At 31.0% G+C, this 62,934-nt stretch overlaps 4 protein-coding genes across 4 annotated transcripts in view; 3 read left to right on the top strand and 1 right to left on the bottom strand.

Annotated features, from left to right (window-relative positions):
• The first annotated feature begins 18,668 nt into the window (after positions 1–18,668).
• On the top strand, positions 18,669–19,695 carry LOC115702016 (uncharacterized). The gene has a single exon (XM_030629478.2). The coding sequence runs from the start codon at positions 18,873–18,875 to the stop codon at positions 19,539–19,541; it is 669 nt and encodes a 222-aa protein (XP_030485338.2). The 5' UTR covers positions 18,669–18,872; the 3' UTR covers positions 19,542–19,695.
• Positions 19,696–53,944: 34,249 nt separating this feature from the next.
• On the top strand, positions 53,945–57,146 carry LOC133037291 (annexin D2-like). The gene is made up of 5 exons (XM_061114276.1): positions 53,945–54,321; positions 55,068–55,213; positions 55,819–56,037; positions 56,331–56,543; positions 56,643–57,146. Exons 1-5 carry the CDS (start codon positions 54,246–54,248, stop codon positions 56,940–56,942), a joined length of 954 nt encoding a protein of 317 aa, XP_060970259.1. The 5' UTR covers positions 53,945–54,245; the 3' UTR covers positions 56,943–57,146.
• Positions 57,147–59,213: 2,067 nt separating this feature from the next.
• LOC133037289 (annexin D2-like) lies at positions 59,214–61,661 on the top strand. Its single transcript, XM_061114274.1, has 5 exons — positions 59,214–59,423; positions 60,103–60,248; positions 60,377–60,595; positions 60,830–61,042; positions 61,174–61,661. The coding sequence occupies exons 1-5, from the start codon at positions 59,348–59,350 to the stop codon at positions 61,471–61,473; spliced, it is 954 nt and encodes a 317-aa protein (XP_060970257.1). The 5' UTR covers positions 59,214–59,347; the 3' UTR covers positions 61,474–61,661.
• A 227-nt stretch (positions 61,662–61,888) lies between these two features.
• LOC133037290 (uncharacterized) overlaps positions 61,889–62,934 on the bottom strand; it is a 2,722-nt gene continuing 1,676 nt past the window's right edge. Inside the window, exons 4-5 of the mRNA XM_061114275.1 lie at positions 62,573–62,887; positions 61,889–62,435 (exon numbers count right to left, since the gene is read on the bottom strand). Coding sequence (XP_060970258.1) covers positions 62,163–62,435; positions 62,573–62,887 — 588 coding nt within the window. The 3' untranslated portion in view covers positions 61,889–62,162. The remainder of the gene's footprint in view (positions 62,436–62,572; positions 62,888–62,934) is intronic.

The raw sequence follows: 62,934 nt of genomic DNA, 5'->3' as shown, positions 1-62,934 counted from the left end.
TCCAATGGAGAAATAGATGGTGTCCGACGATCCTTACAAGTGGTATCAGAGCCAAATCTCAAAATTAGCCATGTGAATGTATCCCCGGATTTCCAAACAAAAAGAAGGTGAAGCTTGCTAGAGCCATCGGAGGTTTTAGATCTGGTTCGAAGGGATTTCGAATCTTGCTGGTGAAGGGATTCATCTAGCTTACTCAAAGGGATCTTGAGTGTTGGAATCGAGGGATTCAAGTTTAGATCTATAATCGTCTAAGGGGAGGCAAAGTGGTCCTTAGTTTGAGGGGAGCATTGTTGGGTATACATCCAAAGTCCCACATTGGCTAGAAATGGGAAGGATCTTGGGTATATAAGGATGAACACTATCTCCATTGGAATGAGGCCTTTTGGGAAGGTACCCAAAAACAAATCCGTGAGGGCTTGGCCCAAAGTGGACAATATCATTCCAATGGAGAAATAGATGGTGTCCGACGGTCCTTACAAAGGAGTATATTAAATGTGTTATAATTTTACTAATAAGACAAAAGTTACATACATGACTATTGGGTTCATGTGGTAGAAGATGAGGTAATGTGGTAGGTAGAAGACACAATACCCTGCGTGCTTGGAAAGTTAAATTTCGAGGACGAAATTTCTTTTAAGGAGGGTAGAATGTAATATCAACATTAAAATAGTATTTAATATTTTTTTGGGATATTAATGGTGCGAGAATCATTATCTCATTTATTTGTGTTGTTAGTGAGTAGAGACTATTGCTTAGAGTAGTTGAACCAATTTTCTAAAGAGAGTTAAAGTTGTATTAACTACGAAAGTAAAATATTATGGTATTTTCATAAGTACGTAATCGTTTAATTAAAGCCCGATATGAAAGTCCATTAGGTTTTCTTTATAATATATTTATTTAATTTAAATAATGGTATAAGTGGTATTAAATAATATTATTATTTAATTAATGTGAGAAAATTCGTAAGTTTAGAGAAATTCGCAGGTTTAGAAACTGTTTTACTAAAATAATCGAGTTTTATAACTCCGATTGAGGTGATTCCAGTGGCGTTGGAAAGATAATTCAAAGATCTATAAATTTTGTAGAAATAGCTATATCATAATTCGTAATTTTTCTAGGTCAAAACTAAGCCCTAAAGTTACTAGATTGAGAGCTTACAATTTAAATTTAAAAGTTAGATATTTGTTTATTTAATAATTTATCATATTATTATTGTTATAATGTTAATATTATTATTATTCATAAAACTAAACCTAATAAGAGTCACATAGTATAAGTTTTCTTCCACCCTAAAATTATATCGTTCTATTCTTCCCACCCATCTCAGCAAGAGTAACCCTAAAATTTTCAAGTCATCTTTCCATTACATCCTTAGCCAAATCTATACCTCTCTTCACTCTCATCTTTGATCACCATCATGTTATGTCTATCGATCCAAGCAGCTTGATGTATTTGAGGTAAGAAACTCTACATTTACTAATTTATTGATCACAATAGGAGAATATTCGTAGGTCTCTTTTTCTTATTTTTCAGAATGAAACATGTCTCAGTAAAACTATCATATCTCTTTAAATACTCATCTGAGTCTCGCAATCTTGGTGTCTATAGAAAGCTTATTGAATTTTCTATAATTCTTATGAAGAAATGTTTTACTGAATCGAAATTTATCTATGTCAAAAATTAGTATTTCTACGCTGTTTATTGTAAATCGTTTTTCATATTTTCTATATAAGTTGTCTCAGTAAAATTCGAACATCTCTTTGAATAATGATCCGATTCTAGCGATCCTGGTACCGTTGAAAAGATAATTTAATTTTCTAAATGTTTTATGAAGAAACCATTCACCAATTATTGATTATTCTAAGTCAAAAATTATTGTTTTATTGCTGTAGTTTGAAATCCATTTGTTTCAGGATTTCTAAAAAAACTGTTTCGGTATAATATCTATATCTCTTACGTTATAATTCCGATTTTAAAGATTTTTATGTCATTAGAAAGGGAATTCGATTTTCTAAAACTTTTATGAAGAGAGTATTTTCTGATTTGGAATATTTCAGTATCAAAACTTTGTATTTCCGATATCTCCTATGATTCGTTACTCCATATTCTTTCTCAGAAATAGTTTCAGTAAAACTATCATAACTCCCTCAGTTTTAATCCATTTTTAATGATCTATATACCGTTACAAAGATAATTGAATTTTCTATAATTTTTATGAAGGAAACTTTTATTGAATTTGTGTAGTTATTGGTCAAAAATAGTGTTCTTTCTGCTGTACTGTAAGAGTGAGAATTTTAATGTTAGGGCCTTGACCCATGTGTTGTTATAGGTAGTAGTGACGAGATAACAAGTCTTAAGCAGCGGGATTTGAAGTAAGGAAATTAGATAGTTTTGTATGTGTTTATCTACATAAATTTAAATTCTTTATGTATTGAAATATGATTTATGATTTGTTTTTATGAATATGTATATGGTACTGAGAATGTGTGGTATGGACACAATATTAGTTTGTGAATTGATACATAAATTATGGTTGTATGACTTGTATACGTTGTATGTTGTATTTGTATGTTTTAGGTTGTATGTTGTATGATGTATTTGTATGTTGCATGTTGTATGTTGTATGTTGTATGCTAACATCTCAGGTAAAGTGGGGGACCATGGTGGGGTATGATACGGGATAAGGCCGTTGAATGTAGAGATACCCTACCCTGCATTTTACTGAGTCGTGTATGAGATTGTTATGGTGGGTATGATACAGTGATGTTACTGTTGAATATAGAGATACCCTATCCTATAACAATGGTAGGGCTGCATAGGCCTATGTTATTATATGGGCAGATTAGGCCCAGGATATTGTAGGGTCAGGCTAGGCCCGAGTTATGTAAGTAATGGCTATGATATGCCAATGTTATGATAATGACATTATTATTTATAGTATTGATATGATTATGTTATGAGTATGATATTGGAGTTATGATCTCTGTATATGTGTACGGTGTGAACAAATAGTATAGACCTATATGATGAAGGTTTCCATATGTACAGTTATTTGGTTATAGTTATAAAAGAGCATGTATGATATTGCTAAAACTTAATAAATACATTAATGGTAGTATGTGTGATACTATATGGTATTGTTTGATAAGCATTTCCTTACTGAGCTTTTAGCTCACCCCCTTACTTTCCCCCTACAGGTATTAGACAGGGAAGTGTATAGTGAGCGGTGGTCGGCCTGCACGTATACTGTGAGTGGCTACGGACGGGCAAACGATCTAGGACGCCTGTGGTGCCTGTTTTATTTTTAAGTATTTGATAAATCTAAACACAATGGAAATGTATTATTTAAAATTATTTACTTACTGTATCTTGTTTTTTTTTTTTCAAATGAAGGATCCTTCTCTGTTGCATTTTGATTTTTTTTTTTTAAAAAAATCCACTGTTGTATTTAAATTATTTTTTTTTCATCTTTTCAAATTATGCATGAAAATAGTATATTTTGTAAAATAAGGCAAAATATCGGGGCGTCACAATTAATTTTAAAAAATATTAATATCTCATAAGGGATTTTGTGTTGAAGATTGGGTGAGGGAGTCTTATTTATGAGATAAGTGGTTGTGGCCACACAGTCATTCCAATAACAAAAAGGAATATAAGACTGAAAAAGTAAGGCCCTAGCCACATTAAGTAAGTGTTGGCGTTTTCTTTTCACAACAGAATATTGTTGTGGTATTTGAACACAAGAGTGGTAAACAAAAGAGAAAACTGAAGCTCTTTTGCATTGTCTGATCGTATTCCTTTAACAGTCATGTTAAACTGATCATTTGCAAAAAATGAGGTATAATCCCCATTACTCTTTGTAATTGGGATGGAATATTGTCAAGACTGATGGGGAAGATTGGGGAGAAGGAAGTCTTTTGTTTTCATGACAGATGTGATGAACTTAAACTGAATCATCTAGCTTTTGCAGATGATGTTCTATTATTTTGTAAAAGGGAAAAGAAGAGTGTGTTGTATATGTTACAAGCTTTAAAGCTGTTCTCGACAGCATCAGGCTTGCAACCAAACCCCTCCAAAACTGCAATTTATTGCAGCAATATGAAAAACTCGGATGTAAACCAGCTGCTGCAGACCTCTGGTTTCTCAAAACAGGACTTGCCATTCACATACCTGGGGATTCCTATAAATGCAAAGAAAATTTCTAGCAAGGATTATGAGATTCTAACTGAAAAAATGACTTCAAGAATTAGGAGCTAGAGCTCGAGAAACTTATCTTTTGAAGCTAGAACAGTCTTGATTAACTCAGTTTTGATTGCAATACAGGCTTACTGGAGTCAGATTATAATACTTTCAAAGAAGATAATCAGGGGTATAGAAGCCATCTGTAGAGTTTCCTTTGGAAAGGTCAAGTAATGTATCATGGGGCTGGTTTAATTAATTGGAGTATCATATGTACTCCAAAAGCAACTGGTGGATTAGGTATAAAGAGACTAGAAGAATAGAACAAAATAGTTATGTGTAAGTACATTTGGGCAATAGCAAATAGACAAGAAAGTCTATGGATGAAATGGATACATAGTGTATACCTAAATAAGAGAGATTGGTGGAGTCACTCAGCTTCTATCCATTCCATTTGGCATTGGAAGAAACTTGTGACTCTAAAAAATCAGATAAAGGGCCTAACTGTTGTACACGAATTTACTACTCAGAAATACTCAATTACAACAGGTTATAAGCTTCTCAGCCCTTCAATGAACAAGTTACAATGGAGTAATGAAGTTTGGGCTTGGCTAAATGCTCCAAAACACTAATTTATTCTTTGGTTGGCTATGCACAGCAAGTAGAAAACAAAAGATAGGCTGCTAAAATTTGGAATCGAAGTTGAAGAGAATTATTGTCTCTGTCAGGAAAAAAAGAAGTAGCAATGCACCTATTCTTCGACTGCAAATTCTCAGAGGAGTGCCTTCAAAGGATCAAAGAATGGCTGTATTGGAAAGCAAGAAGTAATAGCTTGCCCCAACTGGTCAGGTAGATTGGTCAGTCAAAAACCAGTAAGTTTAAAAAACAACTACTGGCAGCAGCTTGTGCCTCACTGGTATACCATATTTGGAGAGCAAGAAATGCTATAATTTGGAAGGAAGAGCAGCTAACATCGAGTAGGCTTGTAGAGGGGATAAAAGAAAGCCTAAAACTAAGAATTACAATGTTCCTACCCAAGAAACTCAATCATGAAGATAAGAAGTGGTGCCAATCATTGTAAATAAATTTAACTTGAATGTAAAAAGATGTAAGTAGCCGCTAATATGTTTTTGGGCCTCGAATTGAGGTGCCTTTAGGTTGTACAAAATTTGTCATGAGCAATACAATTTCCTGATTTATAAAAAAAAAGGAGGTATAACAGACTGTGCATCAGATTTTTGTTTAATGAATTTGACCCAAGTAAACCTTGAGCAATCATCCACAATGGTGATGAAGTATTTGTAGCCTTCAGTGGTCATGGTATTGTACGGTCCCCATATGTCAATATGCAATAAATCAAAGCAATTGATAGCAACATTGTGATTGGATATTAAAGGTAATTTTTTTTTGTTTAGCATTGTGACACACAGAAAAATAAAAATTAGGACTAGGATAGTGTCAAAATTGTAAGCTTTTATTAAGAGGATGCTGTTTTATACATGAAGGATGGCCTAAACGATAATGCCATACAATATTATCAACAATTTCAAAATCACTAATGATAGAAAACATAGCAGGATGAGTGGAATTATGAGACAAATTCAAATAGTACAAATCTCCATTTCGATCACCCATCCCAATCGTTCGAATCTTCATATTACCCTGAATAGTACAATGATTAAGAGAGAAATTGAAATGGCAACCAATAGATTTTATTAGTGCAGGAACATGAAGAACATTTTTAAGAATAATATCAGAAGAAAGTTGAATTGTTCCAACACAAGTAACAATGACATGAGCATCATTAGGCAAATTAATAGTGGAATAAGATGTACTTTTTTTTTGAATGTTTGTGAGCAAAGATAGGTCAGGGCACACATGATGTGTAGCACCTGTATCAATTATCCATCTGTTATGCAAAATAGGAAAGTTCTTTCCAGAAAACTGAGATACCATGGGCTGATCAGGATTATGAGAAGTTTTTAGTGGTTCTTGACTCTTTTGAGACAAAAGATTCATCAACTGTTGATACTGATTTATGATGCTTTGAATAAGATCTTGATCTGGCACATTGCATTGTCCAATTTGACCAGCTTGTCCAACAGACTGTCCTTCTTGTAAACTAGAATAATTACCAGAAGGTTTTCCAGGCTGATTATTGCTATTCTTATTAGAAATTTTTCCATAGCATTTGTGACCTGGTGGATATCCATGGAGCCTATAGCACTTAGCCATAATGTGTCCAGGCATACCACAATGATGACAAGTAACTCTAGGTTGATTAAAACTAGCATTCCCAGCAAAGTGATCTATAATAGATCTAGAAGGACCGGGTGTAGTTTTACCAGTTTCTGCAGTATTTGTCTCTCCTCTTGAATAATCGATGCATAAGCTTTGTTAACAGGTGGTAATGGATCTTGCATAAGAATCTGAGATCGTACAGGTCCATAGGATTCATTCAATCCAATTAGAAACTCCATAACTTTGTCTTCCTCTTGATACTCTTGGATGATTTTCATAGCTCCACAATTGCAAACAAGTAGTGGACGATACTGTTGTATCAGATCCCATAGAGCCTTTCTTCGAGTAAAATAAGCAGTAACTGTTGGGTTTTGTGCCCTAAATAAAACCCATTTCAATATAATCAGATTTACTTATTAATAAAGATCAGAATTAACATTTTATGTTGCATGGTTCACATGATTTATTTCATGATTATATATATAATGTATGAATTCTATTTAAGTCCTGAAAACATGAATTTGTTCAAGATTATAGTGTTGTCAACACAGTGGAATATAATCTTAATTATATGTTCGAAAGTTTATTCCCTGATTTGTCAGTTCACTGGATTTAGACTGACATGATAATCAGCGATAGGTATTCTTACACCTTGGAAAAGTGTTATGTCCTTTCGAGGGCATTGGCAAAGTTTACCAGTATCAGATGTATGGAGTATACATCGGAAGGGACCGATATTGAACTTTGATTAGATATATTAAAATTTACCGTAATATCTATTAAATTCAATATCACCCGTTGATCCTAGATCAAATGATCTTAATCTTGATATGGTTAGGTTCGATCTCAAGAGTACTATACATGTTCTTTGATTTGTTAGTTGAGCCTACTTTTGGGTCAGGGTAATACGTACATTTTGGGAACATGATAGTATAATTGAGTGGGAGCGCTAACATAAATATGGAGTCTATAACTTCTATAGGAATTTAGAAGTGAAATAATGATATCCTTCGAGCTTGGCTAAACAGAGATAAATGGTGGAGATCTCATTTCGCTTCGCTGAAATACCATTTATACGAAGCTAAGTGTTTTAAGGATAAAATACATTGAAGGTGTAACTGTAACTTAGTGCCTATTCAATGTAGATCATCTATTAGAGGGTCATTGATCAAATTAGGATTATAACAATGGATAACTAATAACGTATCTATATCGTGGAACATATAGAGCGTTCTATATGACTGAGAGTGCAATTCCAAGTTCTAAGTGTGGATTCAATAAGGAATTAATAAGTTAGGGAATTTACTTGGTAAATTCGGTTCGACTTATTGGAAGCTCGGAAATATAGGCCCATGGTCCCCATACTAGTTGAGACCATACTGCTTGTAAGACTCAGTTAATTGATTTTGATTAATCAATTATAATTCTAAAGTTAGACTATGTCTAGTTTATGAATTTTCACAAAGCAAGGGCGAAATTGTAAAGAAGAGATTCTAGGTTGTTTTGTTAATTAAGAGACTTTATATGTCTAAATTAATAAATATATTAAATGACAATATTATTTAATAATTAATTTTTAGTTATTAAATAATTAGAATTGGCATTTAAATGGTTAAATTGGAAATTGGCATTTTTAAGAAAATGGGAATGAAAAATAACAAAATGGGAAAGTTACAAAGTGAGGCCCAATTTCCTTATATGGCCGCCCACTATGCAAAGGGTTTACCATTTTATTTTTCTATTATTTTAATGCCATACAATTCTAACCTAAACCTAGAAGGCATTCTATAAATAGAAAGTATTGGCTTCAGGAAACTCATGACTTTGCACATTGTTTCTTTCAGAAAAGCCTAGCTGCCCCTCTCTCTCTTTTCTTCTCTTTGAATTTCAAATTCCTTGAGTGAATGAGTAGTGCCCACACACATCAAGTGGTATCTCAATCATAGTGTGTAAGACTGTAGGAGAATCCAAACAACAAGGAGGAGAATCAGCATCAAAGGAAGGAGAGAAAGAGATCCAGATTCAGATCTTGATAATGCTCTGCTACAGAAAGGAATCAAGGGCTAGAGATCTGAATGGAAGGAGTCATTATATTCCGCTGCACCCAATGTAAGGTTTCTTGAACTTTATATGTGTTTATTTCATTGTTTTAGAATTCATATTAGGATATTAATGAAACATACTTGGTAGTAAATCTAGATCCTGGTAAAATATTTCCAACAGTAACATCAATAGATCCTTGGTTAAGCATCTGCATCGACCTTTTGGCTTCAAAAATTCTTAGAGCATTTTTCTGGTAAAATCTTTCTTGCAGATCCTCCCAAATTTTTGCTGCGTTTTCTTTGTACATAAAACTATCAGCGATATCACCAGAAACAGAGTGTAAGAGCCAAGAGATTACCATATCATTGCATCGATTCCAAATATCATGGTCTTCATGATCTTCATATGGCTGTTCCAGTTTTTCATTGACAAATTGTATCTTATTTCGAGCTGACAGGGCAACAACCATTGATATCTTCTCCCCACACTGTAGTTGTCGCTGCCAGTCAAAATCTTAGAAACCAAACTTGTTGCTGGATGATCTCCATTTGCAATGTAGTAAGGATCTCTACTCTGATCGAAACGTTGAGGTGTAGGATCTGTATCGAGCACAAAGAAAGGATTCACATTATCACTAGAGCTGTCTCGAGTTGCTTGACTACGAGTACTAGCTCCTTTCCACGCCATGACCACAAACAATCAAAGAAAAAGAGCAGCACACAAATATGGTGGCTCTAATACCATATTACAAAATAAATAGAAAAACAGAGAGAAAGAGAATTGGAGAGGAAGATTGTTTTTCTCATTAGTCTGAAAAATGAAAGAATTACAACTAATTGATATGATGAAGTAACATAAATTAGTTACAACAAACTGTACAAACAAACACTTTTAACTAACTAACATAGCATAGGATCCTAACTAACTCATCTTTTCTTAATTTGATAAATAATATCATTATAATTTATAGTTTACAGTTTTTAATATTTATATAATTTTTTAATATTTTAAGTTTATATTTATTTATACGATTTTTCAATTAGTACAAAAATATAAATCAATTAAAAAGGTTATAAAATTTAATAATACTGTACAGAAGTGCGACTTAGTTCTCTAATATTATATAGATTATAAATTACTAAAAATTAGATAAATATATATAAAAAAAGGATGATAAGCTGCCACTTTTTTTTTTTTTAAAAAAATAATAATAAAGCGTTATAAAGATAAGGAAAATTAGATCTTCTGGTCATTATCAAGGATAGTAATAGGTATCGAGGAGGGTTCCACAAAACCTGTAATGTTCTCGGCGAATGCCTATTTAGCCACATTAGGAGCAACGAAATTACAACAACGCAGAGTAAATGAAAAATTATAAGATTAAAAGTTTTTAAAGAGTTAATTACATAAGCTGCCACTTAATCTTTCTTTAAACATTCCGATATACTAAATAGAGAGGTGGAGTTTCCTTGTTAAAATACAAGCTTAAAGCCTATAATTTGATACATGTTTGATACTACTATATCGAGATTATAGTAGTACTCGTAATTCGATACATGGTGCACTTAAATTGTACAAAATAGAGTATAAAAAATATATTGCAACTTTCACGTTAGAATATATTATTTTGTAATTTCAACTTTCGGTTTTGTCATTTTATGAGTGCAATAATTTCGTTATATTAAGATGAATATTTTATTAAAAAAAAATGAATAAAATAAATTAGGAGATTTTTTTTTTCTTGAAATCAATAAATTAGGAGAATTCATATTACATGTTTGTATATATTATTAGGTTGATATTACATATAATATAATGCAAGTAAAATTATTATTTTTTTCAATAAAATTTAATTAAGTGATGTTAAGTACAATACATGTATATTTATTTATTTTTAATTAGGTAATATATTGTTTTTTTTTTAATTTTTGAAATAAGGTTTGAGATTTTAATCTTTAAGATTTTTTTTTAACTATTGTTAGTTTGTGGTTTAAATGTAAACATATATACGTATTTTAATTTTTTTTTTAATTAAATAACGTATCTGATAATGCATATATTGTAATTTTATATATTCTTAATCAAAACTCATATAACTAAATTTGAGTGTATCTATATATATGTTGGATTCGTAAATTTGATATAAATATTTTTTATTCTCAAACTTTACGAAAAATATAGTGTGTGAATATTCGGTTTACCATAACTAAAGCAGAAAGCAATCGATTCCTTTATTACAACCATTTCAATTTAAAATATAAAATAAATAATAATAAAATTAAAAATATGGTTAAAAATATATATTTAATATTTTAAATTTAAATTTCTTTATATAAATTAAATATCTACATAATTTTTAAATACTATTTTAGACCTTGTGTTTTACAAAAGTTACCGTTTGGACCATCTGTTTTGTTAAATGACAAAATGGACCCTATATTTTTTAAAATAGTAAAAATATGACCCTGAGCTTAATTTTCGAAAACTTTTTTTTTAATATAATCAACTTGAAGACAATTTCTAACACGAACAGACAAATATAAACAGTTTTGTCATAACACCTTTATATCAGATTATTATTAAATTTTATTTTGACAAAAAATCAGTTCAGGGTCCTATTTATACTATTTTGGAAAATACATGGTCCATTTTATCATTTAACAAAATAGAGAGTCCAATTCGTAATTTTTACAAAACACATGGTCCAAAATAGTATTTACCCTTCTTTTTATTTTAATTCAAAGTTAAACCAATAAATTTAAAAATATGTATAAAAATATCTATAATATTTTAAGTATTTCAAATTTAAATTGAAATTTCTTTATAAAAAATATCTATAATTTTATTTTTTAATATATATAATAATATTATAAAATAATAAAGAATATTCTGTTAAGTAATAGGATATTCTGTAGTTAACGTAGAAACCAAAAAACATCGTTAAACCAAGAATTCTGTTACATAACCACATTTTATATAGAATAGATATATATATTTAGAAGACGTAGATTAGGATAAATACCATTTTAGATCCTGTGTTTTATAAAAGTTACTAATTGAACCATTTGTTTTGTTAAATGACAAAATAGACCCTATATTTTCCAGAGATTTGGTTGTCAATACAATTCATAATTTTTTTAAAAAGTTTACAGAGATAATTTTGTAAATAACATAACCTTATATTTAAAAAATTTATAGAAATTTTGTTGTCAATACTGTCAATACTTATATTATTATTTTGTTTGCTACGTGTGACAAAACTTAATAAAAAAAGGGTAAATGGCGGCAAAACCCCCAATACTTTCGTTTTGGTTTCATTAAACCCCTACAACCCAAATTTTTGCGGGTAAACCCCCAAAACTACGAAACTGTTAGCAATTTACCCTTTCCGTCCAAATTTAGCTGTTAAGTGCCAGGTTGGCTTGTCCACGTGGACACAATATACACGTGGCACAATTTTATTGGTCCACGTAAAAAATTATTTAAAAAAATTAAAATAAAATTAATTTAAAATTTTAAAAAAATTATAAATAAAATAAGATAATTTTTATTTTTTTTTTTCTTTTTTTCTTTTTTCCTTTCTTTCTTTTTCTTTTTCTTTTTTCTTATTCTGGTGTGAAACCTCTCTCTCTCTCTCTCTCTCTCTCTCTCTCTCTCTCTCTCTCTCTCTCTCTCTCTCTCTCTCTCTCTCTCTCTCTCTCGATGCAGGGACCTAACCCACGGCGCCGTCGCCGACGACCACCATGCCAGGCGCACGCTGTTGCTGAGGCTCCCCCGACCCAGGTAAGTCGATCTCCTCTCTCTCTCTCTCTCAGCCCTCTTCTCTGTCTTTCTCTCTCATCCATCTTCTCTCTCGATGATGATGATGCAGGTCCAGGTCCGCCGTCGACGAGGACCACCGAGCCATTGGCCGTTGACGAGGACACCGAGCCATTGGCCGAGGACCACTGAGCCCTATTCTCTTTTCCCGATACCCCCTCTCTCTCATTTAGGGTTTTCAAAATTTTTCTTTGCAATCTTGTTAATAGATCTGTGTATGTGTTTTTGGACTGAAGTTTTGTGTGTATATATGTGTGTTTGTTTATTTGTTGGGTGGTGTTTTGTTTTGATTTTTTTTTCGTTGTGATTTGAATTTGAAAATAGACAGTGGTGGTGGTTTTGGCACCAGTAGGTGGTGGTGATTTTAGAAATGGTGGGTGGTGATTTCGGTGGCTGTGAATGGTGGTGGTGATGGGCATCTGTGGTGGATGATGGTGGTGGTGGTGATGATATTTTTGAAGAGGAGTGATCAATGGTGGTGGTAAGATAGAGAAAGAGAGAGAAAGAGATGAATGAGTTACAGAGAGAGACAGAAAAAAAAAGGAAAAAAAAAATAGAAAGAAAAAGAAAAAGAAAAAGAAAAATTATTTTATTTTATTTATATATATATTTTTTAATTTTAAATTAATTTTTTTTAAATAATTTTTTACGTGGACCAATAAAATTGTGCCACCACTACAAGAAAAATGAGCATTAATGAGGACAAATTTCGTTGGTAAAAACCCCTATTTTCGTCAGTATAGCGCATCAATGAGGACATTTCGTTGGTAAAAAGTCGTTGGGAATACTTCGTTGGTAAAAACGATTATCAACAACGACTTTTTAAGTCGTTGAGAATAAAAATTATCAACAACGACATTGTCGTTGGGAATAATATTTTACTTATTTTTTTTTTAAAACCTGAGTGCATCAACAACGACATTGTCGTTATTGATATTATTATCAATGACGACAATGTCGTTATTGAAGAGTTTTTTCGAAAAAAAATAAATAATTATATTAAAATTATTTGTAATTAATTATTAATATATAATATTATATTAAAATTATTAAATTAAATAATTAATTTTAATTTTAATTTTTTTTAATTATTTAATTAATTAATTAATTAATATATAAAATTATTGAATTAATTAAGATATGAAATCATTTAACTAAAAGAAAATATTTAGAGTCACTAATATTACAATAAAAAGTGAGTCATAAACATTATAGTACTGCATACCTAAATATAAATTAGTGTTCATAAACTATTAACAAACATATTAGATCGATAGTTCGTAAAATTAAAATAGATATTCTAAAAGAAGTTTGTAGTAGCATCGTCCTCATCACTAGCATCTCCAGGAACATCTGACCCAGGAACATCCGGCATCTGTGGGTAGTATGGCGGCATTTGCGAACTTGTCATCATCTGAGATGTCTGCTGCCCATGTAGTGTTGACATCATTTGAGATGTCTGCTGCCCTTGTTGTGTCGGCATCATCTGAGAAGTCTGTTGTCCTAGATGTGTCGGCATCATTTGAGATGTCTGCTCCCATGGTTGTGTCGGCATCGTCTGCGATGTGTTCTAATATTGCTGCCCTTGTGTCGACATCTGAACATTTTGCGGCATCTGTGACATTTGTGGCATCCGAGGCTCTGACACATGAGACGTCTGAGGCGACTGTGTCATCATATTCAACAATACTTGCGAATTATTTGGCGACTGAAACACAAACTGCAAGTATGACTGGTACATTTGACTGTGAAATTGCTAAGGACTTAACATTCCAGACTTAACATTACAATGATTTATTAATTATAAAATTTATCACTTACTCAATTATTAATTATTTATATTCAACTAATTAAAGTTATTTATAATTATTTAATTATTTATTACTATTTTTTATAAATATACAAAAAATCTTTTTAATTCAATTACTAAATTTTAGGATTTATTTCACTAATTTTGTTAAATAATTGTCCATTTAAAATATAACTTGTTACCATTTTTATAAGAAACTATTAACTTATTATTTTTATTATTTATAAATATTTTCTTTATTATTAATCTAATTATTTTTTAATATTTTTTATTGTAAGAATTTATTAATTATTAAACTCGTTATTTATTCAATTATTAATTATCTATTTTCAACTAGTAAAACTTATTTATTAAGTATTTAATTATTTATTATTTTAGGATATTTTATGAATACCCTCATTTCTATATATTTGAGCTTATTCCTTTTGCTCTTGTCCCACTTCTCAAGACCACAATGGGATATATGTAAACTATATATGTTGGGGTGAACCTCATTACTAAACATATGCTAAAACCTTTTCAATTATGTAACAATATCATAGCTTTTATGTTCTTATACAAGTCATTCATCCATTTTTTTTCCTTAAAAAAAAACTTTAATTAGTAGTAACTTAGATCATTACCACCTTGATTATCTCCATAAATAAGTATACTGTATTTTATTACCACTTTTTATACGTTTCATATGATAATAAAACTAACTTATATATATATAAGAATATATATACGTACGTAATTTCTAGGTTTGATATATCAAAATATTATTTAAAAAATTGTGTAGGTTTGATATTTAAATAAAATTGCATGTAACTTCAATACAAGATTGTCTATTTTTTTTTAACTAAAAGTAAATATTAATTTTTCATTTAAATTATTTTTATTTAATAAAATATTAGATTATTTTTTTATTATTAGTCTAATTATTTATTAATATTTTTTATTGTATGAATTTATTAATTATTAAACTCATTACTTTTTCAATTATTAATTATCTATTTTCAACTAATAAAAGTTATTTATTAAATTTTTAATTATTTATTATTATTTTTCAAAAAAAATACAAAATTTATTTAGTTAAATTACTTAATTTTAGAATAATTTCATTATTTTTTATAAATAATTGTTAACTTATAATTTTCTTTTTTAAATATAACTTCTATGTTTTTTTTATTATATCAAAATTGTAACAAAATTTGGCCAAAATAACATTTATATTTTAAACTACCCAAAAATTTTAAACCTAATTTACACAATCTAAAAATTTTCAAATACATCACAAATATTAAAATATTACATATTATCAATATAAACCAAAAAATTATTAAAATATATATAAAAAAAACAAACCAACCGCATCTATATCTTTTATATATATAAACAGAAATTAACACATGATTTTTTTTTTCCTTTGCCAATGTAATTAAGTAAGCCTACAGATTCTTTGATCGACCCATCAAAGTAAACAAGTCAAATTAGGTATGAAATACCACAATCTTTTCTTTATTTTACAATCTTACATAACAACTTTTTTATTTAAATATCTATAGATATATATTTTGTGTTATATTTGTTGATTTCCTATCCTCCATTAAGATATGAGTAATTTGCGGCATAAATACCTAAGTTTTATGCCGAGTAGCAGATAAATACCTAAGTCCTATTTTTGGCGGTAAAAATACCTTCTGTTAGAGTTCTGGAACTTCCGTAGGTACCTGGACGTTAAGTGCCAGGTCAGGATCCACGTGTCACTCGTTAATTGGTCCATGTCATTAATTTTTTTTATTTATTATTTAAATGTTTAAAAATTAATAAAAAAACTAAATATAATTCATTTTTATTTTTTAACATTTATTTCTTTTCCATTTGTTTTTCTTTGAATTAGAAAATAAACTCAAATGAGAAATTGAAACACGGGAAAGAACAAAACCCAGAACCTCAAATAGTCTTCTCCATCGTGTTCTTCATCTCCCTCACCATCGTCTTCAACCAAAAATCTCAAAAAAAATTCTCACCCAAAACCATTCACCCAATTAAAGCTCATAAACATTCTCACTAAAAGAAAACTGATCTAACAAATCCAACAAACAAAACTCTACTCAAATATCCCAAAACTGAAAAGAAAAAAAACCCAATAAATTTCTCCCACAAAAATCCTCATCTATCATATCTTGAAAAAGAAAATAAAAAAGGTAAAAATAAAAATACCTAAAAGCCTTGTGCGATCGAGAAAGAGAGGGACTGAGAGAGTGGAGAGAACTCAAGCAATTGTCAAGCGATGTCGTCCTCTTGTGCGATTGCTCCGTCCTGGTCAAACTAACGTACTGAATCAAGCGTCTCCGTCCTCAACGGACCATCGAGGAACCCCTGGTTCGCACCCCTTGCTCCTAGTAGACAGAGAAGACGACGACGATGAACTCCTCGTTCGCACCCCTGGTTCGCAGGTCGACGACGATGACCTCCTAGTTCGCAGGTTAACGACGATGACCTCCTGGTTCGCAGGTCGACGACGATGACCTCCTGGTTCGAAGACGATGAGGAACCCCTAGCTTGAATCGCAGAAGAGAAGGAGGGACGGGATTTTCTCAGATTTTCTAGGTTTGTATTTTTTTTTTTTTTGGTGAATTCTAGGTTTGTATTTAATTTATGTTTATGTTTATGCAAAATGGGGAAAATAAATTAGGGCTTTTGATAGAGAAATGGGATAGAGATGTAGACAAGATTACACTGGTTTTATGTGTTAGTTTTAGACAAGAAGAAGAATGGCAGGAAGAAGAAGAGGACGATGAAAGGGATGACCCTTCAATTTTCTTTTGGGTTTATGTGTTAGTTTTAGGTTTTGAGTTTTAATTAATAATTTATTTTATTTTAATTTAATTAAAATATGAATATTAAATATTTATTATTTTATTTTGATTTTAAATTATTTTTGTTTTATTTTTAATTTTTAAATTAATTTTTTAAATAAAATATATAAATTAAATGACGTGGACTAATCACTAAATAACACGTGGACACTAACCTGGCACATAACGGCCAGGTACCTACGGAAGTTCCACACTAGTGACGGAAGGTATTTTTACCGCCAAAAATAGGACTTAGGTATTTATCTGCTACTCGGCATAAAACTTAAGTATTTATGCCGCAAATTACTCTTAAGATATATATTCAATTAAGACTAAAGTTTTTTTAAAAGTCTGATATTATTATTATTATTATTATATTGTTGCTGCTGTTGTTTCTATTAATATTCTTGAATTTAACAAATAGATTTAGGGTTACACAATAACAAAAACAAATACAAATACAAATATTATCTAAAAAAAAACTAATTTCAAAATATTCACCCATATATATTAAAAATAAAACAAACAACAACTACAATCACATATAACATTTTACAAATCAAAATAAATACAACTAAATAGCTACAAAGATTAAAACAAAAAAAATTTATAAATACAAATACATATATAAAAATACATGCTACTAAAAAAAATAATGAAATATTACCTCACAAATGCCACCGGTGGTGGGCCGACGCTACAGCCGGAGGAGCCGAAGCCTGGGCGGTCAGACGACGTCGGGGACGGAGTGGTGGTGGGCGGAAGGATCTGAAATGAGGTTTTTGAAGGGGGAGAGGCGGAGTTTCTGAAATAGGGTTTTTGAAGGGGAGAGGCGGACTGTGATGAGAAGGAAATGAAATGGTTTCCTCTGCAATTTTTTTTTATAGCAAAATTGTCCCCAACGACATGCCCCAACGACTATGTCGTTGGGGACAATTTTGGGGGGAAATTTACCGCCCAAATCAACAGCTCCTTTTCAAAAACCACACACACATTCCCAACGACAATGTCGTTATTGAAGATTTTTTCAATAACGACATTGTCGTTATTGAAAAAAAAAGTCGTTATTAATTAACTATTTTTTTTTTTAAAAAAAAACTGAATAGCTTTCCCAACGACAGGCAGATGTCGATATTGATACCCTCATTTTTAATGAGGACTTTTAGGCGTTGGTAATAGTGACGTTGGTATTAACCAATATTCTTGTAGTGCACGTGTATATTGTGTCCACGTGGACAAGCCTACCTAGCACTTAACAACTAAATTTGGATGGAAAGGGTAAATTGCTAATAGTTCGTGGTTTTGGGAGTTTACCCGCAGAAATTTAGTTTGTGGGGGTTTAATAAAACCAAAACAAAAACATTAGGGATTTTGCCGCCATTTACCCATAAAAAAAAAATTAATTTACAATAATGTAAATAGTACAACAACCATCATACAAAAATACTAAATAACCTATATTTTACTTACTCACCTACTCCCATTTACTCCCATTTAGAAGAAAAGTTTTATCGTGTCCGGACTGTATTAGTGGATTGTGAATCTACCTACAACTTAATTATGATTATTTATATTAGTGGGCAACCCACGCATATCATATTTAAACATATTTATAAGATTTGACATATACAATTGGTCTTTCAATCAATTAAAATAAGAGTCATTTTAGAATATATCTACCCCTTCAAGAATCTAAGGGACCTATATGACAATATAGTATAATTTATAATAATCCACTCAATCTTATACTTAGTTCACTTCACAACCAATATGACAATATAGTATTATTTTCAACAATAAGATCCAAATATTCTCTTGGATTATGCTCTTCTATAGATAATTGGCTACGTATAACATATCTATATAAATACTAGCTAGTGTTGAGATTTGAAAGAAAGAAAGAAAGAAAGAAAAAACACACACGAGTATAGTAGAGCATGGTTTCTCCTAATTCTCATATGAGCCTCGAACTGAAAATCATAGAAGCAATAAACGTAGAACCCAAGTCCAAAGGTAACATATTTGTGAGGTACTATGTTAATGGAGGAGAAAAAGACAAGAGAAAAGTTGGGCTCAAAACCAAAGAAATTTCCATCAATGGCAACCACGTTTGGAACGAGTCTTTCTCCTTGGAGTGTTCTTTCACTACAGCTGGCCATACTCGTACGGACATGATCACAAAACTAAAGCAATTAGAGAGTTTTGTTTTCGAGCTAAGGTGGAGAAAAAAAAGATCAACATTATTTAGAAGTAGTTTTTGGGGTTCGAAACTTTTGGGTAGGGCTGAGATTTTGTGGAAGGAAGTTATTGATGAGTCTCCAAACATGGTCTTAGAGAAGTGGGTGAATATAGGCCGTACTAGTGGTAGATACATTAGTGGTGCAGTACCATCATTAGCTAAACTGAAGGTGGAGATTAGGGTTAGGGTTTCGACAGAGGATCATAATGAAGAGGAAGTAATAGTGGAGAAAAGTAGTAGGGCTAAAATGGGAATGAAGAAAAAGAAATGGGACGATTGTGGGTGTAAATCTGGTCACTATCGTTGTTCTTGTACTTGTGAAGATTATCATGTCTTTGCACTTGCCACAACTTTTGAGGCATTTTAATGAGAGCCTTATCATAAACTACACACATATATGCAAAAGGATTTCAAAACATTAAATTATTACAAGAACTCTATATTTATGTTAGTGTATGGTGGCCAACAGATTGTATTATATATAAGTTATTTTATAATTATAAGAGAATTTATTAGTAGTATCACTTTTGTTGTTAATATATAACACAATTTTATTTATATTACATTCTATATTATAATTAAAACATGTATTTTATCAGTTAGTGTTTTTTTTTTTTTTTAAAAAAAATTATAATAATATACGGTATCAAAAATAAAATTTAAATATTTAGTTGGACGCATTAATTTTTTGTTATGCGTATAATTAATTATTATTATTTTTTTATGCGTATAATTAATTATAATTTTGAATTCTATTTTCAATAGGGAAATTTAAATTTCTATGCATGCATTAGGGGATAATTTTTTCTCTAAACTTAAAATAGGGGTATTGGTAAAATGAGATAACATTTACTTAATTCTCACATTACCCCCCTCCCATTTGAAACCTGCCCTCTCTCTCTTTCGCCTCTCTTTCTCTCTTTCTCTTTCGCTCGGTGCTGCACCCACACACGCAGACCACCCACCCACGGCAGACCACCAATGCAGCCGACCAGCCTACGTGACCCACGGCCGACCGCCCCCCTCAACCCACATCACCCACGCCGACTGCCCAGACCACTCAACATGTTTAAGATAATTTTTTTTGTTTCAATTTTTTCCTTTAATTGTTGGTATTTAAATTCATGAAATAGAATAATATATTGCAATTTTGTGTGAAATTTGTTAGTTAAGGTTAGATTTAGGAAGATTAATTAGGAAGAGATTTGTCGAAAATTGGATTTTTTAGATCGGGCCCGATGCCCGTCCAATGGTCGGGTCTGATGGGGGCATGGCTGGAGGTTGAAGATGACAACCCGATGGGCCCGATATAGGAGGGTCCGATGGGCCCGACGGATTCGATTCTTTGAGCCCGATGGGTCCGATGCCTTGGACCCGATGGGTCCGATTTACGTTTAGGGGAAAAGATGGGAAGAGAGGAGTTGATGTAATTGGGGGAGGGTATTTTGGGGTAGGGGTGAAAATCGGTCGGTTATGGTCGGTTTTTACAATTTTATAACCGACCGGTCAGTTACGGTTTTTATTTTACGAAAACTGTAACCGACCGTTTAGAAATTATAACCGTATAAAACCGACCGTACGATTTTTGACGGTTTTCGGTTTGGCAGTTTTAGGCAGTTTTTGGCAATTTTAGGCGGTTTTGACGATTTTTTGGTTAAACTATTTTTTTATTTCAAAAACTGAAACCGACTGCCATGTCAAAAAAACCGAAACCGAAACTGACCGCCAAATTCGGTGATGATGTGGAACCGAAAATTCGATTACGGTCTGGTCGGTTTGATGGTCGGTTTCGATTTTTCAGTTTTTATGAACACCCTATTTTGGAGAAAACAATAACGTTGTCATATATTAAAAATATTGGTAAGTATAAGTTTATAATTTTTTTTAAGGTAATGTAAGCATAGAAATTCAAATTTCCCTCTCAATATCATAAATTATTTAAAATTTTAAAAAACTAGTATAATACACATGCCACAAACAGAGACACTTATACCAGTAAGAACCTCCGACAAAAATAACAAGATAAATATAAATGCTTTAAATTAATTATTAGATTTTTTTTTGAATAAAGCACAACTTTATTAACTCAAGCCATCCAAAACCATGGATGAATCACAAGAGCAAATTCTTAGAAAAAAAATATTATCAACCTCTACAAGAGAGAATTGCGCTAATATATGTGCTACCTAATTTGCTAATCGTTTTACAAAAGAAATAGAAACTGAAATTGTAGAGTCTAGTAAAACCTTACAATCATTAAGCACATAGCTATAAGGAGAAGCTATAAATTAAAAATTATTTAAGTCTTGAACTAATGTAAGGCAATCAAATTCAATCTCCTCATTAGCCTAAGCTTTATTATTTATCCAAGTCAATGCCTCTTTGAGTCATAGCCTCCCCCATGAGCAACTGCAAAGAATCCAGCTAATGCTTCCTTTTCGCTTCTAGCACCATACCAGTAGCAGCTTAAGCCACAAACCTGCACCTAAAATGACCCTTCTCAATAGATAAAGCACCATCAACATTAACTTTGATGTTAGGAAAAATTAGTTTGGTCCAATATGCTTAATCTCACCTCTATTTTCATTTTGATTTAGAGGTGTTATTCTATATCGAAGCATTACTCCATTAATCAAAATTGAGTTTAGCTGTTGTAACTATATCCATATTAGAAGAGATCTTTCCATCCCAAATTAGATCATTTCTAAATTTCCAAATGGCCCAACATACCATTGCAACTTTCACTGATTCTTCCCCATTCCAGACTTGTAATCCTTCCTGGAACCACGCTGCAAAGATCATTGCAGCAGCACCAGACTTGGCACTCTTGTGATGTTCCATCGGCTTTGGGCAAATGGACAACGAACCAATAAGTGTAGAGCAGTTTCAGGGGTCCTTAAACAATTAGACATCTAACATCGTTGTACTTTCTTAAGAGATAACTAAAATTGAGTTGGCAAACAATTAGAACAAGCTCTCCACAAAAAGTTTTATTGTACCTTTGGTAGGATTTTTAGTTGCCACAACTTCCTCCAAAACTCGACATTATCATCTTGTTTCCGACCTCCAATATTCTCCTGAATCATCTTATAAGCACTACTAACAGAGTACTTCCTAATTTTTCCCTTATCCAATACGAAAAATTACCATCTATGTTATCACTTAAAGAAACATACCAGAGCCTTATCCTTCTCATTAAGCACATCTGAAATAACATTTGAATTCCACTCTTTACGCTCCATCTTGAAGAATGAATAATCCATAGTTTTGTCTACCAAGGCAGGATGTTAAGAAGTAACAAAATGATTACTGTTATTAAGAACCAATGATCACGAAGAATACTAATCTCCCTGCCGCTCCCAACACATCTTTCAGTCCCAATACACATCAGATCTCTAGCCTCAACAACACTTCGCTAAATAAAACTCGGATTGTTCCCAATTGACTCGACAAATAATTACCATTTAGAAAGTACCGAGCTTTAAAATTCTGGCCAACCAAACCATCTTTACGAGTAAGTGTTAGAGATTTATATTAGCAAAAAAATTTGGTAGAAATTAGGCTAATTAGTTTCCTCTATCATTTAGTTTTATAGTAAAATTTTTCTAAGTTGTGTATAAATACATACCATTATTTACATGGCATCGTAGCTCCTCTAGATTAGGAATTCAAAATTTGGGCTATTAAAAAATTTAGGGTTTTTTTACGAAAGCCCTATTTGGAGTGTGTTTCTGTTCTCATAGCCCACACAGGAAAACTTCCCAGTCGTCGATCATCAAAACCCAAAAGTTCAACCACTAGAAATACCACGTGTGAGGCTCACGTGCTACCCTAATTCGCGGAGAACTTCCCCACACGTCGGTGCATGGGGGCGGCTGGGACCTTAAATTCGACAGCGATTCACTTATGCTCCTTTTCTGAATAATCTATGTCCTCCTTGCATTTGTCTCTGGTGGTTCTTCTCATATTGTGGTTTGAGAATTTTTACTTCTTCGTGTTTAGGTGTTCTTTCTTTGTTGTTCACTTTCTTCCTTTTCTTTTTTAATTGTTTTTGCTTTCAAGATCATGGTAGAGACAAAATCAGACCCAAAATCAGTGGACGTTGTTTCTGATGTAATTCCTGTGATATTTAAAATAACGGGCCATAAATTGAAAAGTTTGAATTATTTGGAATGGTTTAAGATGATTCGAATTATCTAAAAAGTATTAACAAAGATGATCACTTAACTGATGATTTTCCCAAAGAAAAAGACGATTCAAGAAAAATGTGGTTACGTGAGGATGCTCGCTTATTTCTTCAAATTCAAAATTCTATTGATAATGATGTTATTAGTTTGATTAATCACTGTGAATTGGTTAAAGAACTAAGGGATTACTTGGATTTTTGTATTCTGGAAAAGACAAACCTATCTCGTATGTATGATGTTTGCAAAGTCTTTTATCGTGCAGAGAAATAAGATCAGTCTCTTATGAATTACTTTATGGAATTCAAGAAAACATATGAAGAGCTTAATGTGTTACTACCATTTAGTCCTGAAGTGAAGGTTCAATAGCGCCAAGGAGAGCAAATGGCTATTATGAGCTTTCTTGCAGGACTTGTTAGGGTTTATACCCTAAAAAGCCTGTAAAGATATTTTTTGATTATTAGATTAAGAGCTAAAAATTTGATATATGTATGGATGTTAAGTTATTAATATTATTATTGAATAATTTATGTTAAATATTTAAAAATTCTTTATTCATATATGAGGATGTGGCTTGTAGATGTGCAAAGAACTAAGACCACTTAGCTATGAGTAAAATAATCAACAATATATTAAAGTTATGAAATCATTAATCAATAGTTGCTAGTAAGGTTCACTAATGCCTGTTCTTTAGTACAAGTAATCTCGGTTCAAATTACAGATGTAGTATGACATCAAAGTGAAGCTAATGTATATAATAGAGATTATATATGATAAGAACCGATATGAATGAAGCTGTCTTTATCAACATACCATTAACTATAAAGACCTAATTCATATCATAATGATGATCAATAGTAGATTGACCTAAATCTTGAGTTATCATGAACTCCTGTTCATGTTATTAGTTTCTTTGATTCACTCATTAAAGTTTCTCAAAGAAAATGATTCTTACAACTTCTATTTTGGGAATATAATAATGTCGATGGCTGGAAACATAATTTACAATTATGGAATCCTAACTTTCTTAACGAATCGAATGCTAGTTCCCTTGAAGTATTAATTCTAAAACTGGAATGTTGTGCACAAATTTTGATGAGATCTAAATTATACTTCCACTAGTAAATTAATGGAACTAAATGATAAAGAAGTAATTAGAAAGGTAAAACGATAATTTGACCAAAACTAATTACGAATCAACACATAGAAGATTAGTCACTGGAATGGATTATATCAATGGACACCTACAGTTAAACTCAATAAATATAATTCTATAATATCTAAGAGTTCAATTCTATATTTTTTGTGGAGTAATCATGGAATTAGTAAACAAGGATTATTTGGTTGATGAGACTCAATAAATAATCTAGTTTATTTGAGCTTAGAATTATAGGTCAATGGTCTCCGAATCGCAACCTTGAAACACTATCAAGGGTAGAGATAAAGAGTAGTATAATATTGTTCAAAAAAATCTATTTTGAATTGAAAAAATAGTAATTATTTATTTTTTGTAATAAATAAATAATTTTTCAAATTAATTAAATAGGAAAAAGAAAAAATTGTTAAGACAAAATTTGTCAAGACAAAAATTGTAAGGACAAAAGACATCAATCTTGTCTTAAACAGACAAGGGTAGGCGCCTACTATGTTGCTGTCCTTATGGAGTTTGTCTTTTTGGGCTAATTAATTCAATTAGATAAAGATCTAATTTGAAAAATAGTTATAGATATTTCAAGATTGTTGAGATATTTTCTCAAGTGGTTGAGAGATTCCCTCATAAATATCAGTAACTGAATTCAGTTATAGATATTTATTTATTTAAAGAATTAAATATGATTTAATTAAAGGAATTTAACTACTATAAATAGAAGCCTGATTTGAGAAATCAGAATATTTAATCTGACTATAATTTTCAAAATTAGAGAGAGAAAAAGGAAATTGATTTTTTTTTTTTCTCAATTGTTCTTGCTCATGTGTTGAGAACTCAACAAGAACAAACCTATACACTTTATCCTAATAGCCCACACTATTCCTTGTGTGTGGTGGAACGATTTGGAATACACTAATGTGAGTTTAAATTGCATTCTCTGGATTAAGGGATACAACATACGAGAAATTTTGAGGATACCCTGATAGACTTCAAGAGGTATTTATTCTAAACTAACTATTCATTATTTTGATTTAATGTACACACATCTGGAGATCCTTTGGGCTATGGTACAATGATAATAAGATAATACAAAACTCTTCCGCTGCGTACCTGATTTAGTACCATAAAACCAGCAATTGGTATCAAGAGCAGTTTCATGAATGTGTATACATAAAATTTTGTGTGGATTTCATGTATTTATATATATGTGACATGTATGTGAATGGATGGTAGTTTTATTGTGAATGTATGAGAGCTGATGAAGCGTTAATTATATGGTATAATTGGGTGATGGTTTTGTTGTTATTAATTTTAGAAAATAATGTAAGTCAAATTCAGTTCATATGAATTTTATGTAATTTATTTTATGAAATTATTTCAAGTAAAAATTGTACCTGTATAATATTCATAGCATGTGAGCTCAATTTCTAAACTTGAAAGCCATCCATGCACGTCAAAATCACATGCATGTGAGCTCAAGAATTATTCCCCAGCTATGCACAACCACCTGAGTAGTTTTGGGTATCGTGCCCACGTAGAAAAACCATACATGGATTGCATGCATGATGGACGAGAGAGGAACAAAACCAATCGAGTCATTATTGACCCGTGCAATTGGTGGTGGAAGAACACGTGAGGGTAGTTCTAGGGTGGTCATACCATAATCAAGCACCGAGGGACTCGTTCCCTCCTCCCGTGCTCCGCCATTGTGCGACAAAGACCGGTTTGGGTCCTAGACGAGTTTGACCCGTTTAGGTCATGCGACCTCCTCCGTGCTCTGCCATCATGCAACTCGTCCTGTGGCCGACCTAGGTGGCTGTTAAGCTGCCGACCACGGTGGTCAATGGTGGTGGTTGACCCCACTTTTTTTATACCCAAAAATTATCAGTGTATATATATTTCATTTATATAGTATATATATTATGTATATATAATGTATACATAATATATAATGTATATATAGTATATATATTATAAATTATTTAATGTAAATAATTGAGATTATTTTGGGATATTTATTTAAATTTTAATTCCTAATAAATATCATAGTTATTTATTTGAATTCTAAATTCAAATAATAACTATCATAATTATTAATTAATAAATAATAAAATAATTTTATTTTTTAATAATTAAGTCAAAATAATAAAGTTTTGGGGAACATTTATTTTTTTAAATTCATATTTGAATTAAATAAATATAATTGATTTTAGGTTTGAAATTCAAACTCATTCCTAAAACCAAATTAAGATAAAAATTGTCTTAACCCAAAAATAAATAATAAATATTATTATTTTAAGACAAAACTTTAAAGATAATTAAATTGTCTTAAATAAAGAATTGATTTAAGAATTAATTAATTAAAATGGTTTAAAATGTATATTAAATTAAAAGTTAGTTTAATTATTATTAGTTAATTTTTCTTTTAATTAATTTTGAGGCTTACGACGATCCTACAAAATTATAAAAATACCCTTGTTGCGATAGAAATTAGCTTTGTAATTTATTTTCTAAGTTCAAAGGTTATAAAATTAGAAATATCTAATTATACCCGGTTCATCATCATTATTTATTTATTGCTTTTAAATAAATGCTCATTAATAGTTGATTAATAACATGCATGCATTAATGAATAACATGTCATACATATAAATCTCACACGGTTGTATTATCATGCATCTCATAGTAGAAACATGATATATTAGAATTGTCCTATGTATTTATGTGTTTATTATTTTTGAAGTCAAAATATGTAAACTGGCTAAGATCAATTTAAAATTAACCTATTAATTTAAAATGGTTACAAATTATGATTTAAGGATTTAATTGAGATTTAATGATTATGACGAGAAATATATTTATAATTTGAGATTTTTATTATGAATAAATTAATCATAATTATTAAAGTGGTTAATATGTATTAATTCTAGAAATTAATAAAATAAACATATTAACCTAAAATAGTGAGTGAGAGAAGGAGTATATGTTAAGGTAACATGCGACCTCCATTATTAGTCAATACTGAGAGAGTATACACTGACCTCGAGACGATATTGATTTTGTCCTCATAAGAAAGGTATGTGTCTATACTGTTGCTCAAAGTTGATCTCTTGACTAAGATAAGAGGAAGTGATGTAATTTAGTGTGACACTAACCCTTAAGGTGGCACACTAAGTTAAGTCATGAAATCTGAAATAATGGGTTACACTCATAAAGTACAACTAAGCTTCATAGTGGTTAGTTGTTAACTTGGTCAAAAAGCAATACTTTATATTTTGAAAGAAAATATGAGATATTTAGGTTTCAAAAAATAAAGATGAGAAATGTCTCATAGGCTCAATGAAATTTACTCGATACCAACCCTAAGGCGACGATTAATTATCAACTAGGCGAGCTTTATATCGATATATTCTCCATTAGGTTCGTACTTTATTTTATAAACTAATTTACAACCCATGGCCTTGTGGCCAAGGGGAAGGGTTGTGACAATCCAAGTTTTATTAGCTTCAAGAGCCTTTGTCTCATGATCCCTTGCATTTATCCAATGGGTATATTGGGAAGCCTCACTATAAGTAGTGAGTTTATAATTGGAGTTTTCTTCAAGAACAACAACCTAGGCAGGCTTGCATAAGCTGTCATAGTATAAGACAAAGGGTCTTGTGTGGTGGTAGTGTTATATACATAATCAACAAGGTGAGATGGTGTTTTGATGGGGCGACTTGTTCTTGAAGTAATGGTAGGGGAGAAAGATGTGTCATGGGATGTGGAAGATTGAATAGGGTGAGATGTGGGGGTGGGAGAAGAAAATAAGGTTTCTATGTCTTGTTGATGTGTATGATGAAGAAAGGGAAAGCTGGTTTTACGAAAGACCACATCCCTATTTGATATATTTGATTGGATTGGATGTCAAGAAGGGTGTAAGCCTTCATGCTCGAGGGATAGCCTATGAAAAAAGAAGCTCCACTTCTAGGAGAAATTATGCTTGTGAGAACAAGAGTGGAACCATATGATAAGTAACCAAAAGTTCTTAGGTGATCATAGGTAGTTTCTTTACTATGTAGTATAGCAAAGGAGGTCTTGGCTTTGAGTAAGGCAGATAGTGTTCGATTGAGCAAGTATATAGCAATCTGAACAACATATGACTAATATACCAGAAGGATATTAGATTGGAATAACTTAATGCTCTAGCGACATTTAGAATATGTTGATGCTTTCTTTCCACAACTGAATTCTAATGTGGTTGTTCTACACATGAGTGGTGTGAAACAATGCTTTAGAGGAAAAAAAATAATTGAAACTGAATTCTTTGGTATTGTTCGACCTTACAGGATAGGTAGTAACTGAGTATTGAGTGCAGACCATGATGTAAAATTGAGGAATTACAGTGTGTACTTTAAACTTAGTTTTTAACATGTAATTCCATGTAAATCTTGATTTTTCATCTACTATTGTTAGGATATAGTTGTACTCTTCAACCCTGATTATGTGGAAGGAGCCCAAAATGTTTGTGTATTAAATCAAACAAGCCATAAGGCTCGTTTGGAACGTCGTATTAAGTCGTATTTTATTGTATTATATTAAATTATATTTTGTGCAATATTTTTATGTAAAACTATATGTGATATTAATTTTTATGGATACCTAAATATAAAATATTTTAGTATAAATTAAAGTTTAACATAGTATTATATAAAAAGATGATATATAATCCAATTCAACATAATACAATACAATACAATACGATGTTCCAAACGAGCCCTAAAAGTTATTATTTGAAATAAAAGGGTACTTTTCTTCTAGCAAGATGACAGATAGAGCAGTGGTGATTAGACAGAGAGAATGAAAAATCAATCATTTTATTGAATTTAGTAGAAATTCGTTGATGAAGCCAGTCTTGTTTTTTCACAGCCAACACCATTGAAATGGCATGCTTCCATGATTGATAGTATTGGCTTGTGAGAACAGAGAAAACAAGCACAAGGCCAGGGTGATCTCTGGCACTGAGGAAGAACCGGGTAGACTTCTTCGTGAGTGTATCGATCATTCTTGGAGCTAGAAGGTCTTTGAGGAGCTGTCGGCGGAAGAGCCGTGGAAGCTAGTGCATCACCATTGATGACTGGATCTTGAGATTCAATTGGATCCGACGAAGAGATAATGTAGATCGAGTAGTCGGGTGAGCCATTGTTGCAAAATGAGTGTGTACAGCGTCTGATACCGTATGAGATATCGAGAGAGAGAGGAAGAGTTTCTCTTATTAATCTGAACATTGTCTTGAATAAATGTTACAAAATGTATTGAAAGTCTTTATATAGAAACTAGATACAACTGGATAATTAGACTAACTAACCCAAAAGTTATGTTATAACTAGCCTTAACTAACACGGACACTAATAGAAAGGAATTTAAAAATAATTTATCTGATTATTGGAGTCTACATAATAGCTCATATTAATTTTTAAAATTGGTTCATGAAGTACATAAAGAGGTTTAAGCAAACTTCAAACATACCAATCTTTTTCAGTAATAAAATTCACCCAGGCAAAGCTAAACACACAGTATTCAAAAGAATAGTTTCAGTAACAGAGTATAAGAGCTAAAATTTTATAAATGAGGTGGTGAAGTTTAGGCAGTATAGACAAGGTCCCGTTCAGAGAGTTAAACAATGGAGAGATTGCAACTGGAACAAACCAGAGGAAGGGCTACAGAGTCGGAGAAGATGGTACTCATGGTGGAGAGAAGCTCAATACATTTTCTCAGTTTTCTCTCTCATTTTCCTTAGCAAACAAAAGTGGAAAATAAAATCTTAGTTTTAAATAAAGAAATTTTTACATGAAAAATCCATTTTACACAATTTATTACAAAATTACTCACACACGCCTATGACTACATTTTTACTTACAAAGTTGCTTTTATTACACAAATACCACTTAGTCATCATTCCATCCATCATCAATCAAATCCTACTCTCTTCCCTCTCTTTTTTCATTTTCTATCAATCAATCCATCATTTCACTCTTTTTTTTTTCTTTTCTTTTTTTTTTAATTTTATTTCAGTTTTTAATTTTTAATTTTTAATTTTATTTTCAGTTTTTAATTTTTAATTTTTAATTTTATTTTCAGTTTTTAATTTTTAACTTTTTTTCCATAACAATTCTTCTTTTTTTTTTATTTTTAATTTTTAATTGTAAAGCTAGTTTCTTATATATTGTTGCTTAGGTCTAGGATTGACTTCTATCAATCAATCCATCATTTCACTCTCTTTTTTTCTTCTTTTTTTTTTTCTTTTTAATTTTATTTCAGTTTTTTAATTTTTAATTTTTAATTTTATTTCAGTTTTTAATTTTAAATTTTTTTACATAACAATTCTTCTTTTCTTTTTATTTTTAATTTTTAATTGTAAAGCTAGTTTCTTATATATTCTTACGAAGAAACGGACCTTGATAACATATGGAGCGACTGTGTAGAGAATAAAGCCAGAAAGAGTATAGAAATCATTGTGCTTCTTATGTATGTTTGCTCAACAAATAATGCAGAGATTTCATTGTCAACGTTTCTGGGAAAAAAGCTAATGTTGGTGCTGATGTTCGAACCGAGGTTTGTTTTCGGTTTCTTTTTGGTTTTCTCCCATATTTGAAATTTTACACCTTCTATATGTATTTTTTTAATATGTTTTTTATCTAGTTGTTTCCTGTCCATTTTTATATCATCAATGGGTAACAATGAGATTTATCATGGATGTTGATGTTCAAAGAGTTTTTCCTGTATTTTAGTTTGTATACAGTTGTTTTGTAGTTTTATTATAGTTTTGCTACTTGCATATGTTATTTCACTATAAAATTAATATGCAACTATTTGCACAAAACTTACTATGTATAACTACTATTTTTTAGTCCCCATCAAATTAAATTCTTGCATAATATATAAACTATCATAAAACGATAATGCAACTATAAGGCAACTATTTGCACTTGCATACAGTTGTTTTGTAGTTTTATTATAGTTTTGCTACTGGCATATGTTATTTCACTACAAAATTAATATGCAACTATTTGCACAAAACTTACTATGTATAACTACTATTTCTTAGTCCCCATCAAATTAAATTCTTGCATAATATATAAACTATCATAAAACGATAATGCAACTATAAGGCAACTATTTGCACTTGCATACAGTTGTTTTGTAGTTTTGTTATAGTTTTGCTACTTGCATATGTTATTTCACTATAAAATTAATATGCAACTATTTGCACAAAACTTACTATGTATAACTACTATTTCTTAGTCCCCATCAAATTAAATTCTTGCATAATATATAAACTATCATAAAACGATAATGCAACTATAAGGCAACCAAAACAAAAAATAAATCAAAATGCAACTGTATATAACGTAGATGTATTATTCATGAGGTTTTTTTTTAAAATTTTTCACATCATACATTGTTTTGGATTTAGTGGGAGCTCCAGATCTGTTTGTTACAGATCTACATTTCATGAATATAGATTTCGATATTAGGGGGAGTTATTTTGATCGAATAAAATAGAAAACAAATGTGTAATTTCGTAATAGTTGTATTTTTCTCGTTTTGGTTTCATTTTGGTTGTTTTGCGGTTTTGAAACGAGCGCGTATTTTCATCTTCATGGTTCGCTCTGTATGTGGTATTTTTGTAAATATTTGTATGTGGACTGTATAAATGTTTAATGGGCCGGCCCAAAGTATTTTTGTAATTTTTTTTCCTTTTTTGTATTTTTTTGTTTTTTTCCCTTAAATAAAAGCTTTCCCCTAATTTTTTCAATTTAAAATATTTCCCCACACATTTTCAAAACTCCAAACACTATAAATCATTTTTTCTCACATTTTTTTACAATTTTTTTGATTTTATTTACAGAAACTAGGGTCTTTTTATGTTGTACTCATGTTAATTTGTTGTTGTTTTGATGTTATTTAGATGTTATTTTTCATGTTACTTTTATGTAGTTTTCTTGTTATTTTTATGGAAAATTATAAAAAAAAAAAACGTAAAAATATAATTTTTTTATAAAAAAAATGGTGCCTTATCTAATTAGGTTGAGATGCAAAATGACCCTAAATTTGATAACTAAGTTAATAAATGTCCACTTTTTAAAAAAATTAAGAAAATGGGCAAATCTAATAAATTAGCTAATAAAAATTATAAAAATACATTTATCACATATTTTTTTTTAAAAAAAATATATAATAATAAAATTAAGTTACATAATATTTTTAGTATTGCATATTATTATATTGTAACAAAAATAAATAAATATATTAGATCATTTAAATATATACAACAGTATTAGATATATCGTAGTACAAAAAATTAATATACTGTAGTAATAAAATTATATACCACAAAAAAATTATAAAAATACTAAATTAATACTCAAAATATGTATATATCATGCTAACAAAATTATATATACCACCATTAAAATATGAATACATACCAAAAAATTTATATATAATAAAATAGAAACTAAATATCATATTAAATAAATAATATATTATAGACAACAAAAATCATATACCATACAATAAAACATATATACCTACAATAAAAAATAAAACAAAATAATATAATATTATTAAAAAAATTATATATATCATATTAACAAAATTATATATCACCTTTATGTATACTAAAATAAAAACTAAACGTGCATTATCTAAAATAAAATGATATAGTATACAATAAAACTTATATACCATATAACATAAAATATATACCTTACAATAGAAATATATATAATAATAACAACAAATAAAAATAAAAATATATAGGATGCTAATAAAATTATATATCATGTCAACAAAAGTACAATAGAAAATAAAACTTAAATATTATTTAAAAAAATTATATACCGTATAACATAAAATACATATACCATACACCAAAACATATATACAAAAAATAATAACAATAAAAATATAGATTACTAATATATATATGTATACTATACTAACCAAATTATATACCACAATTAAAATATATATACCATGATCATTGTATATAATAAAATAAAAACTAATTAAATATTATTTAAAATAAATAATCATACAATCAAAAAATATAAAAATAATAATTAAATATATGTAGCATGGCAATAAAATTATATACATACATTAAAATATTTTTATGTATGTATAATAAAATTATATACCACTATTATACATATCATAATAAAAAAATAAATATCATCTAAGAATAATAATATATCATACAACAAAATAGAAATACACCGTACAACAAAATCTATATACCAACAATCCAAAACAACTCATAAAAAATTAAAAAAATTGACATAACTTTAAAATAAAAAAGATTTTAACAAAACTAATATATATATATACCATAATGTTTAAATAATTTGCTTCTAATTCTAAAAAAATAAAAAAAAATTAATAATTTTGAAATGAGGACATTTATTAACATAGTCTTATGATTTAGGGCCATTTGCTATATTTTTTTTGAAATGAGAACATAAACTAACATAGTTCTATCATTTGGGGCCATTCCAAAAATAAATGTATATATCTCTGAATTGGGCCTTTCTCTTATAATAGAATACTTGTTTGATTTTTGAAACTTGAGTAATACACATCTTGAAAAAATTCAACAAGTCACATGATTTATTTTCTCTTTTAATTAAAGTTGTCCTTTTAAATTTGATATCAGATTATTTATTTGATAATAGTTTCACTAGATTTCCATTTTTTTTAGTTTGCACAGCTAAAATTGCCACATCAATCAAGTTAAAACTCAATACATTTAACATTTTTCTCATTATGAATTTATGTACAACCTAATTGTTCAACTATACATACATACGTGTTGCTGAAATTGTTCCTTTTGAGAAATTTATTCTTAATGATAACAGAAAAGAATATACATGACCACTTAAGAGCTGAGAAAAAGCTTTGGGACATAGATAAAGAACTCCAAATAGTGGTTAAGTGACTTTATTTACACCTTATATTCTGTCCAAAATTATTTAACTAAGCCAAGTAGTCTAATTATACTCCATCTTTAGCTTTTATGAACTTTTTTTTTTTTTTTGAAATCAGCTTTTATGAACTTGGATTATAATAAAGTTCATGCACATCATTAAGGAGTGTCACTGTCAAGTGGGCCTTGAAATGAACCACTTTTATCTAGCTGCACATATTTCTTTTCAAAATCAATTCAACATTATCTTTAGCATTATTTTCCAAATACTATTTTAACATATCTTTAGTTTTTTTTCTTTTTTTTTTTTTTATGACAAAGACTATGTTGACATATTTATAATAGAATTGCAGCTAATTCAACAAGTTGATGTTTCATAGGAATAAGAAATTGACCTTAAAGTCTTTGTTTGTGTTTAATACAACAATTAACGCAAATCACTGAATATCTATGATCTAATTATATGGACTAAATAGCTATGGTGTGGTGGCGGGTATTCCAGAATAAATCCATAGCTCTATTTTTTCTTGCTTTTTTTTTTCTTTTTTTTTTTTAGAGAAAACAAAAATATTCCTTAACAGACAAATCAATAATATGATTCATTCCGTTTAGATTTCTAGACTTTAATTTTTTCTGTTGCAGAGTATGATCAAGATCTAAACCTAAATTCTTATTCAGTTGATAGTATGAACTACACACTCTTTCTCACTATGCGGAGTATTGCTTTAGCATGTGTGAGCATATTCTCAAACCAAAAGACCACGAATTTTAGTGAAGAAAAAGAGAATTTCGAATAAATGAATAGAAAATTCTAGGTTTTCTTTGATACAATTTTGTCAGACAAGAGAGAGTCTAAGGTCATCATCTCAATCAAAATCCTTTATATTTATAGGGATTCATTAGATTAGGATTAAAGCTAAATGGGTTGATTTGAAAGATCCAATGACTTAAAATCATCTTCATGTACGAACCCCTTTATGAAAGCCCATGAGTTCATTTTTAATATTTTTTTGCTTTCTTAATGAAGCAAACTTATCTTTCTTTAGTAATACTATTTTTCTGCTCTAGTTATTTAAATATTAATTCTATCTATTTAATAAGAAATTTTTACACTAAAAATACAATTTACACAATTTATTACAAAAAAACCCCCACACGCTTACATCATCATTTTTACCTTCCCTCTTTCTTTTATTACACATATACCACTTGCACATCAATTCCATGCACAAACAGACGTGTGGCTTCCCTATCAACCATCAATCAACTTTCAATCACTTCCTTCTCTTTTTTCCTTTTGTTTTCATTTGATTTTTGATTTTCTTTTCAGTTTTTTTTTTTGAAAGATAAGTAACCTCCATTGTTGAAGCATAACTTCCCACGATTCCTCAATATTTTTTTCCCTCTCATTTTTGTTCTTCCAAAATTTTTCAACTCCCACTAAAGCAATCCCATAACCGTTTCCCTCTTTCCTTTTGTTTCCAATCTCTATTTGAAATGGTTGTCACCCGTTCATCCTCATCTCCTTGCCCTGTTCAGAAAAAAAATTCCAAAATGAGATTGAAATCTCTAGCTAACAAAGCTAAGGGTAAACGTCCAATTATTGAAGAGGAGGATTCTGATTTTGCTCCTCCTTTAATTAAGCGTGGGAGGCCACATCCTAAGAAGAAATCAAAGCTCAGTGTGGAAGAGAAAATGGTTGATGAAGTTTCTGGGAAAAAAGCTAGTGTTGCTGTCGATGTTCGAACCGAGGTTGGTTTTCGGTTTCATTTTCGTTTCCCCCCTTTTTTGAACATTTTATTGTATTTCCAGTTTCTGCATTTTTGTTTCTTCTAGTTTGTGAAATTTTAGGGTTTCGATTTTAAAATTTCGTTTGATATTGTTTGATTTTTTAGGTCTTTAATTTTGTTTGATCAATTTTATTTTGTTCTTTTGTGGGTTTGGCTTTTTATTTTGATTGTTATTACTTTCGTTACAGTGTTCATTTGTGTTTTAGGTTCTGTATGTGTTTGTAATTTATTGTTAGATATTTTAAAACTTCTGTTTTCGTTTTAGTGTGTGTAATCAGTGGGTTGTAGTTTCCTCTTAGTTTGTTTATAGTTTAATCTGTTTATGTTTGATGTGTTTTGGGATTTTTATTAGGTATAGTTGTTTGTTGTTAGTTTTTAGTTATCAATACGATTTCAGATGTTTACAGTTTATATTCGTATAGTTGTTTCTGTTTGGGAGTTTGTTTTTAGTTTTGTTATAGTTTTATTATAGTTTTTATACTTGATTATTGGCAATTTATATTTATTGTTGCCATTTTGGTTATCTTACAGGTCTGGGACTACAAATTTAGTCCCTCTGATTATTACAGATCTAAATGTGTTTGCACTAGCCTTTTTTCTGTTATTGACAATATTAAGAAAACTTTATCTGTCAATTTACTGTCTATGTTCCGTGAGACTCAATTTAGTCATTTTCTAGATATGCCTGAGTATGTTTTCCATCCCCAAGTTGTTCATAGTCTATTATTGAGGGAAGTTTACCAGCCCAATCCTAAAGAATTTTGGGCTAAGGTTGCTGGCAGTTGCATACGGTTTAGTGCTGAGGAGTTTTATTTGATTATTGGAATTGATTATTTTGGTGATTGCAACAAGTTGTTGTTTTCACAGGAATCAAATCAGTTGGTAGAAATTTATTTCCGTGGTGTAAAAACCATTGACCACAAAGCTATTGAGGATGCTTTTTTGGATAATAGGTGGGTTTTGGATGAGTCTCTTGGATTGAAACTGGCTGTGTTGTATTTTATTCAATGCTTTCTTCTTAGTAATACTCCTGATAAAGAAGTATCTAGGTTTGATCTAGATGTTGTTAATAGCGATCGTTGGGATGAGTATTGTTGGGGTACGGAATCCTTTGAATTGACTATTGATTCATTCAAAGGTAGAATTTAGCATGGGATTATAATTAAAAATAGGAAGGCAGAGAAGGGAGGCCAGTATGATGGTTGGTATAGGGCTTTGGGATGTCCATAGGTGTTTACTGTTTGGTTTTATGAATGTTGTCCTGCCATGGTAAACACTTTCTGTAAAAGAGTTTCATCTAGGATTCCAAGGATTCTGAATTGGAGCAACACCATTGTGACCAAAAATTCAACTCTTAGAGACTTGAAGGGCAAGATTTTTGATTTGCCGTTGAACAAGGTAAAATTCAGTTTCTTTACTGTTTTTTTTTCCTGTTTGTGCTTTTGTTAATATTTTGATTATTTAATTGTTTTTTTTCATTTTTATATTGTGTTTGATTATGATGTTCAGTTAAAGATAAAAAACATATGTCCTACTGATGAAGAGAGGCGAAAGCTTCAACTTGAAGGTTTATTTCTTGATGAATCTATTGATGACCGTGGTATATCGAAGCAAACTTTTGAGAGTGGTTCATCTTCAAAGAAATCTGATTCAGAGGATATTGATTTGATGAAATCTAAGTTGGAGATGGTCATTTCGAATCAAGCATCATTGGCTGAAGACTTCATATCCTTGAGGTGTTTTGTTGACTTAATTTCAAGTCTGTAATGACTGTAATTAAGGATATTCAGCATAAGGTTAATGTCATTCATCGTCGTCCTTCTGATGAGGTATTTAATCATAATTTATTGTTTCTATTTTTTCATGCTTTGGTTTTAGTTGCTTTACTGTTTTATTTAAGTTGCATTTGTGTTGTTTGAATCAGGGAAAGTCATCTGATGAGTTAGTAACTCAAGATTCTGATGATGATGATGCCGAGGATGATGCGAAGGAACTGCCTGATCCTGAAAATATTGATTCCGACTCCGATGATGATGATGAGTTGGTTAAAGATGGTGGTGATGCCGATGATGTTGATAAGATTGTTAATGATGTTCCTGCTTCTGATGTGAATCCATCTGAGGCTGTTGGAGGCAGTGATGAGAGGGCTAAGGATGTTGAGAAGCTTAAGGCCAATGAGTCCAGATTAAAGGGGGACGATTTTTTGATGGGTTAAGCCAGCTTGAAATTGATGATGATCAAGTTGTGTTGGCTGGCTTAGAGGCTGTTCGTAAAATCCATGTAAGTGTATCTTAATTTGTTTGCAAGAAAATTATGTCTTATTTTGGTTGCTTAATAGTTTAATGTTTGTTTTGCAACTATTTGATTTCAGACTTTGTTTTTTTTTAGGTCCCACAACCCAATCCAGATGTTGTTAGTGAAAAGTCAGCTACCATTCATACTGATGAAGAAACTGAGGAAACTATTTCTGATACTCCTCTGTTGGATAAGAGAAAGTGTGCACCGGCATTGAAATCTCCTTTTGTTGATTTCGGGTCGGCTGCTGTGAGGAGCACTCCATTGGAGGTAATGTCCTCAGGTTCTCAATCAGCAGGGGATGAGAGGGATTTTAAGATGGTTACTTATGTGAAGGGCCTTTATGCTCTTAATGATTCATTTGCTGATCCCGTCTCTCCTGAAATTAAGGCAAAGTTTGACGCGTGGATTGGTGAAGGGTTGCTTAACATCCTAGGTGACTATTTTTATTATTTATGTATTTGTATTCTGTTTTATTTTTTAATTTGATTTTGGTTTTTTATTACAGATTTCATTTTAATACTGTTTTTTTGTTGTTTGTTTGTTCTTTTAGGCAGTACAATTGTTATGTTGATGGTGCGAAGAAATTTTTGCCGGGTTTTATATTAGGTGTTGATTAGTTGAGGATAAAACATGGTTTTATCATTTGGCTACCTGTGACATGTTTATCAATGACTCGGTAAAGTTTCTATTTTCCATTATAATATATGATAGTTGGTTTTCAGTTACTTTTTAAATGTTTTTAAGTTTAGCTACTGTATTAAAGTTTTTAAATAGTTGTTCAACCTTTTGATTTTTGTTTCTGTCATGTTTTTGTTTCAGCATATGAACACTATATTCTACTACCTTAGGAAAAAAGGTAAATATTCTTCCGCTGTTACATTGAATTTTGCGACAACTGATTGTCTCTTTGATGATTCCATTCAAGCATTGTACCACAAGTTCAACAAAGCCAAGGCAATAAAAACTAAGATGTCGCACATTCATGCTGCCCACCCAATAGCGCATTACATTCGAGGTTTGCGAATTCCGTGTTCTAAGCCTTGGTATGAAGCCGATCATGTGTTATTCATCATAAATCTAAGGAGGGAAAGTCATTGGGTGTTTGGTCGTCTTGACTTGAATGAGGGGATATTGTTTCTTTATAATTCTTTGAGGACTGCCAAAATGAATGCTGCAGCTAGGAATGCAATGAAGGCTTATTCTGTGTTGCTCCCTTTGCTTTTTGATCTCCTTGGATTTTGGAAGAATAGGTCACATGCTCCTCATTTATGTTCTGACCCTAAAGCTCCACTAAGAATTGTGGAGATTAGTTGTCTTCCCTCTCAACAGAAAAAGTGAGTTGTTTCTTTTAAGTTTATTTTATGTTGTTTTTTAGTTGCTTAACTGTTTTTCCTTTTTCTGGTTTTTAGTGATTGCGGAGCATTTGTGGCTGCATTTGCTGAGTTCTTCATCCATGGAAAAGATGTTCCTGCAAATTTTGACATCGAAGTTTATCGTACTAGACTTGCTGCCCTTTTCTTCTCATATGGCCAAAGGAAAATTGATGAAAGCATATTGATAGCGAGGATGAGAAGCAAATCAAGTCTTTTAAGGCTTCTAAATTGAAAAAGTAGGGTCTTTTAATAGAGTGACAATTTGGTGTTATTGGTTGAATCTATTATCAGACAATTGTTAGTGATTTTATATTTCTAAGTATTATATTTGGTTTTATACTCTGGATCTGGTTTTAAACATTTAGGATATTTGACATTAATCCTTACAATATGTTTCTTATGTATGTTTGTATGAGAAGAAGTTTTATGTTTTTCTAATTTTTCAAGTTTTTATATACAGTCGCACAACTATATAGAAACTATTATACAACTATATACAAACAAATGTCCATTTTTCAGCGTACTTGTAATTTTAATTACCTATCAATGTATTTATTCATTATTTTCCCTTTTTTTATTATCTTTTATTAATTATGTTTTATAAATTCCTATCTGACTTTTTTTAAAACTTTAATAAAGAAGTTATTTTCGTAGTAAATATTTAACAAGTGTCAAAACTGTCATAAAACGATTTTGCAACTATTACCAAACTGTTTAAAAAATTTCAAAATAAAATCTCATGTGTATCGAATATAACATATCAATCTGTGTGAATTCTCACAGAGAATTAAACAATTCAAATAATTCATCTGTATCTATTTTATTGCTTGATTGTTGCATGTCTTTCAGTTGTGCCCGTGTTGACCACATTTGCTGCACCTGTTATGTTTTTTTGTATTCCATTCAGATAAAAATCTTCGTTTCCTTGGTCTTCCAGATCTTATTTTCTGATTTGGTGGCAGAACAATGATATCTTTTATGTGTTGTGGTACATCCCATGTTGTGTGATTGTGTACCGGATATGTTGAGCCGCTGTATGTTTCAAGCCATGTTTTTGTTGTGTAATAGCCTGAACAGTAGTTGTAAACATTCAAATTCATCTCTTTTATAACAACAAGCGCATGAGCACACGGTAATTCGTCAAGTTGGAATCGGTTGCAACTGCATGTTTCTCCTTGAGATTGATGACCCATGATCTTGTTAGTTCTACCACTTCGAACATGGTCTCGTTTATTGGCTTTACCTGCGAATTAAGTCAATTTATAAAATCGTCATTATGTTCCAGAAACTGAAAATAAACTATTAAGAAACTGTAATGCAACTTAAAGTTTTAAGAGATTTTACATTTTCTGTCAATGAGTCCACAAAGTTGTTGACTAATTTCTTCTCTGCTGTTGGTGTTAAAAAAGTTGTTGTTTTCTGTGCCTTTTTCCTGTTTGTGTATGTCCATTGTTGTATCAAAGCTCTCAATGACTCCATCAGTGTTGTGATTGGTAGCTCTCTAGCTGCTAAGTTTGCTGCATTTAGAGATTCAGCAATGTTTGAAGTCATAGTTGAATACCTGTTGTTTTTGCAGTGGTATCTTGACCATTTATGGTATCCAACTTGTTGTAAATATGGTCTGACACGGATGTCCAAGCTATCCAACTCACTCATATGGTATTCAAATTTCCTCTCTGTGTATGCTCTGACTGCAGCGAAGAATGGTTTATCCAGCTTGCTTGCATTCTTCTTGAAGGTTGCTTTTAGGTTGCTTAACAGGTGGAATACGCAATAGCCATGCGTGATTTCTGGAAATACTTGAGCAGCTGCCTTAATTATGCTCTCATGTCTATCTGAGATCAAGCACTGTTCCTCTCTAATCCCATATGTTTCTCTTACTTTTGTGAAAAACCATTGCCATGAGTTGTTGTTTTCTGAATCCACACCAGAAAAAGCTAGTTGAAAAATGTGTCCATTTCCATCTTGTGTACAAGCAGAGAGCAATGTACCTCCATATGTTGATTTAAGGAAAGTTCCGTCAACAACTATTATAGGTTTGCACTTCTTCCATCCTTTTATTGAAGCATCCAGTGCGACAAACAAGTACTTGAAGCTGTTTTCTTCCTCTGTTTGCATGTGCACTATTGTTCCAGGATTAGTTTTTTGCAGCATGTGCAAGAAACTTGGCAGCAGCTTGTATGATTCGTTGGCTTTTCCTCATAATTCTTCTTGCGCGTGCTCTTTGCTTCTCCATGCTTTCATGTAGTTCATTCTCACCCCATACTTGTGTTTCATTTCTCCTCTGATGTCTTGTGGCGTTTGAGTTGTTTTTATGTTGGTAAACCGTGGCTTGATGTAGTTTTCAATCAATTTCTTTGTAGCTTGTCTTTTGTCGGCAAATCTTATGTTTAGATCACAAGTGTGTATCACCTTCCTGTCATACTTTCGAATGATGAATGACTTTATTGGCCCGTTTCTGGATGTCGTTAGTGCCCACTTGCATTTTGGATCCAAGCAACAAATTTTGTATGTTCTTGCACATAATTTTTTCACTCTGAATTGGAAGTTGTTCCTAATTGCATAGAAACCAAGCACACTCTGGAGTGTTTCTTTGTCTTTGTATATTTGTGCTTCTTCTATTTCAGGATGTTGCGGATCTATGATTAGTAGTTCGTCATAATCTGTGATTTCTGGTTCCCTGGTTTTGTTGTTTCCAGTTGCTCAAACATCTCCTCTGCCACAAGTTTTGCATAGTCCATGAACTCAAAATTTTCTCCCCCATCTTCCGCTTCTATAGCTTCAATTGTATGTTGTTGATTTGTTGAGTCTTCTATTGTTGTTGTATTGTATTCGATCGGTTCGAAGGCGCTTGTATGTGTGATTAATGAATTAACATTTTCCAAAAATGATGGATTGATGGTTGTTGTTGGGTTGTTGATGACATTCACACACAATGGGTATGTTGTGAAGTCGGGGTCCTTCAGTTTGAGTTGTATGTAGAAATGCAGGCTTTGATCATCCTTTATCCTCAATGGTTGGTATCCTTCTTTGACTTGATATTTCAGTTACAAAACAGTGTTTTCTAGGTTGCATTCCAAGACATCTTTCAGCTTCCGTTGTAATTCTTCATAGTTACAATTGGCTGAAATGTAATGTCCACTAGCTTCATAATTTTCATAATTAATTCTCGATCATCAAATTGTCCATTGCAGAAGAGTAGGAATGGAATGTCTTTCTTTTCTTGTGATTTTGAAATGGTTATTAGTGCAAGGCAACGATTTTAAAACTGGTTTGATTCCGTTATGAAATAGAGTACAAACTTACTTCTATTTCCTTCCCTTTGTTCAAATCTTGTATTTCTTGTCCTGATTCCTGCTTTTGCCATTTTTATTTTATTTTCTTGCTGTTAATAAACTATTAGAAAAATAAAATAAAACTATTAAGAAACGTTAAAAATTATTTCAGAAACTAACCATTTCTCAAAGTGTTTTCTTCTTTTCTTTTTTCCAAAATAAATTCATGCAAAAAGTGGAATTAAACTATTATAAAATGATTATGCAACTGTAAATCAACTTGAAAAACCATAACTCTTTACTCAATTTAACATAGTTGTTGTCATTGTGCCTTTTCATCAGTTTTATTTGAATCAGATCAATTTCAAACTATAATAAAATTAATTTGACACCATTTACATAAATCGTACCTTGTATATCTGCTAGTTTTTGGTACACGTCAAGTGACACTCCTTCATAATTTGTAAACCATTTTAAAACGATATTGCAACTGTAAGGCAACGTAAAAAATTAAAAACAGCCTTATTCGTAACATGTGGTTCCTTAATTAGAATCATATCTTGTTTTTTGTTTTTAAGAATCTGAATTGCCTGTTGTAAACCAGGGAATCAACCAGAATGCAACTGTATGTGACGTAGATTCATTTTTGAATAAATTTTCATATCATACCTTGTTTTGGATTCGAGGGGGAGCTCCAGATCTGTTTAATACAGATTTACATTGCTTGAATCTGGATTTTTGATTCTGGATTGAGTGATTTTGAACGATTGAAACCGAAATCAAATGTTTAATTTCAGTTTCTTCATAGTTTTTCTGGTTTTTTTTTTCGTGATTTTCTGTATAGATCATTGGAGTTCTTCTTTTCCAATCAAGTTTCGCCGGAATTTATGGTTGTTCTACCCTCGTTCTGGTTTCATTCTGGTTGCGTTGCAGATTGGATCGATGGAGGTTTCTTCATCGTCTCCGTTCGTGACGTGCGACTTAAGGTTTAGACCAGGTGGTATTTTTGTAATTTTTTCAATGTGGGCTGTATAAATGTTAAATGGGCCGGCCCATAGTAATATTGTAATATTTTACCCTTTTTAGAATTTTCCTGTTTTTTTCCCATCTAATAATTATAATTAATTATCAAATAAAATTACTATTTAAATACATTTATTAATTAGACCTTCCAAGGTCTCTTAATTAATAAATAAACCTTGAATTCTCTTTTCTTCTCAATTGTGCCATTCCTTGATAAAACTTACAATTAAGATATAGTCTTTATTTAGAATCCTAGTTGATTAAATAAATCAATTAATTGAGACTACAAAATAATATTACCCCAATTAGTGCGGGGTCCAGGGACTATGTAACTAAGCTCCCAATAAGTAGTTCTAGAATTTACCAGGTAGATTCTCTATCTTATTAATTATTCTCGATTCCACTTTAGATTCAGAATTGCACTCATGATTACATAGAACTCTCTATTAACCAAGAATAGATACACTATAAATTTATCATTATTTCAATCTAAATAATCAAAGATCCTCTATAGATGATTTACAGACAACTTTACCGTTCTACCCTTTCATGTATTTCATCCTTAAAACACTTAGCTTCTTATAAATGATATTTCAGTAAACTAATATAATTACTAAAATAAGAGCTCTTCCATTTAAGTATGCTAAGCCAAGCTCTAAGAAAATTATCGTTTCACTTCTAAATAGTTATAGAAGCTATAAATTTCATATTTATGATTATTGCTCTCACTCAATTGCACTACTATATTCCCAAAATGTAAGTATTGGGACTATCCATTTAGTTTGTTTTGACGAACAAGTCAAAGAACACATGCAATACATTTAAGTCAGAGCTGAATCATCTCAAGATAAAGATCTTTGATCTAAGATCAACTAAGTGACAATGACTTAGAAAAGATATTACAGTAAGTTTATAATATCTTTTCCACTGTCAATATCTGTCTAGTCTGATGTATATTCAATACATCTGATACTAGTATACTTTGCTAATGCCCTAGAAAGAACATTCCACATATCATTGTGTAAGTAAACTTTATCGCTGATTATCACGTCAGTACAAATCCAGTGCACTGATAAATCATAGCACTAAATAGTTTAAAGCATATAATCATGATTATTTTTCATTGTGTAGACAACACTATAATCATGAATAACAATATGTTCATGATTTAATAGCATTTACATACTAAACATATAATCATAAAATTAATCATGTGAACCATGTAACATAAAATAATTTCTGATATTTTATTAATTAGTAAATCTGATTATATTGAAATGAGTTTTATTTAGGGCATAAAATCCCAACAAACTCCCACTTGCACTAATATAAAACTAAAAGTGTATTTTAATTAATCTCAACATCTTGATGTCCATATCAAGTGTAGTATGTAGTATTATCATTGTAATAGTATTTGACATGTTGTATTCAATATCAACCTTCTCCAGCATTACATCTCCTCAGTCACAAAATCCTTGATATTGTGAAATTCTTTTTTATATGTTTACTCCTCTTAAGATATCAGATTCTTTACTGTTTGCCAACTATATATATATATGTGTTATCAGAAAGTAACACTAGTAGTTAATCTATGATTGGAATAATGCCAAAAACTATATAGTTATTTCCATAGGCTGAATAATTATCTAGTAGCCTTCAAACTTACGAGACGACCATCTCAAATTTCTCACTTGCTTTTGGCTGATGATAGTCTCCTCTTTTGTCAAGCAAATGAGGACTCATATCTTTCCCCTAAAGAGGGTTCTAGATATCTACTATCGTGCTTCTGGTCAAGCTCTCAACCCCGATAAGTCTGTCATGTCTTTCTCTCCTACATAACATTGGCTGCACAAATTATCTTCCATAGATAACTCTCCATGCCCCTTTGTGAATGTCATGAAAATTATCTTGGCTTGCCCTCATATTCTAAAAGAGATAAGAAGGAAATTTTCAACAATATAAAAGAAAAAATATGGACACTTATGCACACTTGGAGTGAATTTTTTTTTTCAGCAGGGGGCATGAAGTGCTTCTCAAAGCAGTAGTCCAATCTATATTCTTACATATGCAAGGAGTTGCTTTCGCCTATCATTTTATTTTTGCACACAACTTAAGTCCATGATGGCAAACTTTTGGTGGGGTTCAAAAATCATTGACGTTCATGGAATCTGCTTTATTAGACAAAGGCTGAAGGAGGTACGTGCTTTTGATCTTTTATACATTTTCATCAAGCTTTGCTAGCAAATCAAGCTTGGAGGCTTTTGGAGAAACCTGATTCTCTTCTTGGTCAGTTATTAAAGAGTATATACTTCCTTAATAGCTCTTTTCTTGAAGCAAATCTTGGTCATCTCTCTGCATGACTTGGCAAGGTATTCATTGGGGTAAAGAATTGCTCTTAGAGGGTCTTCAATGGAAAATTAGAGAAGGAAGAAGGGTCAAATGTAGGTTTGATCCACGAATTTTGGGGCATAATACTTTCCTCCATCTTCGGTATACAAGTCCTTTTGATGGTATTGTTGCAAATCTGATCACTGAGGAAAGAAAATAGAATATACCCATGTTACAACAAAGTTTCTCTCAATTGGATATGGATAGAATTTGCCTTTGAGTTTTTTTCAAAGTGAAGATACACTTATTTGACATTACCACAACTGAGGCCTTTACACAGTTCAAATGGGTTACCATCTAGCGTCGTCCTTCAAAGAAACTAATTTGAGCTCAAGCTCCACCTCAGCTTCATCATGGTGGAAGTTTTTCAGGTCTTTCCAGCTGCATCATATTGTTAAAATATTTACCTGGCATATTTTCCACGATGCCTTACCAGTATCTGCTTCCTTGGTCAGAAGAAAAATAATCATGGATTCAACTTGCTCTGTTTGTCATCAAGCTTGGGAGTCTGTTGGACATGCACTCTTTGGCTGTAAGTATGCCCGATCAATATGGCATCACACTCAAATCTAGTTTTGGATTGGCAAAATCTTCCTCAATGTGCAAAGGTGATTATTTGTCTAATCTATCTTGTATTTACTCGAAGGCTGAGATGGAGCAAATTATATGTACTTTTTGGTTAATTTGGATGGAAAGAAATTGGGTGGTCCATGGAAATAAACCAAATAAGCTAGAGACCTTGCAACAACTTATCTGCATAATTCCGTTGCTTCCAAGATTAAATATCATCTTGAAGCTAATGCCACTCTAAGGTTCTCCTCTTACAATTCTAAATGTGTTGTGGGAACCACCAGCTCTAAGTGAGTTGAATGTGGATGCAACATTGGATGCTAACAAGAAACTAATTGGAGTCGGAGTTTTTATACGAGACACTTATGGCCAGGTTTTTACTATTCTTTCAAAGTTGATTAATGTAATTTTGCATCTGATGAAATGGAGGTCGAAGCAGTTTTTCACAGTTTGAATTAGGCCCTTCAATTGTAATTGTCGATAGCACAAGTCGACATAGATGCCTTGGTAGTTTCAAATGTTTTGAGAGCTCCATTCTCTATTATTTTTTCTTTTAATGATTTAATTGTAGATATTTTTAGTCTTTTATTAATTTTCCCTAATATAAGCGTACAATTTATTTATATGTTATGTCATGAGTTGGTTAAATTTACTTTAAGAGTGAATGAAGTTATTTTTCATTGAAGAATGTGCCTTCACTTATATACTCTGAATTGATATACTATTTTAATTTATAATAGCAAAGTATTTTCTAAAAGTACCTGATTTGCCTCGTCCGCATTAGAATGCTCTTTTTCTAAATAAAAAAAGTATACACAAAATGACTTTTTTTTTTTTTACTTTTCTGAATACACTTTTTTTTTTGATAGATCTGAATACACTAAATTTAATGATTGGTCTATTATTATTCTCCCTATCTACCATCTAAATATAGTAAATGGTCTTCAATGAGGTGAATGGAGTGTGACACCATAAATCTTATTTATTTATATGTTATTGGGACTATATATAAAAGTAACGTTATTTTTAATTTGTTTTGTAGGTATTTTTAAGTTATGTTATCTTACAATATTTATAATATTTTTACTTTGATCAAAAAGAAAATTAAAATATTTATGTTATAAAATAATATAAAATAATATAAAGTAGATGAGAAGAAAGAAGAAGAAGATGAAGAGAGAAAGAGAAAGTGAATGAGAATTTCTGAGTTGTTTATTCAAATGGGGTGAACCCCTATTTATACAAATACAAGAGTGAGATATTAAGAAACTAAGAAAAAGGAAAACTAAGAAAAAGATGAATGTTGATTACAATTAATGGTAATAAATAAAAGATTTGGACATCCACATAATTAATAATATTTATAACACTCCCCCTTGGATGTCCATAATAACTGCCTTATTAAAAATCTTGCTGAAAACTTGATCAAAGGAAAAAGAGTATAGTGTAAACTAACTCCCCCTCATTTAGGCATTTGTGGAGATCTTCTAATCGACGAATTTCGATCTTGTCTGCCGTCTTCTCAAATGTTGATGTTGGTAATAACTTTGTGAATAAGTTTGTAAGATTGACACTTGATTGAATATGTTGAACACCAATATGTATTTTCTTGAAGCGTATAAAGAAGAATTTCGTGGAATGTGTTCTAACTCTATCTCCTTCAGTGTACCTCCTTTTAGTTGAACGATGCAAGCAGTATTATCCATAAAGAATTGCTTGGGTTGATACTTCTTTATTGAGTGCAATCCATATGTTTCCCGAATATGCTATGTCAATGATCTCACTCACACACATTCTCTACTTGCTTCATAAAATGCAAGTATGTTAACATGATTTATAGTTGCCTCGTTAAAAACCTTGCCAGAAAAACCCAATGGGACAAAATCTGAACTAGGGAAAAAGAGTACAATATATATTTCATATTCATAACTATTTGTAAGTTGCCTCGTTAAAAACCTTGCCAGGAAAACCCATTGGGACAAAACCTGAACTAAGGGAAAAAGAGTGCAACATGAATATGTCTCCCCCTCATGCACATATGATCCATAATTCTTTTGGTGATAATATATCTCATAAGATTATTGTTATCACTTTTAAAATATCACCATATATAATCTTTGATCACATATTTTCTATAACTCTTCCAGAGTATGTATGGACTTCTAAATTATAGATGAGGGGTTCGTGGAACATTAATATTTATCCAACTAATTGTATCATTCATGTGTATATACAATCTTGTTCATACTAAAATTTAACATTTCAAGTAGATATGAACATAACACATTAATGATAATATAAATTTCATTTGTGACAATGATGGTACTCCAATACCATATATTTGTTCCATCTTGTTGTATGATCTTAATTTTCATATCAAATGATCATATATCTATAATTCTTAATACATATGAAGTACTTCAGGACTTCAATACTAATGAACAAACTTTATACATTTAATATTTCTCGATATACAAAAGAAATAAAAGTTTGTTCTTCAATTAATCACAAACTCTTCAAGAGTCTATCACAACGTATAATTTACGTATTTATACTGCATAGACAACCATACGTATTTTTCAAACAATAATTTACTTACATGTCTTTATTTCATACAAAGATCTTTGTCATATAGTGCGCGCGACTTAGAATTTATATCACTTAAGACATGTATTAAATTCTTCTAGAATTTTTAGATAAGGCTTATTTCAAATTCTCACTATATTAGGAGCTCCAAATAAATAATCTTTTGTTGCAACATTGATGTGACGCTTATAAATCCTCATAAAATATATTCCAGGCTATAATCAAATCATGATTATATTTTCTCAATATTTAAGCCTTATTTTAATCAATCTCATGTCTATGCAAACTTTGTACAACAATTAATTATGTATAAATACATATATGCAAATTTCTCATTAGAAATATTTATTTGCACACCCTACAGGTCTTACTTCACTTTATGTGAGTAAATTTGCCTGGATTGCGTCATAATATTTTGGCCAAAAATCAAAATGTATGTCGATGATTCTCGACAAATCTAATACCATGATCCTTGCTATCTCATGTTAGTTTATTGCATATGCACACATTCAATATTTATTGTCGACAAAAATTTCAATAAATGATAATTTCCTCCCATATTGACATAACTTATAGAGATCTCTTTAAATTACATATTTTTCAAATATGTTTATCATTTATAGGTACCTATAACGAATCACTTCAGGGATTCAATTATGATGAAATATGTTATGTTTAACTTCTCTTGGGAGTCTTTTCGAGTACCGTTTTCATCACGGTTATCATTTTAATACTTTATAACATTAAGGTATCTCCATGAGTACCTCTAGATTTAACAACTTCAGGGCAAATCGAATGAACATTTATTAATAATTTCTACATTGTTCATTTACGCTTCAGGCGTTTTCAACTCATTCTATCTCAACTTTGAATAATATTGATTTGCAGTTGGTATGTATCATTTTGAACTATATTGTTCTTATATACTTTGTGCAAGGATCATTTTTCAAAAATTATCATCGATCCCAACTGCTTCTCTCCCCCTGATCGAGAGATTTTTTAAAAATTGTGATATCTAATAATATTAATACACCTGTAGGGATTTCAATATATCACAATGAATCAATATTTGTTTAAACTCATATATACTATATGACATTGAACTTCAGGTTCAATAAACTTCAGTTTCAAGTTCAATCCTTATGAACTTAATTCATTTCTAAGAATGAGTCATACGTGTATAATTAGAAATACATAAATTTACACATTTTGTAAATGCATGATTATATAATCTTATCACATCGATAAGAAACTATGCAATAAAAATCTAACAATAGCTCAAGATTGTTAAGGAAATATAATTTAAATATTTTCTATGTGCAAATATATGCACATTCTTCTTTTGAGCCTTATAAATTAACAATGAGAAGAATCTTCTGGTTCTTCAACAAAATTTATCAAATTTTTTTTTGACAATTTATTGCATATGATTGATCATGTCAAAATAATTCAATTCATGAACTTCAGGTTCACTATAATTTGTATTTCAATGAAACTTTCAAAATATAATGTAAATTCATTACAACATAATCATTACAAGTTTCATTTTTATATACACGAATAATATAATTATATTATTCTCCAAAACATATACACTCTTCAGGAGTCACTATTATGTTTATCAAACTTTATATTTCTTCAGGAATCACTATCATCAATTCAATGATGTGTATAATTTAAAAGATACATGACAACTTCATCATGTTATTGTAATGGTCAAATAGATATAACCATAATATATCATTCATTTTTCCTGGTATCTTTTTAACAAGTCGTCTAATTTATTAATAGACTATTCATCAGTCTAATTATCATGACTTGATATATTATATATTTAAATGTACAACCAGTACATATAATAAGTTATTTCTTATCACTTTTAACTTTTATAACTAGATAAAAGTTATACATCTAGGTACATACAAATATATTTTACTACTCCAAGTAGCAATTGTATGTAAGACTTCTTCAAGAAGCTTTTCAAATAATCATTTTGTGATTCTTTATCACTTTGATTATATTGGATCACTAACAAATGTTAGTAAGTTATATATTCACTTCTGGGAATATGCAAACTGAATTATATAGTAACTATATATATACATATCCTGTACTAACAATAGTTTGAAACTATTGATTTCAAGAAATAATAAAATATGTATATATTAATATACTTTTGGCATTGCCAATATATGTGAAATCTATATTCTTTGAAATAGAATTTCATGTCTATTCATTCTCTTTAGGGAATGATATTTAAATATTCTAAATGTACAATAAATTTGTACAATTCACATTCTATTCAATAATCAAGTATACTTTTATCTTGATTATAAGTATGTCCGTACTACAGGTACGCGACCACTATTATTCATTCCACACATGATTTATAAATTTCATGCACTTTGATTATGTGTGGTATCTCATCTTTTAGTTGTTTCCACTTTTTCTGGAAATATTTGATTAGTAAATAATGTAATTGATTATTTAAAATCATTACATTCACTTCGGGGAATGACGTTGAACAAGTAGAACATTATTATAAATTTCTTAAAAATTTATTACTTGTTCATCCATAAAAAATATAAGAAATTATTCAACAATTTCTTTTACGATATTTCAAAGAATATATGAATGCAATTTTTGCATAGTCTCCAAGATGTATGCAAAATTTAATCTTTAATATATGTCAGATTCAATAATTTCCAACATTGCAAGTAATAACAATGTATAATAACATGACTAATACGAGGAATCTTTAAAAGTAATTGACTTCAATTCGTATCATTCTCTGCAGGGAATGATGAACAATAAATACATGCCTCATGTATTTAAATAACATTAGTCATGCTCATTGTTATTCTTATACTTTGATGTTTCAATGCAATTTTCTTAACATTCTTTTTGGATATTCAAAACCCACTATAAAATTGCATCAATAATAATAATCATTTTTAATGATTCTTTAGTTGTATTCACATAAATACAATCATTTTTTTTTGACAAATATAAAACATTTACTTCAGGAAATGTTTGTCAAAATCTATATCGATATTAGATTACTTTTTATTGTCCTCAAAGAATACAAGAACATATATATAAATATGTATTCATCTCTTTCATTATATATCCATCAACTATATAATGAATATTACGTTTGCATAATCTTCAGGATATATGCAAGATTTTCTTGAGGACGCATAATCATCAAGGTATATGCAATATTTTATCGAGGATGTATAATCTTCAGGATATATACAATTTTTTTATCGATGATGCATAATCTTCAGGATATATGCAATATTTTATCGATAATACATAATTTTTTGGATATATGTATAATTTATATAGATTTTCTCTATCATATCATAGACACACATATATTGTAAATATTATGAATGATAATGACATAATATATATATGAAATTAATAATAAATATATAAAAACATATACATACATATATAATATATAGATATATAAATAAAAATAAAATAAAAAAAAAAGATCATTGAAATTGTTTCAGTCAGATGAGTATATATATAAATATATATTTAGTGTATCGTGACTGTGAAACAATTCAAGAACTTTAACAAAATACTTACATTGGATCTTAGGCATAGACTCATGCTTGAAGCTTGGGCAGAGACTCATGCTTGAAGCTTGGGCAGAGACTCGTGCTGATAACGTGTTATAAAATAATATAAAATAATATAAAGTAGATGAGAAGAAAGAAGAAGAAGATGAAGAGAGAAAGAGAAAGTGAATGAGAATTTCTGAGTTGTTTATTCAAATGGGGTGAACCCCTATTTATACAAATACAAGAGTGAGATATTAAGAAACTAAGAAAAAGGAAAACTAAGAAAAAGATGAATGTTGATTACAATTAATGGTAATAAATAAAAGATTTGGACATCCACATAATTAATAATATTTATAACAATTTATACTTTTACTTAATATTTATATATTGTTCCTTCATCGATTTAATAAAAAATAATTCATCCTTCGAAAGTAAGATAAAGCTAGCCTGTATGCTTTTCACTAAGTAAATTCTAGAATATTCAGAAAATATAAAAAATAAAATAATTTCAGAGTGTTCTCGATCTTATGATGAACGCGGCAAATTGTACATGAAAGCATGAGCTGTCATACTCTGCCACGTGGCATACGAATTGTCGTTGTTCGTGTCAAGCATAGAATGTACTCTGTTTGAGATCCAAATACACAATCATTACTTTAGCAAGAAAACAAAGAAGAAGGAAATAATTAAAAAATATATAATATATGAAATTGTAATTAAACAATTACCGTATTTTAAGATCTTATTTTGGTAATAAAACTGTATTAGTTTGGCTATTAAAGGCCAAATCTTCACACAATTTTTTCATTCCATTACTTCAAATATAAGGGAGAGAAAGAAAGACTCTAAATTACAGTAGAGAGAGAAAAAGGAAGAGGTGACAATGGCGACTCTTACTGTACCATCTGTGGTTCCTTCTCCTGTTGAGGACGCTGAGCAACTCCGCAAAGCTTTTGAAGGTCTTTAATTTACTTTACATTTGTTATTGCAGTTTTATATTTTGTCATTTTGAGATTTGGTGATTTTGGTTTTGATCTTGATCGTATTTTTTGGATCGTACGTTGATTCATACTCTCTACTCCTTTTGATCGTTTAATTGTTAAGTTTGCGAGTTTTTCTTAGGTTCTGGCTTTCTGAATCTTGTTCTGTTGATATTCGTATAATGTGTGTGATGATCGGATCCGTTTCTAGCTGACTTTAACGTATCTGCTTTATATCAGAAAAAAGAACAGATCGTTCATTTTTTCTTTTTTAGAAAAGTACACAATCAATCGAAGTAATGGATCGTTGTGGATTATAAGAAAGAGACTGTTTTTTTTTTTCGTTAATTCATTTCCAGATTCAAAGAACAAAACCATTTTAATAATGCACTTTAACATTTTTAGCGATCGTACAATGGTTTGTGTTGCTACTGTTGCTTGATTTCGATTTAGTTTTAAGTTCACTTTGCTAACCATATCACCAAAAGATTTGAACGCATTTGGGCTATAGATTGACAATTTTTTTAATAGCTCAACATTAATTTTTTCACTTTAGCTATGCTAGAATGGATGTTGAAAGTTGAAAGTGATTTTGTAAGATAGATTATGAGTATGAGCAATCTATTTTTCCATTTCAGAAATTTGATCAAAAGGATCTGTCGGTAGGCTGATTCCAGAGAAAATTTAGTAGACCTTGAATAACCTTTTTAGTGGGCGTTTTACAGGATGGGGGACAAACGAGGGTCAAATCATATCCATATTGGCTCACAGGAATGCTCATCAACGCACACAGATTAGGAAGGCATATGCAGATGCTCATGGTGAAGACCTTCTGAAAGCACTAGACAAAGAGCTTTCAAGTGACTTCGAGGTCAGTTTTTGATGAGTGCATAGGTGGAACTACCCCTAATTTTTTTGGAATTTTTTTCGTACATAATTGATATAAACTAAATTAAGTTAGTTATTAAAAAAAAGTTGATATTTCTTATACTAAGAAGTACATTATGAAATAGAAAAGAAAAAAAAATAACTTATCTATGTGATATTTTATATAGGCTATGTAGTGATATTTTATTTTATTTTTTATATTAGGGTAATGATTATATCGGCACATACAAACTTGACACACCTACTATGTGAGAAGTAATTTTAAATTATTTTAGTTAAGATGAGTCCTTAATAGTGACTTGTCACTTAATTCTGTGTTATTTTTTTGTGGTTTATGTGTACATGATGTTTTTGCTGTTTTTCTCAAATGTATACCTATTTTTATTTTAAATACTAAATGATAGTTTTATAAAGAAAATATATATATAAAAAAATCGCTCTGCCGCTCGTCCTATCCTTGCCTGGTTCTCCCATTGAGTGTGTATGTAGATATACATATTTTAATCAGAATAATATTTTCACTTATGAGTGAGTATTCTTTAACTGGAAGGGTATTTTGATTTTTATCTTATTTTATTTTTTTATTAGAGGGCTTTACTGCTATGGACAATGGAACCTGCTGAACGTGATGCGTATTTGGCCTATGAATCCACAAAAAGGTTCACCTCTAACCAATGGGTTCTGGTCGAAATTGCCACTACTAGGACTACTCATGAACTTTTTCTCGTGAGGAAGGCATATCATGATCGTTACAAGAGATCCATTGAAGAGGATGTCGCTCATCATACACATGGAGACATCCGAAAGGTACAGTCCTTAAGACTAATTTTGAAATTTATTTATTGGTATCATCAAAATATCCATAAATTTGATATGTACTGAGAGATGATGAAATCGAATTGAGCATACAGAGGTACTTGAAGATACTCAAGTGGAATTTCTCAAATAAAGTGTGAATTCTCCAGCCAATTCAATTAAACGTGTTGGCTATAAAATTTGCTGGGGAAATTTTCAAGTGTGCCACTTTGATAAATTTATATTTAAAAACGTTTATCTTCATCAATTATTTGTATTTGATTTATTATATTTTTGGAGTACAGCTTCTTCTGCCTCTCGTGAGTTCATTGAGATATGAGGGAGATGAGGTGAACACAACACTGGCGAAGGCAGAGGCTAAGATTCTCCGTGAAAAGGTCACAGATAAGGCCTGTAATGACGATGATTTCATCAGGATTCTCTGTACCAGGAGTAAAGCACAGCTCAATGCAACTCTCAACCACTACAACAATTCATATGGAAACTCCATCAACAAGGTATGACAGATTTTTCAGTTCTCACATTGGTCATTTATAGGGGCATATGTATTAGTTTTATATTTTAACTTACTAATAATTGAACACATGCATTTGCAGGATTTGAAGGCTGATGGTTCAAAAGATGAATTCCTCAAATTACTTAGAGCAGTAATTACTTGCTTGACCATCCCTGAGAAGTACTTTGAGAAGGTTCTGCGGCAAGCCATCAATAAGGTTGGGACAGACGAATGGGCCCTTACTAGGGTTATCACTACCAGAGCAGAGGTTGATCTGTGTCGCATCAAAGAGGAATACCACCGAAGGAACAGCGTTCCATTGGCAACTGCAATTGCCAAAGACACCGGTGGAGACTATGAGAAGCTTCTTATTGAGCTCACTGGACACGGCAATGCTTAAAACCCATTTTCTATATGAGCTCTAGACTCTAGTAGAGTGAGTTATGAGTGAGTGCAGATTGCATGCGTTTTCCTGCCCTGTTGGTTTGATTTGATTATAAGTTTCTTCCTATCGTTTCCTTTTCCATAATTATCTGTCTTGTGATGAGATTGTGGACCTTTTGTTTAATAATGGCAGTTCTATTTAAGTTAATAGTTTGAGAAATTATGGTATATCCTTGACTATTTGACGTGATGATATTTTACTTGGCAAAACGAATTACTCCTCATAAGACAAACAGTAAACGATCTTTGCTATTTGATTGTTATTAAACCGCTATATCAATGTGGGGGTGGGATATACAGAGTGAATGCTTTGGTAGAATTTATTTTGGATTGAATTCAAAAGCTTTTATGATAACTTCAACCTAAAAAAACAGACTTTTGTTTGAGAGTAGATTGAACAAACAAGCTTAGGTGTGGCTACTACATGTTATAAGTTTTTGAGGACAGTAAATTGAACAAACAAGCTCATTTGAGGTGATGTGCCTTGGTCATTATGAGTAATGTAAAACACAATACAGATACAGAGTGCAAACTTTAATAAAATAACCAACAAAGTATATCATATATGGTACCCGTATACATTCTTTGCAAAAAAAAAATAAATAAATAAATACACCGTGTATACATCAGCCATGTGGGTTCTATTTTCCTAAGAAACTAGTTTTGGAAAGTAAAAGGTCAACAGGTCACGTTTTGCTAAAGTTATTTGAAATGCTACGAGTAATATACAATTAAGTAGGGGTGTTCATAAAATATTCGATCCAATCCAATCCGTACGATTCAATTTGTAAAGTGCGGATATCCGCACTTGTGCGATTGGATTGGATTAGAAAATTTAAAATCCGTACTTGTGCGGATTGGATGTTGATTGGCATGTAAAAGTAACCGATCCAATCCAATCAACACATATTTATAACAAAATTAAAAAATTATATATACAAATAACATTTTAATGTAAAGAAAATAGTAATTTAAAAGTCTAATACATATAATACAATTATATTGCAAAACTTAACAGATAAAATGTATATTCTATTCTTATATATTTTTTTTAACATATAATTTAAAATAAAATTAAATATTTTTTATATATACAATTTTTTTTTTCTTCCTTTGAATTTGTTATTTGTTATTTTATTTATGTAATGTGTTGTTGGAGACATAAAATAACTATAATTTATTTTATTTTGTTGCTAGTTATGTGGAAAAAAAATATTTTTTTCATAAATAATAAATAATTTAATATTAAAAAGTAATCAATCCAAACTAACCGATCCAATTCGCACTTTTGCAGATTGGATTAGATTGGATTGGATTTGAGCTATTGAGCGGATTGCATTAGATCCAAAAAATGAAATCTACACTTAGTGCGAATTGGATGTTGTTTGACCAAAAAAGTGCGGATTGAATCGGATGAACAGCCCTATAATTAAGCCTAATTTGTAGTCAAACTCTCTAAAAGTTTACAATCTAATTCCTATACTAAAAAAATTAGTAGAAACTACATGAAATATAGTGTTTTTTTTTCATTGTTTACTTTTTTATAGTATAATAAAATAATGTATATGATTTATTTTATTTTATTTATTTTTTTGTGGGTTTTTTAAATGCTATATTTTTGTTAATAAAATATATTTGAGATAATTATCATAAGATACTTTTTTTTTTGTCAAAAAAATACATTTTTACATTTAAAGAATTTTTTTTTTATTATTTTTACAATTTTCCATAAAAACAATACAAAAACAACAAGAAAAATTACATTTTACATTATTGCATTAAAGTGAAATTGTGTGAAGACTCCACACTAATTTGGTTTTACATTATTGCATTAAAGTGAAATTGTCCACACTAATTTGGTGAAATAATATACCATTGGAGATGCTTAATACAAAATTAGATGAGAAGTTGATATTAATTCGCATATTGCAACAAAGTTGATGTCTTATTATTTTTTTAATTACTTTATAGCTATTATATTATTATTTTAGAATTGTTTTGTCTAGATATTCTATACTTGCTTTTTAGTTTAATTGAAACACATTATTTTTCTAATTTTAAAATTTTATGACACAATTTTTGAAAGTTTAATTTTATAGAATATATATATAAAAAAAATTGACACTAAAAGTATATATAAAAAAAATAGGTATTTTTGTAAAAAAAAAAAGTGGTCCATAGGTTATTTCATTAAATCATAGGTTACATTTTCATATATAATTTATGGTATATTCCCTTAGAACTCTCTCTATATAAATAAGCTTAGCTAAAGGTGACTACACCTCGGACATAAGACAGAACAAAGAAGAGACCGTAAATTAAGTAGAGAGAGAGGAAGAGAGTGAGTGAAAAGAGGTGACAATGGCGACTCTTACTGTACCATCTGTGGTTCCTTCTCCTGTTGAGGACGCTGAGCAACTCCGCAAAGCTTTTGAAGGTCTTTAATTTACTTTACACTGTTATTGCCGTTTTATATTTTGTCATTTTGAGATTTGATTTTGATTTTGATTTTGATCTTCATCTTCGTTTATGGATCGTACGTTAATTCATACACTGTACTCCTTTTGAATTCTTAATTGTTAAGTTTATGAGTTTTGCTTATTTTTGGTTTTCTGAATCTGATTTTGTTGAAATTTGTATACTGTGTGTGATGATCGGATCCGTTTCTTGTTGACTTTACAACGCGCGCGTGTGTGTGTGTTTGTGTTTTCCTTTGTAAAGTACATAAGCGATCGCAGTAATACATCTGTGTGGGGGTATAAGAAAGAGAATTATTGATTATTGTAACTTAGTCAATCTGAGTTTCATTACCACATTCAAAGCATAATGCACAATAATTTTCTTAGCAATAGAACAAAGGTTTATGTTGCTACTTTCTCTTGATTTTGATTCGGTCTTGAGCTCACTTCGCAAATTATTTGATAACGCATTTGGAATAAGCCATCATCGACATTTCTTTGATAGCTCCTAAGAATAAATTGTTGAAACGGATTCTGTAAGATAATATAGTCTAATTTCCCATTCCAGAAATTTAATCAAAGGGATTTAAGAGTAGATTGATTCCTAATATTTTGGTTGACCTTGAATAACCTTTTTTCCATTTGGGTGTCTTACAGGATGGGGGACAAATGAGGGTTTAATCATATCCATATTGGCTCACAGGAATGCTCATCAACGCACACAGATTAGGCAGGCTTATGCAGATGCTTATGGCAAAGACCTTTTGAAAGCACTAGACAGTGAGATTTCAGGTGACTTCCAGGTCAGTTTTTGATGTTCGTGTGTATAAGATTACATATATACTTTACTAAGATACACAGAACATTTCGAGATGCGAGTGAGTATGCTATATAACTGAAAGGATATTGATTGTTTTCTAATGTTTCTCAGAGGGCTTTACTTCTATGGACAATGGAACCTGCTGAGCGTGATGCATATTTGGCCTATGAATCCACAAAGAGGTTCACCTCTAACCAATGGGTTCTTGTCGAAATTGCCACTACTAGATCTACTCATGAACTGATTCTTGTAAGGAAGGCATATAATGATCGTTACAAGAGATGCATTGAAGAGGATGTTGCTCATCATACACATGGAGACATCCGAAAGGTACAACCCTTTGGCATAAACCTCCAAAGTCAGAAATAAGCTGTGATTGTGCTTTGTGTCTCAGTAATTGTGTACTATATATTTATGGCGACATCAAAACATGCACAACTTTGATGTGTATATTGATAGTAATGCCGATTTCATATTTAGCTTACAGAGGCATGAGAAGATGCTTTCTCTACCTTTGTTTTCATCAATTACTTGTATTTGATATCATTATTGTTTGAAATACAGCTTCTGTTGCCTCTCGTGAGTACATTGCGATATGAGGGAGATGAGGTGAACACAACATTGGCAAAGGCAGAGGCTAAGATACTCCGTGAAAAGGTCACGGATAAGGCCTGTAATGACGATGATTTCATCAGGATTCTCTGTACTAGGAGCAAGGCACAGCTGAATGCAACCCTCAATCACTACAACAATTCTTATGGAAACTCCATCAGCAAGGTATGAGAGATTTTCAGCTGTTACAAGAATCATTTATATAGATTAATTATACAGTCTGAGTTTCAGCAACCAGAACCAATCTGAATTACTATTTAAACTTCGAACTAATACCAAAACGCATCCATTTGCAGGATTTGAAGGCTGATGGTTCGAAAGATGAATACCTCAAATTACTGAGAGCAGTAATTACTTGCTTGACCACCCCTGAGAAGTACTTTGAGAAGGTTCTGCGCCAAGCCATCAACAAGGTTGGGACAGACGAATGGGCCCTTACTAGGGTTATCACTACCAGAGCTGAGGTTGATCTGTGTCGTATCAAAGAGGAATACCATCGAAGGAACAGCGTTCCATTGGCAACTGCAATTGCCAAAGACACTTCTGGAGACTATGAGAAACTTCTTATTGAGCTCACTGGTCATGGCAATGCTTAAAACTCATTGTCAGGATCTAGATTCTAGTAGAGACTAGTTGTGAGGGCGTGCAGACTGCATGCGTTTTGCTGCCATGTTGCTTTTATCACAAGTGTCTTGTTTGTCATAGTTATCTGCCTTGTGATGGGTTTGTGGACCTTTTGTTATTTAATAATTGGCAGTTTGAGCTAAGTTAATTGTTTGTGAAATCAGTATGGTCTTGCGTTTTGAACATGATTTTTTCTTACTTCGAAATCTTTGAGCAAAATAACAATAAACAATCTAGTCATTTGATCCACTAAAAAGTTTGAAAATCTAAAAAAGCCAGCCAAAATGGATTACGCCACATTTGATCTATCTAGGACAAATTGAACGATCTTTACTAAATCAATGCTTAGTGCTTTCACGATAACTATAACCTAAAAAGTCAGATGTGTAAATTTAAATGTAAATAACAATTTTATTCATACTCAATCCTGGATAAAGGGTAAACGAACTTGAAATAACAGCATCAAAACACACCGTCACAAAACGCAAACCCCAAATTCCCAATTATCCTAAAGTGCACACAGTTTAATCTACATACCATGCCAAGTTTCTAAGATTATCACTACTCACTCACATGTCACAACTCCTAGAGATGGAATGCTGATCATGATCAAGCTCAAGCATAGATTCTAATGTATCACAGCATGTTAGCAATTAGAGAGTCAAACCAAGGAAATGCTGCTATCACCACCTGGGGCTTGGCGAACACCACCTAGATAATCTCTAGATGATGCCTTTCCATCAGAGAAAATGTTGCTGCCGCTCATTTCCCTGAGCTTGGCCACGCTCAGTGGCTTCTCAGCTGATCCCGGAGGAACATCTCCCTTAAATATGTTGTTTCCTTTCAACTCAGCAAACTTCTGTCCGTGTATTTTCTTCGTAGTCTTGACAACAGGTTCTTCACTGAACAGGATATTGCTCTGACCCCCAGCAGGCTAGGTCGATGAAAAGTGAAATGACTTCAGTTTATGATATTATATTTATGACAGAAAACTAGGAGACTAAATTAGAAGGAACATAACTTTAAGTCCAGATATTAGAAGAATTGGAGAAACTATATTCCCAAACTCACATTTGAAACTTTGACCGATGTTCGTAAATTTCTAGGTGCAGGTTCTCCCATGTCTTTACTAGCTCTTGATTCAGGGGTACGAGCAGATACCACTGAACGAGGCACTATTTCCGGGGGAGGGCCAAAGATGTCGTGTCCAGTAAGCTCCTTGTTCTTAGCACTTGATACCTGCTTTTTAACCTTCGAATCAGCATCACTTAGGAAGGTTCCACTTAGTTCACGTTGCTTGGCAACCTCTGGGATAGAGCTTGGCTTCTTGGGGGAGATTCTCCCATCAGCACTGAATGATATTTGACTCATTTTGTTCACAGTTTGCTGAAAATGCAATTATTAACAGATTACACAACCACCATGACAATGAT

The sequence above is a fragment of the Cannabis sativa genome, chromosome 4 (genome assembly GCF_029168945.1).
Source record: "Cannabis sativa cultivar Pink pepper isolate KNU-18-1 chromosome 4, ASM2916894v1, whole genome shotgun sequence".
NCBI classification, from domain to species: Eukaryota; Viridiplantae; Streptophyta; class Magnoliopsida; order Rosales; family Cannabaceae; genus Cannabis; species Cannabis sativa.
Note: the sequence above shows the minus strand (reverse complement) of the source record. Positions and strands in the feature narration are given on the sequence as shown.

Coding starts and splice junctions, on each gene's coding strand:
- LOC115702016 (XM_030629478.2), top strand. CDS start 18,873: ATGGTTTCTCCTAATTCTCATATGAGCCTCGAACTGAAAATCATAGAA.
- LOC133037291 (XM_061114276.1), top strand. CDS start 54,246: ATGGCGACTCTTACTGTACCATCTGTGGTTCCTTCTCCTGTTGAGGAC. Junction 56,038..56,330: donor CACATGGAGACATCCGAAAG/GTACAGTCCTTA, acceptor TTTGGAGTACAG/CTTCTTCTGCCTCTCGTGAG. Junction 56,544..56,642: donor ATGGAAACTCCATCAACAAG/GTATGACAGATT, acceptor ATGCATTTGCAG/GATTTGAAGGCTGATGGTTC.
- LOC133037289 (XM_061114274.1), top strand. CDS start 59,348: ATGGCGACTCTTACTGTACCATCTGTGGTTCCTTCTCCTGTTGAGGAC. Junction 59,424..60,102: donor ACTCCGCAAAGCTTTTGAAG/GTCTTTAATTTA, acceptor GGTGTCTTACAG/GATGGGGGACAAATGAGGGT. Junction 60,249..60,376: donor AGATTTCAGGTGACTTCCAG/GTCAGTTTTTGA, acceptor AATGTTTCTCAG/AGGGCTTTACTTCTATGGAC.